General features: G+C 34.0%; 8 protein-coding genes and 1 pseudogene across 11 annotated transcripts; 6 read left to right on the top strand and 3 right to left on the bottom strand.

The window, feature by feature from the left end:
* The first annotated feature begins 5260 nt into the window (after window positions 1-5260).
* Window positions 5261-9340, top strand: LOC146925045 (uncharacterized). 3 transcript variants are annotated; one of them, XM_085710015.1, is made up of 5 exons: window positions 5261-5432; window positions 6751-7414; window positions 8458-8552; window positions 8817-8961; window positions 9308-9340. In XM_085710015.1, exons 2-3 carry the CDS (start codon window positions 7065-7067, stop codon window positions 8471-8473), a joined length of 366 nt encoding a protein of 121 aa, XP_085566141.1. In that variant the 5' UTR covers window positions 5261-5432; window positions 6751-7064; the 3' UTR covers window positions 8474-8552; window positions 8817-8961; window positions 9308-9340. The 3 variants fall into 3 exon arrangements, with proteins under 3 accessions (XP_085566141.1, XP_085566140.1, XP_085566139.1); XM_085710014.1 differs by having other exon boundaries at window positions 8817-8955; XM_085710013.1 differs by having other exon boundaries at window positions 5401-6232; window positions 8817-8955.
* A 56-nt stretch (window positions 9341-9396) lies between these two features.
* On the top strand, window positions 9397-10287 carry LOC146925046 (uncharacterized). The gene has a single exon (XM_085711922.1). It carries the CDS (start codon window positions 9397-9399, stop codon window positions 10285-10287), a length of 891 nt encoding a protein of 296 aa, XP_085568048.1.
* LOC146925047 (uncharacterized) lies at window positions 10284-10946 on the top strand. The gene has a single exon (XM_085711923.1). It carries the CDS (start codon window positions 10284-10286, stop codon window positions 10944-10946), a length of 663 nt encoding a protein of 220 aa, XP_085568049.1.
* Window positions 10947-18035: 7089 nt separating this feature from the next.
* On the bottom strand, window positions 18036-22363 carry LOC146925048 (uncharacterized). Its single transcript, XM_085711924.1, has 5 exons — window positions 22249-22363; window positions 22058-22144; window positions 21863-21918; window positions 21485-21559; window positions 18036-18967 (listed from the first exon to the last, which is right to left on the bottom strand). The coding sequence occupies exons 1-5, from the start codon at window positions 22361-22363 to the stop codon at window positions 18203-18205; spliced, it is 1098 nt and encodes a 365-aa protein (XP_085568050.1). The 3' UTR covers window positions 18036-18202.
* On the bottom strand, window positions 21307-24220 carry LOC146925049 (uncharacterized). The gene is made up of 7 exons (XM_085710020.1): window positions 24087-24220; window positions 23944-23992; window positions 23049-23194; window positions 22793-22930; window positions 22255-22393; window positions 21684-22144; window positions 21307-21559 (listed from the first exon to the last, which is right to left on the bottom strand). Exons 1-5 carry the CDS (start codon window positions 24117-24119, stop codon window positions 22391-22393), a joined length of 369 nt encoding a protein of 122 aa, XP_085566146.1. The 5' UTR covers window positions 24120-24220; the 3' UTR covers window positions 21307-21559; window positions 21684-22144; window positions 22255-22390.
* A 1982-nt stretch (window positions 24221-26202) lies between these two features.
* Window positions 26203-30560, top strand: LOC146925050 (uncharacterized). Its single transcript, XM_085711925.1, has 5 exons — window positions 26203-26547; window positions 28839-28897; window positions 29748-29876; window positions 29985-30145; window positions 30336-30560. The coding sequence occupies exons 1-5, from the start codon at window positions 26298-26300 to the stop codon at window positions 30478-30480; spliced, it is 744 nt and encodes a 247-aa protein (XP_085568051.1). The 5' UTR covers window positions 26203-26297; the 3' UTR covers window positions 30481-30560.
* Window positions 30561-30836: 276 nt separating this feature from the next.
* On the bottom strand, window positions 30837-31852 carry LOC146925051 (AT-hook motif nuclear-localized protein 1-like). Its single transcript, XM_085710019.1, has 3 exons — window positions 31550-31852; window positions 31324-31452; window positions 30837-31216 (listed from the first exon to the last, which is right to left on the bottom strand). Exons 1-3 carry the CDS (start codon window positions 31718-31720, stop codon window positions 31052-31054), a joined length of 465 nt encoding a protein of 154 aa, XP_085566145.1. The 5' UTR covers window positions 31721-31852; the 3' UTR covers window positions 30837-31051.
* Window positions 31853-36136: 4284 nt separating this feature from the next.
* LOC146925052 (EH domain-containing protein 1) lies at window positions 36137-45864 on the top strand. 2 transcript variants are annotated; one of them, XM_085710016.1, is made up of 16 exons: window positions 36137-36358; window positions 36449-36528; window positions 42012-42080; window positions 42153-42210; window positions 42377-42432; window positions 42526-42562; window positions 42653-42714; window positions 43242-43355; window positions 43492-43594; window positions 43708-43757; window positions 43944-44072; window positions 44157-44408; window positions 44506-44585; window positions 44786-44912; window positions 45251-45394; window positions 45470-45864. In XM_085710016.1, exons 1-16 carry the CDS (start codon window positions 36274-36276, stop codon window positions 45653-45655), a joined length of 1632 nt encoding a protein of 543 aa, XP_085566142.1. In that variant the 5' UTR covers window positions 36137-36273; the 3' UTR covers window positions 45656-45864. The 2 variants fall into 2 exon arrangements, with proteins under 2 accessions (XP_085566142.1, XP_085566143.1); XM_085710017.1 differs by having other exon boundaries at window positions 42157-42210.
* A 533-nt stretch (window positions 45865-46397) lies between these two features.
* Window positions 46398-47691, top strand: LOC146925053 (heavy metal-associated isoprenylated plant protein 41-like; annotated as a pseudogene).
* The last annotated feature ends 10265 nt before the right edge of the window (window positions 47692-57956 follow it).

The following is a 57956-nucleotide window of genomic DNA, read 5'->3' on the forward strand; positions in this document are numbered from 1 at the left end:
TGTATACCCAATATGCCATAACTTCACCTAGACCATTCACATAAGTTTATGGCAATTCGTGTAATTGAAAAGCATCACGTAAGTACCTGCCATTAAGTAACAATTGGAAGAATTATTTTCTTGTTACAAAAGTACTCGATAGATCGTATTATTTTTCTTTTCGGACCCAAACAATTTCTTATGTTTCGTAAGAAACTAAACTTGTTTGGTTCTGTAACAAATAATTTGTTTTGTAACAAATTATTGTTTCACTATATGGCTCTGATTTCGAAACCATATTTCAAACAAATTCAACGTATTTGAATTTTTAGTGTTGTTATTTAAATACAACAATCACTTCATCGTTTCAGTCAAAAGATGTATTTCTATAACTTGATTTATCCTTTTTTTATATTAAGGGACAACGCAACCTCAATAAGTAATTTCTTCGGTAGACATAGCAGATAGAAACGTCTTAAAATTGTTGTTTTTTGGATTTCCAAACTGTTAAATTTGGATTTCCAAATTCTGTTATCTACCGAAGTTGTTACTAGGTTGAGTCACGACAAGGTCGCTCTCTTTAAGACGTTTCGTGGCACTACCCAAAGTTGTGCAAGGTAGACTATCAACCACGCCGCCTCCAGGATAAAACAAGCCCAGCTACAACTGTTCGATTAACTACTGCACTGTAGAAAATCGTTCGAGAATTACACCGTCAAATATGGTACTAAGACCACTCTTTAATACTGAAACCACTTTAATATGGTATCATTACCATTCTATTATGGTGCTAAGACCACTCAAATATGGTGTTTCCACCAATCTAACCTTTAAGTTCTCCAAACTATCAATATGGTACTATGACCACTCAAATATGGTGTTACCACCATTTCTCCTCAAATAAAATTATTGAATAATTTTTTTATACCGTTAAGATCATTCTTGATTCCGACGGGACATTGTTTATTCCAAATAGGGACTATGATCTTAAAAGTACTCTTTATTCCGAAGGGACATATATTATCGAAGGGACTATGAACTTAAGACCATTCTTAATTCCGAAGGGACATTAAACCGAAAAGGGACTATGGTCTTAAGAACACTCTTAATTCCGAAGGGACAGAAAGGAGTAGAAAAAGGAGAATGACTTGTTAAACAAGTCGAAGGAGGGAGAAGAGAGGAAAGACTCGTCAACACAAGTCAAGAAAGGGAGAAGAGAGAAAGAGTTCCCGACAACTCAATGAAACTCTTTGGTGTGTGGAATGCACTGTGTGAGCTCTCTATTTATAGAGAAAATTCACAACTAATAAGTGAGAAACTTTGGGAACAAGTAATATATTACTTTGCGATTAAGTAATTCACATATTAGATCTAGTACAAAAATATCTTAATTGAGTACTAAAATATATTAAATTTAGTACAAAAATATATTATATTATGTACCAAAATATTTTAGCAAAACTTGGGGACTAAGAAAGCACTTTCTAATAATGATTAAATTAATTATTTAATTTATCATTTCCAAATAATAAAATATATATCAATATATATTTTTTCTCTAGTGCTTATGTACCCCCATTAATTAGAGGTACACCCCCACTATATAAACACTACTAATGTGTGTGTTCCATCCGATGTGGGACTTCCACTTTTTTCAATTCACACAACACTAGTTCTACCCAACATGGGAATTTGTGTTTAGTCTTTTAACTCAATTTCCACACATGTTCCAACACATACATAAATGGAGAGAATTAAAACAAAAAGAAATTAGTCACATCATTTTTATTTTTATCTTTAAATTTTTCTTATCTATGTGTGTGTGTCTAAGTCATTTTTATTTATGTTTGTGACCATGTTAGACTTCTCATAGTTTATAAATTAACCTTACAGGTTTTTCCTTTTTCCCATAGAAAGGCCTTACTCCTTCCAAATCCATTCTATCAGTTGTCGTTCTCACAAAGTCATTTTCATGAGGGTCTATAATTGTATTTATTTGTAGGTATACTCCATGCATGAGTGCAAGTGCTGGTAGTGTTGACTTTTAGTTGAAAGATTATTCTTGAAGAGTTGGTCAGAGTCAACTTCCTCTAAAAGGGTTGGATCGATCAACATTATATTGTGAGGAAGTCTTATTGAGAATGTGATTTTTTTTGAACCGGCAAAATGAATTTAATAACTCACCCAAATACAAGAAGTGTGAAGATGAAACATACACAGTATAGTTTGATATATATGTATGTTGGCTTGAGACATGCCCAACACAAGATTACAACACCAATACTACAAGAATACCAATACACCTTAATTAAAATGATATTCTGTACCAAGATCAATGAGGATATGAATTTTTTTGAACCGGCAAAGTAAATTTAATACCAAAAGATTAAGCTCACGATGTGCTAACCGAGACAAGATACAACATCTGAGATAATACACAATGTCACGGAACAAACAAAACACAATTGAGCAACCAAATTCCAAATACCAAAGTTAGCAAACAGAGATAAAAAAAAAAAAAAAAAAAAGGTATAAACCACTACAAAACTAAAAGCCAAGCTAACTCGAAAGAATGAAGCTCTATCAATCCACCAGACCCGGATGAAACACCACAGCCCTGAGCACCTAGCAGAACCACGTAACTGAACTTCAAACTAGCATCAGAAGGCCGCACACCAGTCAAAAAAACAGTAACAGACAGACCGCAAAAAAACTGCCGACAAAATGATAGCATCCCAAGCCATTTTGAGACCGGCCTGCACTAAACACTATTCCAAATCCACACTAGACCGACCTGCACCTCTCTCACCAATGCTGGCATAAGAAATGCAACAAAACTAGCTCTTCCCACCCTACTGAACCTCCCAACCTCTAACGAAATCACTCCAGCAGCCCGCCTATGAAATAGCAACGAGTGAACACTGCAACTCCTGTCTCGATCTCCAAACAATTTTGGCACTGCAGCTGCAATTTCTGCATAGATAAACCAATGGCATATCTGCACCTGCAAATGACAAGCTACTAGCTATGCAACGGCGAAAATGAATGGTTTGAACACGATCAAACTGCACAAAAAACCTGAGACACACAAACGACCCAAACTCACTCTCCACCCTAACCACCAAGGACTCAAAGCAAACACACCCCTTTGCTGCAAACTCCACCAACAAATACCTCTCCTTCTTTTCGCCAATACCTCTCAAAACACTGGAATACCCCTGCCCCAAAACCAAAAAGAAAAGACAACTGCAGAAAACTAAAACCTCAACCATCTGAGAACAACAGTTTTAATGGTTGTGTGCAAAAAAACTCAAAAATACATTGAGAAAAAGAAAAGACCAATCAAATTTGATTCAAAGCCTGAAACTTCCAAGGATACATGATCATGTTCCTCTCTCTCCAGGTTTGTCTAGCAAGGAACATTGTCGCCATAAAAAACAATGATTGAGGTAACTTTTATGCGGGAAAAATAGAAAAAAAAAATTTGAAGAGGGGAAAAATAGAAAATTGACTTGATGAAAAGCACTCAGTACAAAAATTCTATTTCATTGTTAGAATCAAGATAAAACTGCATATTGCATGAATAAAATGAAAATTCAATCTGTTAGCAAACAATCTTCTACATCAGCTACCAAAAAGTGCCACAAGAACAATAGTGTACCAAAACTGGAAAAAAAATCAGAACTATCAACAAAAATGACACATGCGTAGATAAACTGAATTAACTTGATGATAGATCCTCCCTACTAGACCCCTCTTTATCTCGCACACAGACATATAAATTGAAATTTAAAAACATTGTATTCAGAGCAAACCCCCAAATCCGTATCTCACACGCAACCTGATTTTTGACAGGCAATGTTAAAGGCGAATCTTAACTAGAGCTCTCAAAACTTGCAAAAACTTAAATGGATTACGCATAACTGAAATTATATTGAAAGCAATTAATTAATAAAAGATACCCACATTGTTTTAATACTACACTACCCACATTGGTTCATCTCTTAAAGAAATACTACATTGTAAAATATATAAAGGAATCCAAATTCTTTAATATTACACAAATACAAAAGATAGTTGCTAGCTTAGAAACACTCATCATCTTCAACCTTTCTAACTTCGATTCATTAACCTGAAAACAAAGAAGCAAGCAACCAACCATTCCGAATATGAAAATATCAAGCAGGCAGCATCTCCAGCTCATTCGTTGGAGAAGGAGCTACTGTTGGTGAACGCTGCTTTCTGAAGATAATGCAGTATAAAATTAATATTTGACCCGCTGCAGACACCAACAGTGCGAGAAGCATTAAGCCTAATGCAACCAAGATGGCGTGAACTAGACCCCACGAGGAATCGCCGGTTGTAGCCGGGGACGGAAACGGAGACATTGTTAGATGATTATGATGAATTTTTGTGGTTGAGAAGAAGAAATGTGGTAGATGAATATGATAGATAATTTTCCATATTAATCGGTTTCAAAAAAAGAAGAGGACGGAGGGATTCTTTTTACAGAAAAAGAAAGATAGGAGGGAAATGAAATGAAAGTACAGAGTGATGCTTATTCACAAGAGTGGAATTTTCGATTCTTTTCATTTTTCGATAGAGCAATGCTATATCTCTAGAAAAATAACATCAAGAATTCTTCAAGAATAAAGAGGAGCCAATCACAATGCACTATTTGCCACAATTCAAGGAGGTGTGGTTGAAAAATAGGAAATGAACAAATAAATCATGCAATTAAAACTTAGCACATGTGTCATGCACTCCAAAATGGAATCCTTCACTTGCATTCCAAACACAAAAATTTATTACTTTAATACTATGAAGCACGGACATTCCTCGGATTAGGAATGTCCCGGGGTCCGACATGTGTCGTGTCCGACACCAACACTTGCAACTACACTTAATTGTGTAATTTTCTCAAATTATTAATGGTGTCGGCGTGTCGTGTCCGGTGTCTGTATCCGTATCCGAGCTTCATAGTTTTTTTGGTAGAAGACGAAATGGAAAAAACATTATAAACTCACACACAAGTGGAAGTAACGGGGTTCAAACCCCATTCATGACATCCGGCCTAACAATTTCGCCATTTTACCAATTGTGCTAATATGATTCTAAATTTATATTTTTATCTTTCATTTCACAGTATTATATTATATCTTTTTTAAAAAGGAATGGAAATGTTATAATGCATTCTATTTCATTTATTTCTCAAATCAAACTGTGGAATAAAAAATATGTCTTACTCCATCCTAAAATGTTCAAAGAATAGAATAAACACATTAAAGATATTGGCTCCAAAATATTTTCCCTCAATATTCCAAAAAAGTTAAAGATTTTGCATCAAATTTGCTCACAAATCGCAAACCCCTTTCTCAAATTAAATCCCTAATATTTGGCTCGTAAATCCCTCTCTCAATTGAGGATTTTGTCACTTGGAAGTGATAACTGGGGTAAAAAATTTCTCTAAATTATATTTTTGCTCACATTTGAATCATGTTTCATATACAATTTTTTTGGAATTCCCATCTGATTATTATTTTTGGGTATTCTTTCAAGATCTCTATTTTGGTATTGATTTTTGAGGTCTATATTAAGTTTTTGTTATTTTGATTATTTGGGTCTTCATTGAGTTTATGTAGTGACTTTTTTGTTGATTTCTGATATGGTTTTTGTGTTTCTAATTATGGGTATTTGAAAAAAATTAACCTTTTAATGTTGCTAAATCGTTGGTTGGTTTTTATTTCACAATGGTAGTGAAAATATTTATGATTGTATTGTTGAGGTAGAAGTTTTGTTGATTGGGAATTTTTTAAATTTAATGATTGTGTTTTTAATTGATGACGGCGGTGAAGGAACAAACTAATCCTACAGTTGGTAGTTGGTACTATTTAAAATAAAAAATAAAAATTTAGTAGAAGAAACTATTTTCAATCAAATGTATAGGTCCTTTGATTCCATTCATAAAAGACATTCAAATGCCTTGATAGAGCTTAATTTCATTATTGGTTACTTGTAATAGATATTTCATAATAATATTTGTCCACTTTCTATGTCATTTGTGATTCTAGCATGAGTCTGTAGTACTTTACCTTCCATTTTTGAGTTTAGACATCAGAATGTATAGGATATACATTGACGTGTATATATTTATGAACATATGAACATTAAGACTGTTGTGCCTGCACTCTCTATCATATAAAATATGAACTGTGTTCTGTTGTCGTCGCCGCACTACGTCAACAAATCTCAGGTTTGCTCTTTCCCTTCCCTTCACATCTCTTGTTGCATGTGCTTTTTGACTCTAGTCGATATGTTTGTTTGATTTATTTGGTGATGAAATTGGAGAAATTTTGAATTAAGCTAATAAGCTTTTAATAAGTTACTTGGTAATTATTTTCATTTTTGCTGCATCTGGTTGCTATAATAAGCTAATTAGTAATTTTTTCATTTTTATATAATAAGCTTTTAATGTATAATGTCATTCTTTTTTGCCAATTTTCTTCTTGTTTACTCAGGCATGAGTTTTGTTACTTATCCAAATGTATTACAATGCAATGTTAATTTGATGGTTAACGTTAAGTGCATTATCATGTTAGAAGAAAGTAGTTAAATGAAGCTAGCAGTAGCAGGGGTTCCTCCTAATTGCTGGTTGGGTTGTTTTTATTTCCACATCAAACTTTTTATAAGTGGACTTTTTTGTTAGCAAGGCATGCTAATTACCGTTAGGTATTATATAAATTATCCATTTTTTGATTGCTCGATTTTCAGATTGCTTTGGGAATTCGGATAATGATAGCAAGTCAAATCAGGAAGGTGACAACAGTAGTGGAGCCAAGATCGATGAGTTAACTTAAGGAAGTTGTTCAGATAATAAACAGACCACAGCAAAAGAGACCACACTTGACTCTAGGATTGATGAGAGAAGGTGCCAAAGCAAAGGTGACAATAGTAGTGGAGCTTAGGTTGATGAGTTGTCTAAAGGAAGTTGTTCTGATAATAAAGAAGTCTCATAGAATAGTACACCGACATCTGAAGATGCCAAAGCAAAAGAGACCAGAGTTGGCTCTTGGTTGAGTGGGCCTATGACAGATCTAGCAGAAAATTGTGTGACTCCCGGTTCATTTATACCATCTAACACCCCAACTTACAAGACTAGTGTTGTAGCCAAAAGAGTGCAGCCTGATTGCTGCGGAGAGGAGACATTACCAACATTAGTTTCAAGAAATTTTGTATTAGATGATGAGGACTTGGTCAGTAACAATGCTGGCCTTGGTAGGGGTGAAAGATTGGCTCCTTCTAAGAGACAGGCAATCACAATGGACATGGATTCAAATGTTTCTTCCACATTATCTAAAGGAAACAGCAGCAACTTGATCCCTGATGCTCTCCCTTCAAAGCTAGGTGGCAACGAGTCATGTTCCAAACGAATAAGGTACTTGTTGTTAAATGACAGTAAATGGTATCAATTCTAGTGACAAGAGTTCTAAACCATTCATTATTCTTTTTTTTTTGGTGTGTTCTGTTGCTTTTATTTTTTTGTGAGGTTCGGCTTTAATGTTCCCTTCCCCTATATCAAACCATCTTATATTTTTTTCTTTTTGTTACTATAAAGCTCATATACACAATTCCATCTTCTCAAAGGACCTTTATTAAAAGCTTTTAATAAGCTTTTAATGTGCTTGTTTCATTTTTATAGAGTTCTTGAGCGAATTTTTGGGTGTTCGGAGTTTAACTTTTTTTTTTGTGCGTGTTTTTGATTGTGCATAGAATTGCCGCTGATTCAATTTTGCAGGACTTGCAAAACAGTCCTGATATGTGGTTTCAAATTATGCATATTTTGCAGAATACTCAAAATCTCAATACCACGTTTTTGGCATTGCAAGTTCGTTTTTTCTCTGTTTGATTATTCAACTGTTATTGGAATTTTGGATTTAGGGTTTCACGCAAAATGTCACGGCTTCAATCATAGTATATAAGCCTTTATCTATGTGTAGTCAATGCAAAAAGCAATTTTGAAAAAGCTCTTTTTGATTTGTTATATGGTCGAGATGTGTGCGCTAGGTTGATCAATTGGTAATGCACAATATTTGAAAACATGCTTACTGTAAACTTAAAAGCACCGTAAGTTAGGCGTTTCAGTTTGTAATTATGTGAGATTTGATTGGAAGTATCTGTTGCCGAATTTGATTTGTCAGATGTCTTGTATAAATAGCTTATGACAAAAAATGTTCCTTCCACATCACTTTGTTTGATAGCCGTTGACTCAATACTCATTTGGTTATTGTGTTTTACGTTTTCATATTTGTTTTATATGGACTACTTTGTTTTGACCTCTGCAGCCTACTTACTATTGAATCTTTGCCTTTGGATACACCGCTTATTATGTGTTGAACAAGTTTTTCATTTCTGATGAGAATATTATATTAGCTGCCTTTCATAGTATATGTTTTTACTATGCTTGTATGTTTCACTCAGGTTCTTGAAGGGGTAATTGAATATAGATGGAATGCCTTACCTGCTGAGCAGCGAGATGAGATGAAAACTTTCATATCTGATATTATTGTTTTCAGGTATTAGCTGTATTTGGTGAAAGCAGTTATTTGTGCTAGTCAGGCATGCATAGATTTTCTTCTTTAAGTTCATAGTTTTTCTGCATCCTCCTCAAGAACTTTAGAGTTTCTTTGAAGAGTTCTTGTAATTGGATATGCGAAATTTGCTAAAAGTTGAGGATTGTTGTTGTTGTTGTTGTTGTTGTTGTTTACTTGTTGATTTGCTCAAAGTTACTCATTGTTTATTATTACTTGTTGATGTGAATGTGTTTGTGCCATTGACAGGTGATTTAGCCGATGTCGTTGGATAGAAAAATCATTTTAATTTATTGATTTTTGTTAGACTGATGGTAGTGGTATACATTGGTGATTGTGAATTGTGGTTGTCAAGACTAAGGTTGCAGCTGCAGAGCACATTTCACAGGTGAAGGTGATATATTTATTGTTATAGGAATGTGGTTGTATATATAATAATTTAGTGAGTCTCCATGTCTCATGCATTTTTAACAATGAGACTTATCTAGTATTTTTATATGTGCTTGTGTTGGTTTTCTAGGTGTAGGTTTTCGTCTTTATTCTAGCAAATTGGCATGTTCTTTTCCTGTGGCTGCCTAAGTGCCTATATAATTTGGTAGCCATTTGAGAACATTAGCCATTCAACAGTGGTTTAAAATTTGTGATTTGAGATTGAATGGTTATATGGCTGATTCACACACTCAAATCTATATACTTATTTAAATATTTTTTTAATTCATCCTCTTATTTTTAATGTGCAGTGAAGTTATTTGAGCTCAAAAAGAAAAAGAAAATCATAATGGTGGCGCCTTTCTTATTCCTAATGGTGGCGTAGGGGTTTAATGGGTTGATGAGGAATGCGGCTAGGCATAACTTGTTTGATGGCTTTCGGTTTAGGGACGATGGTATGGAAATTTCGCATCTTCAATATGCAGATGATACAATTTGTATAGGGAAGGCGACAGTTGGTAACCTTTGGACGTTGAAGGCGATTTTGCAAGGGTTCGAAGCGGCATCTGGATTAAAGGTAAATTTTATGAAACGTAGTTTAATTGGTATAAATGTTTCAAGACAATTTATGGAGATGGCGTGTGAATTTTTGGGGTGTAGTGAAAGTAACCTCCCTTTTAAGTATTTGGGCCTTCCAATAGGGGCAAACCATAGAAGTGTTGTGACTTGGGAGCCTCTTTTGGAGCATGTGACTAAAAGATTGAATTCGTGGGGTCACAAATTCTTAAGTTTTGGTGGGAGAATGGTGCTCCTTTATTCGGTTTTAAATGCAATACCCGTTTTCTACCTTTCTTGTATGAGAATGCCAGTGAAGGTGTGGAGGAGGTTGGTTAGAATTCAAAGGGAGGTTCGTTGGGGAGGAGTGGGTGGTGGGAGGAAAATTAATTGGGTAAAGTGGAGCAAGGTGTGCCAACCAAAACAAAAAGGGGGTCTTGGAATAAGAGATATTAGGCTAGTTAACTTAAGTCTCTTAGCTAAGTGGAGATGGAGAATTATTCAAGGGGAGGAGGAGCTTTGGAAAGAGGTGTTGAAAGAGAAGTATGGTGATATGATAGGTGATTTAATGGATCTAGAGAATGTTAATTGGCCTAGGTATGTTTCAAAATGGTGGAAAGATATAGTGACTATAGAAGAAAGAGGGGGAGTAAGATGGTTTAATGATGAGGTAATAAGGAGAGTTAATAATGGCCTAAGTACTTCCTTTGGAATACTAAGTGGAGGGAAGAGATGACTTTAAGATCAAAATATTCAAGACTCTATGCAATTTCAAATTATAAAGATGCAAAGGTGGGGGATGTGAGGAGGGAAGGTGGTTCCGAGCCCGAGTGGAATTTCAATTGGAGGAGGAGGTTGTTTGTTTGGGAGGAGGAGTTACATAATAATTTGCTTCTTGATCTACAAGGCTTTGAGGTGTCTCAAGGGGAGGATGTTTGGAGTTGGAAGTTGGAGGAGGGAGGTCGTTTTACGGTTAGTTCAATTTACAAGAAGTTGGTGGATGCATCGTTAGTGGAGGAGGAGTGGGGAGAGGAGGAGAATCGGGTTTTTACTCAAATTTGGGAAACTCCGGCGCCGTCTAAAGTGGTGGCACTATCTTGGAAGGGTTTGCTTAATCGTATACCAACGAGAGCAAATTTATTGCGGAGAAATGCATTGCCAACGGTTACTAGTCCTAATTGTGTGTTATGTAATGAGGTGGTGGAGTCAACGAACCATATTTTTCTTCATTGCTTTGTGACTTGGAAAGTTTGGGTGAAGTTGCAAAATTGGTTAGAGGTGAATGTTATAACACCTTCTAACCTCTTCTCCCATTGGAGGTGTTGGGATGGGCAAATGGCGAATTGGAAAGAATTGAAAAGGGGAATGAGTCTTATATGGCATGTGGCGATTTGAGCAATTTGGAAGTGTAGGAATAATGTTATTTTCAACAACGGTGTGGTAGATGTGGAGGAAGTAGTGGAGGATATTAAAATGTTGTCTTGGAAGTGGAGTTTGTTGAGGTTGAAGATTCAGCCGTGTTTGTTTTACGAATGGCGATGGAATCCGAGGTAGTGTCTTGGTTTTTTGCGACAACGAAGGTCATTGTGTGGAGGCTGCGCGGCTGGTTTGGTTTCTGCATGGACGGTGCAGGGTGGTGCAGCGCTGCTGGGACTGTTATGACAGTAGCCCTGCCTGCAGAAGTCTGCTGTTTTTGTTTCTGTCTTGGCAGCCTTGCGGTTTTGGTGCTTTGGCTAGGAGGCTTAGGCAGTTTTTATGCTGCATCTTGGCAGGTTTCTAGAGGTGTTTTTCCTGTTCAGTTTTGGATAAGGAATTTAGGAGGTTTTTTATCGAGTGGTGTTATGGTGATGTGTCCGCTGTTTCGACACATAATTGTACTTTTTTTCCTCCTTGCGGGTCAAGTGCATCTTGCGCTAGCCTAGCTTAATAATATTTGATGTTTCAAAAAAAAAATATGGTGAACACAGATTCCACTGTACATTGATAGTGTGTTCACTTGTACCATTTGCCATAGTGGCATCAGATGCAACAATTGTGTGGTTTGTTTGTGCTTTTTGACATTTTTGTAATAGTTTATATTGCATGCATATTAATTTTCTGATTTACCCATCCAGTTTCAAATTTTTATGATATATATGTGCACATGTTTCCTTATTTTGTATGGTTACGAGTGGCTTCATAAATAATCAGAGAAGATAATTTGATTTGATCTAATCATGTTTTATAAATTAGATTGCGCCACCATCTCTTCCACCTATTCCCCAGTTCCTTTGTTCCACTGGCATACCTTTGCCGTACCACCCACTCTTCAACCATTGTGAATAGCCCTCTGCTCGAAATTTACCTATGGTCAATCAACTTTCTTCATGTGTAAATTACAGGGAATATTTGCACCAAAATATTTGTCACGTTCGCATTAAATATGTCAAGGGTTATTTATCACCGCCAAACAATTCTGGATGTCAATGTATTAAATGAATTTTGCATTCATCGCCACCAGTAAAAAAATTAGCATTTAAAAATTTCAAGTTTGTCAATTATCTCTTCAAAATATATTTTTCTATGTTGATTTTTTTTGGATGAATCATGCTGAATGGAGGTCGTTTGAATGGAGGAGGGGTTAGAGAAAGGCATTTCGAAAGAGAGAGCTCTGTGTAGATGACGGTGACGTTTCAAAACCCAATAATTAAAAGTTAATTAATTAAAAGTAAATAAATAAATAAATTAAATTGCACTGAACTTGAGTAACCGGTAATCAGGTCATGTGTAGAAAAAATTGGATGATGTGGTCCAATAGGTGAGAGTGTGTCAAAAGGAGTGTGTTAGAGAGTGTGTTATGGTAGTTGATTAGTTAGAAGTTAGAACTTAGATTGGTCTTCTAAGCCTCCCAGTCCGATTTATCCAAGTTTTTCGGCTTATTTCTCATGATCCTGGGATCTGGAACGTCCAGATAATTAATGATATTTTTCTTACGGTTACCTTTACCTTCATCTTCTCATATGGACCAGCTTTATTGGGGTCCAAACAAGAAAGGTATTTTTTTAGTATGTGCTTGCCGGTCTATCAGGTATTGGAAAAAATCTAATGCATCAATTCGCTATATAATGACAAATCCAAAGTTTTGTCTAAACTTTGGAACATAAAAACCATACCCAAACATGTAAATTTGGCTTAGAAAATTTTGCACAACGTTTGACGGTGAAAAAGAAGAATTTAATCAAAAGAGGTAAGTTGAATAATCCATGTCCTCGCTGTCATGAGAAAGAAGATATTGATCATGTTTTCAAGAGCTGCCATGGGCTCAGCAGGTTTGGTTTCTTCTTTCTCCCTTGGGTGTGCGTTTTAATTACACTTATCCCTTATTCAAAGATTGGTTTGAAAATATCATTATCCCGCTCCCTTCTAAAGTGTCTGAAAGGAATATATCTTTATGCTATGAGATTTTGTGTGCTCGAAATAAACTTTGTTTTGAAGGTAAAACTACTGAGAAATCTGAGATAGTCCACAAAGCGTGGAAAGTCGTTGATGATTACAATCTAATATCGAGTACACTAATGTTGGCTGATTCAAATCAATCTTCTTCTTCTCCGACTAGGTGGTATACTCCCCCTCAGAATCCGTACAAAATAAATGTTGATGCCTCTGGTCAGAATAATTTTTTTGGGGGGATTTGGTGCCATTATTAGAGATTTTGAGGGAATTGTCTTGGCTGCTGCAACTTGTAAGATCATAGCATCTCCTGACTTAGATGTGGCTGAGGCTCATGGTTTTCGACTAACACTTCAGTTTGCTCTTGACTTGGGTTTTCGTAATATTGTTGTGGAAGGGGACTCCTCGAATTTGGTTCGAGCAATGAATAACTATGTTGTTTATTACTCTTTATTGGCTTGCTTGCAGAAGATTGTGGTAATAATATATCTTACTTTTCTTATTGTTTAGTTGAGCATGTGAAACAAACATGTAATGTTTCTGCTCATCACCTAGCTAAGTTTGCTTTATCTTCCGGTGACACAATTTGGATTGAGGATTGTCCCCCTTGTATTGACTCTTCTATTGCAGCTGATTTGGTTGCGTAATGAAACTTTGTAACTTGAGATCAATATTGTAAATAAAAATCTAGTGCCTAATTTCTTACAATGTACTTACGCAAAAATATACAATGAATAGATTCCTTATTACAAGATCTGGTTTAGATTTAGAATAACTTTTCTGAATTTATTTTTCAAAAATATTTTGAATGCATATTGAAATAATAACTTCAATTTTTATGAGAATGCAATCATTACTTACTTTAATTTTCTGTAATAATACAAGAATTTTCCACAAAACAATGAAATTTTTATATGTTCAATAGTTGCCCAAGGAGGCTATTATAACCTAGCAGAAGAATATATGAAGTATATTTTCTCCAGTAATGTGACCCTATACATTTTCATGATTAAGTGTTTGCTCTAGTAATGCAATGTGACTCCTATTCCAAAATTTAAGATCAATTAATATCGACATTTTATTCTTTTTTTTACCTTAAAACTCTAAAGTGACAAATGGTTATCATATGTTAGCGTAATAATGATTTAAAAAATATTCCCTCATAAATCAGAAGGTGGATATGCATATATATATATCTATTGTTAAACAGAACTTAAATAATTTTTGAAACAAAAGATAGAAGAACTTCAGAATTTTCAAATGGTTAACAGTTATTGTTCGGTTGAAACTTTTCTGTTATGGTAGTTGAAGCAGTTAGTTATGACCAGTTAGTTGTAACCAGTTAGTTACATAGTTCCTTCTTGGCTAGCTCTTCGTTCATATGTCTATTGTTCACATTGCATAGTGTTTCTTGTGGCCAAAAAATGGAGGAGGATGATAAAAACAAGGTGCATAAGATGATCAGTTCCACTACTGATCAGAAAGATGATGTAGTAATGAATGAAGCCGGTGGCGCAAAAATGGAGGAGGATCATAAGAACAAGGCAGCAGCAAAGATGATCAGTTCAACTACTGATCATTATCAGAAAGAGGGTGACGCTGTAACGATGAAATTGGATTCTTTTCTCGACATGAAATCCAAGAAGAGAAAAGAAGGACCGTCCGAAACTGAAACAACTTCTGCTGAAAATTCTTCCAAGAAAAGAAAAGGACGCCCTTCTGGTTCTTATTCTAGGGGGAAACTCACCTTACATTTGAATGCTGGCGAGGTATAGCTTAAATTAACCAATCTTCACATTTCAGATGCAACTTTATATTTCATCAATGTACTGTAATTATATGGTTTTGGAATTTTATTATTGTGCACGATATGGCGGATGCTCTATATGCACTAGCATGTTTGGATTTGAATAAATGAAATAATTCATAATAGTTGTTGATAACTTGTATTGCAAGTTAGCTCTTTTAGTTAGTTAGTTTGTTGAGATTTCTTAGGAAATTTTTTTTAGCTTTGCATTTTGTATATAAGAGGTACAGTGTCAGTGTAATGCAAAATCAGTTAGTTACTCAAGTGGAGTAAACACAAACTTTCAGTAATCACTTTTCCACTTATTTCTATCTTTTATCTCTTTTCCTAGTTTTCCCTCTTTCACTTGTTTTCATAATTCACTTGATTTTCATCACATTTCAAGCATTTATCCCAACATAGCATCCCGTCATCGTGGTCTGTTTGTGTAATTTCTGAGACCGGTTCTGTATCAAAGGCTGCTCTTAATACTCCAAATGGCCCTTCCACGCCCGAGGTAATCAAAGGTCCAAATCTGATTTAAATTTTTGCATCTTATCTTATAATATACATTATAGTATATTTAAAGCACTTTTTCCTCATAATCTGTGTGTGTGTTTATTTGTTTATTTCAACTTCCAATATGCGGGGAGAATCTCAGATACTTTCTTTATCTGGATCATGTCTCGTTGGTGGCAATGGTCGCCATCATCGTGAAAATGCAATGTGCTCCGTTATGTTGACCTCTGATAAGGGAAAGACTTCTGGAAATACCTCTGTGAATGCCCTCATAGCGGCCGGCGCTGTTGATCTAAGAAAGTCGTATTTAATTTATGGAATGAGTAGTTCTATTATCAATCTTTAATTTAAATTCTTTTCTATTGACTGAAATTCATGTGAGACTTTATATTCAAAATGGCAGAACTTACATAAACCTAAACCAGTAATAAATAGTGTTAGAAAAGGCGACAGACATCTATTTTATTAAAGTGAGGAACTGTGCATTAACAATCATTATCTCGTGGTTAATCAGATTATCGCGGCCACTTTCACGCAATGCGTAGCTAAGAGACCGATGAAAGAGAAGAAATCAACTGGAGAATCTTCTGCTGCTGCTGCTCTAGATGGTAATTCAGATTCCAAAAAAATTATAAAAGAAGAAGCTTCTAGAATGTTGGTAGAAGGAAAAACGAGTCGCATTTTGCAAAAAACTCCTCTCCAGATGCAGATGGGAACATGAATTCAACAACGAGTGCAGCAATGATCAGGAAATACACTTGAAATGATTAGAACAACTGTATATATTGTACATGGATTCAGGAAATGATATTCCAAAAGCTGTAATTGTTTCCTTTAGTTTTAGTTGTTTTTAGGAATTTAATTCCATGCCATGCTGCACTTTTACGTCATCTATTAATTCTTTGTAGAGGAAATGATGATATATTACAGGCTTCTCTTGTTGAGTAAAGCGGATTAAAGATGATATTTCAGTTGTGAATAATTTTGAGACTTTAGCGGTGGATATGAAACTTGTAACATTGGGATATTGCCTATGAAAATCTCATCGTTTTTCTTACAAATATTTAAAGATTCTGTAAACATATACAGTGAATATATTTCTGACAGTATTTTTTAAGAAATATTATAATTTAAATATAACTTGATTGTTTATTACTTGCAGAGACTGTATAGAATAGAAGTAGTAAACTTATGCTACCCTAGTTAGAGACTCATGGCCACACACAAGATACACTGGATTGTGTATCGGCTATTTACATTGTATATGTGATGAAAATTCGTATTTCAGTTTTGAGATGAATGAAGTGTGTGTGGTCTAGTAGATTTACATTGCAAAATTATTACACTGCAAAATTTTCGAGGTTGTGGGGAAAATTATTAAATTGAACTCGACGCTGTACAATGCAGGATGAGTCCATTTTTAAAGTTTGTAAGCTTGTTGCGTGCAAGAAAGTTAGTACACATGATGCTTACATCTTGATGATTTAGAATGCAAGAAATAGAATGACTCGCTTGAATTGCTTGTCTACTTCATTGGTCTAAGAGTACACACGATGCTTATGTGGTTATATAAACTAGACTCTAACCCGTGCGATGCACGGGTTTTTTGTTAATTCTTATGCATTTGAAATTCAATAACATATTTAACTATGGTCATTGTTATTGTGAACAATTTTACATGCATAGAAAGAAACAATAAAAGAAAAAGAGGAAAAAAAATCAATTCACGGAATTTAGAGAATAGGAAAAGAATCTAAAAATCATGATGAATCTTCAGATCACTTCAAATTATGTATTTCAATATAAGTCATTCAACCCGTGCAATCAAAGTTCTAACAACAATTAATACACCAAAGTAACTACTCCCTCCGTCCCTTAATGTAACCCCCCTTTGTTTTTTTCACATTTCTTAAGAAAAGTTGTCAGTGTAATTAATGTGTCTGTTTTGTGTATTAATATTTACCAAACTGTCCTTTGTTTGTATGTGTAATAAATTTGACTATTCATATTTCAAGATAAATTAATAGTATTAATTAGGGGTATGTTTAGGAAAAAAGTAATAAATGCATCTAGTAATTTAAAAATGGGGTTACATTTAGGGACAAAAGTAAAATCAAATGGGTGGTTACATTAAGGGACGGAGGGAGTATTTAATTTCAATTCATCAAAATAATTGTTTGAACAAATATTTAAGATCAAAAAACGATACGCGTAATTGAAGGGAAAGAAAATGACAGTTTATGAGAAGTGAAAAAAGTGGGATAAGAAGCGGTTAATGAGAAGTGGAAAAGGTGGGATAAGAAATGGGGGGTGCAACCAGATTTCTAACAACAATTAACACACCAAAATAATTATTTGAGAACAAAAAATGATGCTCATGATAAAAGGGAGAGAAAATAACAGTTTATGGGAAGTGGAAAAGGTGGGATAGGTAGTGGGAGGCGGTTTTAGAATTTGAAAGCGAAATAAATTTAACAAAAACATGTGTGGCGTAATGGCAAAAACAATGAAAGATGACCATCAATAACATGGTTCAACTCCCACCAAGGAATTTTTTCACAAAGCTTTTTTAAGCTAATCAAAAAGGGCGGGATTAGGGTTAATTAGGGTTGCTTTCAAGACTGTTTAACATTTAGATATACTAGACTTTCGACCCGTGCTTCCGCACGGGTCATACAAAAGAAAAATTATAGCGCAAATGTGAAAGAGATCATTTTACTTGAAACCAAAAAATAGTATAATTCAATTCATAAAATAAATCGTCAGAAACCTTTGTAATGCACCATATTAAACAATTTCCACGACATCAACCCTGTTACGGTAACATGACATAGTTTATTGAAAAAAGAAAATCCAACGTCTGTCGACATAAAAATAGTACCAAAATGCAATAAAAACATGACTACAAAACCAAGTGCTACACATTACGGAAAACTTCTTTGTAGACCACATTTGATGTCACATTAGTATCTTGACCGTCCTCGTCATTGATCAACATCTTTAAACCATCCCTCGAAGTAACCCTCGATACTGCGACGTACAATTGTCCATGTGAAAAAACAGGAGACGGTAGATAGACACCAACATTTTTCAAAGACTGACCCTGACTCTTGTTAATAGTCATTGCAAATGAGACGGACAACGGAAACTGCCTTCGTTTAAACTTGAACGGAATTCTAGTATCAGACGGTTCTAGCGATAACCTTGGAATAAACACCTTTTCACCTATATTAGACCCAGATATTATCTCTGCCTCAAGCACAAATTTACCCATCTTTGTAATAATCAATCTTGTACCGTTACATAAGCCCAAATTTTGATCTATGGTCCTCAATAACATCACAGGTACTCCTACTTTCAATCGAATCCTATGGTTTGGCAATCCGGAGGCAACAATGGTGTTGAGAAATTCAGGCGTGTGGATGTCGTCTAGTGCGTCACCGCCTAGGTTTTTATGATAAGGTGTATCATAACTCAAATAAATTTTCTCCTCGCCAGGAATCAAGTCTAACACATAATCATTAACCTGATCAACAATTGTATTCTTTGGTGCCAATATTGCTCTACTTTGAAAATATTCTGATTTACCAATGTTTCCTAACAAATTTGGGTAAGTGCTTTCAACAATAGATGCAATAGGATTACCTGAACTTGGAATAAGCAAGTCGCACGGGATTTCCGACTAAAACATGCACGAATAAATTATATTGTAATAAAAAAATGTCGTGAAATAAGTCATATGATAAAACTGTATTTTAGGGATCATATGATAAAAATGTATTAGATTAGTCTTATCATCTTGACATAAACCTTATGTCAAATTTTTATCAAATTAGTCAACCTTCATCGACATGACTTAGTTAGTATATCCCGTTAAATTTTTTCATTTAAATTACAAATCATTGATTCTTATTTGACAACTTTTTATTGGAGTCCAATAGCAAACAAAACATAAGCACGGTGATAGAAAGAAATTATCTTGAAAAAAGATTGATACCATGATAAGAAAAAGCATGAACAACTTAAATTGCATTGTATTAATAAGAAAATAGTTAACAATTTAAATCCATTGCTACAAAATTTGTTACGATAGAAGCTGACATAGTGAGGAAGAATAGAAGACCAATATATATATATGTGTTACTCAAACATAAAAGAACTATCAGAAGGTATAGGGGTTCTGAAGAATTGAAACATGGTAGAGGAATAAAAAGTAGTGATGCATTAAAATTAGCAATGACAAACTCAGATCAAGTATACACCTTTTTTTAGTCTTGACTGCACATTATCTTCTTGTTATATCAAGCATTTCGTTGCGCTACACCAAGGCAGTAGGATAAAAGCATCGGCCAACATGGCACAGCACCATCATTTGTTTTAAAAACTCATGTCACCAACTCAATTAATTTAGTTTTCAAATCAAAAACAAAAATGCTCTGAAATTGCTACACAAAGCCTCTATGCAAGAAGTTTCAAACATTGTAGTTTTGTTTCATCGTAAGACACCGGCTAAAAATCATCGTATATCATATGGTGTCAAATAATATATGCATACAATCTTTGTGGGATAACCTTGGGGTTTATTATAGCATAAATTTCCATATATATATATGATATATCGTTATTATGCTTTTTGTAAATGGATTTAAGATTTTTGTTTTCTTTCAAAATGATCGATCAATTAAGAATTTTGTTACCAAGGTAAACATAAAAAAAAATTGTGGTCAACAATCAATCCTCCTGTATTTGGCATATCACTAAACAATTACATTTAGCACACATCATGTTCAGATTTTCTCTTCTTAATAGTACATGACTTTTAATTACTCTAAACAATTTTTTTTTTTTGTTACAACTCTAAACAATTACATTCAGCTCACATCATGTTCACATTTCTTTTAATAAAAGATGAATTTTAATTGGTTTTCAAATCAACTTCAACACACCGCTCCATCTAACTTTAGACACCAAAAAACATAAAGATACTAAAGCAAATCAACCTTCTTATGCAAGAAGACACACCAAGGCCACCTCCCTCCACATAATCAATGCAAGCGGCAGACATGAATCAAAAGAAACCATGCTTAAATCAAATGAGAAAAGTTGTTTCACATCAATACATATATTATAATATTTACATGAATCCAAAAATTAAAACACTACCGGCGAAACCTGTTATTGCCACTGTTAGCAAAACCAATTCCAAGCCTTACAAACAGACCATGCTTAAATCAACAAAGATGAGAAATCTTGCTTCACACTCCTACGTTATATTCTAGAATTTACATTACAACGATAGCAACACAAAACCAGCTGAACCTGCTATGGCCAATGACTGAAATATGCTACCACAATATCTTCCCAAAAAGCTATGAGCTTAGTTTACTTATGTCAACAATATGCAATTCAAACAAATTGATATCCATTTCACCAAAAAACACTATAAAATTAATTTTACATTTAAGTGTCCAAAACTTAATTGATCACTTATAAAAATTACAATCAACAAATAGTTCCAAACTTTTACTCACAAAATAAGCATACTCTTGACAGCAGCAAATAAATTCCTTCAATTGCCATTTACTATGCGTTGATTTTCTTCCATGACATGCTACTCGCAACAACTAATCCACTAAGGTACAAAACTGACTTTGGTAAGGACTACTTGTAGTTTTGAGACTACATAACATTAATATACACATTATAAAGAGACAAAAGGAAACACAGTAGTTATGCAGGAGCACTAAAAGAAACAAAAGGAGATAAGAACCAAGAGAGCATAAGAAACCATTCCAAAGAAAACAAACCAAAGCTAACTACACTGATGAGCCATAATAGGGATCCTATCTCATTTACTGATAACTACAAAAGGAATCAATTCTTTCAGTTTCATCATATAGACAAATCATGCTTCTTGTTGTTTGAAATCAATCAGAAATAGAACAAAAAACACAGTATTTATGCAGGAGCACTAAAAGAAACAAAAGGAGATAAGAACCAAGAGAGCATAAGAAACCATTCCAAAGAAAACAAACCAAAGCTAACTACACTGAGGAGCCAAACTATTTTTAAAAAAACATCAGAAGACCAATACAAACATCGAGTTAAAGAAGACTATAAAAATCTATTAGCCAATTAAAACAACCATATGTAGACACTGTCATAGGGCAACAACTCCTATGAATTCTCTAGTACCCACTTGCCTGATAATAGTACGATGTGGGATGTTTTGTGCCTGCCATGCTTTTAATTTCATTTGACTCTCAAAATCTAGCTGCAAATCATCAAAAGTTTTCAGTTACATCAATCCACAATATCAAAAGTAAGTAGCAAATAATCTTTTATTTTCTTCACAAATGGCTTAGAAATCACTTCTACATGCTCAAATAATAACTCACCTTTAATTTCCTCATAATAGGGATCCTATCTCATTTGCTGATAACTACAAAAGGAATCAATTTTTTCAGTTTCGTCATATAGACAATTCCTGCTTTTTATTGTTTGAAATCGATCAGAAATAGAACCAACAATATGTTATTGATGACAAAAAAATGTTGCCTGACTTTTAAAAATTTACCTCTTCAAGAATAATAATAGATAGGCAGATGGAAGGTGATAAGGACTTATAGTAACCTGATATGATAAGCACTTTTCAATAAGTGCTTAACTAAATTACAATTGCATATCCAAACATAACCTAAATCAAACATAGAAATTAACGGATCCAATTAAAATAACAAAAATCAAAACACCGTCGTTCCAATGCACTAACCTTGTCCAAGAGTGAAATTGAAAGTAGTTCCCCTATCTCTGCTAGAATCAAACTTCATACCATCAAGCAACGTTCCAGTATAATGAACTACACAGAAGAAAAAAAAAATCAGTAAAAGTTTAATTCAATTCAATTCAATTAAATCAACGAAGAAAGAACATAGGTATCGCCAACATCATGAGCATCCCAACCTTCACCTTCTTTGAGAAGCTTCTTCTTCAAACCATGCTTTCCGATTTCCTTTTTTTCACCGACCTTGAGAATTGGATTATCGCCGGCACCGGCGAAGTCGAAGTCGTCTTTCATGGAATCAACCGCAGGAATATCGAAATTTTACTGTATAAACCGCAACAAAAAAATTTAAACCGCAACAAAAAAATAATTACACATGTGTTGAAGTGTTTACCAGTTAGGCAGTGATAGGAGAGGAGAGTTTCTTCCAGCCATAGGTCAAGAATAGGAGAAAGGATTTTTGGGTTGGAAACAAAACAGGAGTAATACGTATAAAGTGTGAGCAACAAAATAGTGGTTCGTTTTTTTTTTTTCCTTCTAAAAAGTGAATTATAGAGGCGTTTTAAAAAACAGAACAATAGGTTGCCAACACAGTGTTTAAGATATAAATCAAAGAAATATCATGCAATAAACTTCAAGATGTCTCTTTAATGTTTAAGATATAAATCAAAGGAATATCATGCAATAAACTTCAAGATGTCTCTTTAAATTTGCTGCACTCACTTTCACTTCTTCCTCATCGGAAGAGGAGCTGTCATCAGAGTCAGATTCCTCTGAAGTGGTCTCTGGCTGGGCTTTCTTCACATTCCCATTTTTAGTTGGGATCTTCTTTGAAGGAGCAGGAGCTTTTGCAACAGGTTTCTGAGACCACGTAAAATTAACATGACATAAATCAATAACATAACAATAACAATAACAAACAAATACATGATCAGTACCATTCGAAATGCGTTAAAGCATATGCAGTGAAATATAATACCTCATCCTCAGATTCCTCAGAGGATTCCTCCAAACTACTTTCCTCCTTCTTGACTACCTTCAACGCCTTTTGCTTGGCGGCAACCTCTTCTACCCCTTGCTTCTTTGCACTCACTGCCTTGACTTCTTCCTCAGCCTGCCTCTTGCCTATATCAAAGTGAAAATAGCCCAATAAGAAAACCGACATCAGAACATAAAAAAATAATCAGAGAAAAAAAATTCACTTTAAAATCAGTTCAACTAATCAACAACTCTATAACATTGCACATCATGATCAATATCAGAACATCAAATAATATTGAAGGAGAACCATGCTTCTAGATTTTGGTTAATTCGGTTCAAGCCTATACAATCAACATCAGAAAATACAACATAATAACATCAGACAAAATTGGGGGAGAACCAAGCTTCATCTTTCCGAGAAATCAGTTTGACCAATCAACATCTATACTAACATTAACACACAATAATACATGTAGAACCTAACTTCATAACATAAAACACCAGTAAATCGTATAAATGTCTCGATGGACAGAAAAAATAATCGACTCTCAAAACTCATGAATCAAAACTAATGAAATTCAACTAAAACAAAGCAAAAATAATATCTTTAAAAAATCAAGTTTCAAAAATAAATTAAAAAACTCAGAACAACAAAAAAAATCATATAGATGACTCTCTGAGCTATAGAAATTAATAACACTTAAAAAGTTAAAACCCATGAATCAAAAACAATAAAATTCAAATTAAACCAAGTAAAAATATCATCTTTAATCAAAACCAACACTTCAAAGCTAAAACCCATGAATCAAATCAAATAAAATTCAAATCAAAAACAGTTAAAAATCATCTTTAAGCTAAAAATCGAATCAGAAAAGTAAAGGGGGTACTGGTACCTTTCTTTCCAGACTTCACTGGAGAAACAACAACAGGAGCAGCATCAACCTACAAACAAATCAAAAGCAAACAAAAAATCAGCAAATTACAACAAACAACAACAAAACCTTAAATTAACAATAGATTGATGAAAAAAGCATGCTTTGGTAGCGGATTTCTTGCTTGATTTAGGCATAATGAACAGAAAGGAAGAATGAGAAATTGGGGGATGAGGCGGAAGCTATTCAAAACCCTGCGACTGAGAGAGAATTAGGGTTCTGGAAATAGCAGAGAGAGAGAGTGAGGAATTGTGAGAAGAGACAAATAGTAGTAATAGGAGTAATACGATTTTTAAATTTATCTCTTAATTAAATAGGTTAGGGTAAAACAGGAATTTTAGTCATTAGGGTTTAGGTTTAATTAGGGCTAAAATAATTAAATTTTTGGTTAGGGTAAATTAGTAATTATAAGCATTAGGGCAACGGTGAAATTAGGGCAACAATGACTGCTTGGGACAACTTTTATATATAGAATAGATAAAGATAGACTCTAAGAGTACACACAATTTTTAACATATTATAAAAAAAATCCATAAAAAATGTTTTCAAAATTTAATTTAGCCTAAAATATGATTTTGATCCATGCAAATATGGATCATTTTGATTTTTATATCCTTGCAATAATTTTACTTATACCCCTGTAAATTTAAAAAAAAAAATTAAAAGTCGTTAATATGATTTTTTTAACTAATATGACCAATATTTTATTTTATTTAAATCAAATCACTATAGTTTAGTGTTAACTTTATACGTTTTTTTGGGGTGGAAATTTTAGTTTTTGAGGAAAAAGGGGGGATGTGGGTAGAATATTAGGGGCTATTGATAGCATCTCCTAAAAAGCGGCTTTTGTGTAATTTTTATGGGCTTCTGGAACAACCAGTGGGCCTGAAACATGAAGCGAAACGCAGTTGTTTAAAACTGTGGAAGAAACCCTAATGCAAATAGTAGCTATGGCAGCCAAAAATCTCATCTCATACTCTTTCATTTGTTAAGGTGAGTTGTTGAAAACTCCTCTATGGTTGATTAATTCATTGAGGTTATTGATAATGGATATTATTTTCCTCGGCATGAACTTAACCCTAGAGGTTGACATTTCATCAAATGCTATCAAAAGTATAACAAAGAGTTTTTCTGTTTCAATGTGTTGCTTGTATAAACTTGGTTGGCTTTGAATGTTCCCCCTTAGTACATCGACTTGCATGATGTGTTTTTACGAGATAAACTACGGAGTTCTTATCCTCTATTGAAATTTACTTACACGGTAACATCACATGTTAATGATTATACAAAAATCATGAAATTTTCATATACATCTTTTATTTGCATTCTTTAATTAATTTTTAGAAAATGTCTCTCAAATGCTTAATGTACTAATTGTTACATTGTGAAATTTTCCATATTCAATTTCACATTTTAACCAACATTAAAATCTCGCCTATTCTCGTAATGCTTGTATAGTCATTATCATATGGTATCTATATTTTTTTTTTAGAGTCTGCATAGTGGTCAAACTAAAATATTTGCAATTTTATTTTAGAGTTATTTTGTAAGGAAATTTCAATGGATGATAAGGGCTCTGAGATTTGTTACATAAAAACAACGTGAGGGGAAAGAACCTTCAAAACCAACCAAGCTCATCCGAGCAAAACATTGAAGCAACAAAAGTCTGTTATTCTAGATTTCGCATATGATTTTTGAAATGTCAGTTTCTAGCGTTAAGTTCATACCGAGGAACTAATTCTAGCTCTTAGCTAGTGCTAATTAGCACGTTGTGAGAGACATGTTATTATATCAACTTCATCAGATTATTGTATGTCTCGAAAAATGCATCCAACTTCATCCATTGTAGTTGAAGAAAGCGAAGGGTCTCTTGTTATGTACTATAAATATAATTCCCTGTGTACATACAAATCAAATCCATCTCTCTCTCTCATTCTCACTCTTCAAATTCCATAGTTACTTTCTTGATTTTGATTCTTCTTGTGACCAAACAATGGAGAAGGATCTTAAGAACGTGACACAAAAGATGATCAGTTATACTACTGAAAGAGGCTAGTGGTGGTGGTGATAATGCAGCAATGAATCTGGGAGGTGCAAAAATGGAGGAGGATCATCAGAAAGAAAGTGGCGATGATGATATATCATTGAATGAGGGAGGCACTGACTGTAATTCTTCAACTTCTCATCAGAAAGATGGTAGTTAATTACATAGTTCCTTCGTAGCTAGCAACTTCATTTATCTCTCTCTTTCTTCACATTCTTGACATTAGTTACAGATTTCAAAAATCAAAATTTATTCTTCTTGTGACCAAAAAATGGAGAAGCATCTTAAGAACGAGACACCAAAAAAGAAGGACCTTCTGAAGGAAGGTGGTGGCGGCACTAGTGATTCCTCAACATTCCCACTGGATTCTTCTATCAACATAACGCCAGAGAAGAGAAAATTAGAAGGACCTTATGAAACTACAATTTCTTCCAAGAAAAGAAATGGAAGCCCTCCTGGCAATCTGCATACCATTAATTATTTTGCAGCATGTGGTGAATGCTATATACCAACTATCTGCGGCATATGATCATCGTAGATTTGTTAGCGTAATTGCTGCAACCGGTTCTATATCAGACGTTTTCATTCGTGATCAATATGGCTCTTACAAGTGCATGGTAATTAATTCAAGCTTCAAATCTCATTAAATTAAAATTTGCATCTTATATTATGTAAACTTCTTTTTCTCTTTTATAGTATTAATTTATTTATTTGTTTGTTTCAATTTCCTACATTCAGGAAAAATCTTATATGACTTCTTTATCTATACTATGTCTCAGTAGTGAAGATGGTCATCCTAGTCGCAAATATGCAAGATGCTCCGTTTCCTTTCATGATCAGTATGGAAACAATTTTGAAAGTGTCGACATGGGTCGCCTTATAGCTGCCGGCCCTGTTGAAGTAAGGAAATCTTGTTAACAATCTTTACTATTGACTGAAATTCATGTCAGATTTATATTCAAAATGGTAGAACTTAGATGAATTTCAATTGAATAATAAATAGTGTGTTAGAAAGAGAGTGTTAGAGAAAGTCAAATGCAATTCGTTTTATTAAAAGCGAGTATATTGAATAAACAATCTTTATCTATTGATTAATCATATTATTTCGGATACTTCCAAGGAACTGAAGAAAGAGAAGAAAACAGTTGGAGTATCTACTGCTGCGGCTCCTGCTCCAAGCATTAAGTCAGATTTAGGAAAGGATGCCAAAGAATTAGACGCTTCTGGAAAGTTAGTAGAAAGACAAACGAGTCGCCTTTCGCCAACAACTCCTCCAGCGGCAGATGGACGAATAATTCCCACAACAACTAGTACTGCAAATAATGAGGACTTGGAAGTCTCCTTCTGTAGAGGAGAGTTGAAATTAAGCTTCTAATTTTGTAGAAAATCAAAAATTTCTTGATTAGTTTTGGTGTATATGTTGTATATAGATTCATCAAATGATATTCCTAAAAACCATAATTGTTTCCTTTTCTTTTCAGTTGATTTTTGGAAGGGTGATTAGATGAATTTAATGCATTCCAAGATATAGTTCTTTTGTAGAATAAATGATGATATATTTCAGTTCTAAATAGTTCTGATATTGATGTGGATGTAAAACTTGTAACATAAGGAATGATTTCTGTAGGATTTCTATAGCATTTTTTATGATATGCAGTGCAATAATTTCTTACAATATGAATATGTAGTGCAATGATTCAGTATTTTTTACAATATATTATAATATAACTTGTTCTGAATTTATTTGAAAAATAATTTGATAGCTTGTTATTATTACTTGCAGAATTTGATATAATAGAAGTAGTAAATTTATACAATTCTAGTTAGGGAATCATGGCCACCAAGAGGATACACTTGACTGTGTTTAGTCTCAGGGGACTCTCATCCTTGAAAGTATAAGTGTTGACTCAGGTTTCAAGTGTTGCCAATGGGTTGCGATTAAAAAGAGGGGAAGACTTGTTTATGTCCACGGAGAAAAGAGACTTTTGGAGTGAACATGAAAACAAAAAATGCTTTTGCAGAGACATATCAATATTTGTGTTCCGTTCAGAATGATGAAGTCGATTACTGAAACATTATTTGAATTCCTAGGTTTTTTGGATTTCAAAATTAAGGAAATCTGAACGGAGATGTAATAAATATTTGAGATAAATTATTTAGGTTCAATGTAAGGACTCTAAATGTATGATATGTTTCATATCAGGAGATAACCAAGCAGAAGTTTCATGTGTCTCGTATTATTATGGTTGCTGCAATAATATAGTAGTTTGATAATTTTGGCCTCTGATTCATCCTAGTTGGGAAATTTATGTAAATCTCATAATTGTTGTGAAATAGTAGCTATATAGTGGCACTATACTGCTATAGCGTAGTGGTATTTAGACAAAATGTTGTCAAATAGCGGCTACAGTGGAACCATAGAACTATTGCAGAGTTGACATCAATGAATTTTACTTTGTTTTTGTTTGATTATATGTTGCTTAAACAGTTGTGTATGTCCTGCAAAGCAAGGATTTATGGAAATTTAATAGATGCTACGAAAAAAGATTTCAATCATCATGGCATTAAAGGTTATCTGGTGAACGACATGAGCATTAGAATTCGTTCAACAACAACTAGTGCAGAAAATGATCAGGACATAAAAGTCTCCTTCTGAAGAGGACATTTGGAGTCCTATTCGCGATTAGTTTGTGCAAAGATTCAGGAAATGATTCCAAAAGACATCAATGATTTCTTTTATTTTCTTGTAATTGAATTTAATTCCCATGCCATGATGCATTTACTGTCACCTATTAAGATGGTCATATTTCAGTTCTGAATAATTCCGACACTTTAGACGTGGATGATGTGAAACTTGTAACATGGAATATTGTGAATGAAAATTTTGTGGCTTTTATGATTATGCTACTCTAGTATACAGTGAACAAATTTGTTATAGTAGCAATTTTTTGTTATATATTTCAATTTTAATATAATTTATTCTGAATTTATTTTGGAAAATAGTTCATTTGAATGAAGTACACATAAACCATTGAATCAACACTATCTGATTGTTTGTTTGAGGACTACTTTGATAGCATAGGGCTCCACTTTCTGAAATCATTTTTGGTAAAGGTCTCACCATTGGTAGGGCAACCTGCACTGGTGTGACGAAATGGCAATATCCATTGAAAACAAATACACAATTTCAGCTTAATCATAATTTCTATTAGCAATTATATTTAGAACCAGCATAAGTGGCTCATGTGGCTATTCCGTTACTACAAGAATACAACATCAACATAAGTGGCACTTTATCATCGAAAATAGTGGTGCTCACCAAATACAACAGATACTCCTTGATTGTAACTGAATCTCACGTGAGCACCTCTCATGCTATGGCATTTCTTTTTAGCTTCCTTGGGATCATATGCAATATATTTCATCAATAGTTCAACCTCCTCCCCTCTGCTGATCGGAATATGGTCCAACATACGACATGTGATGGGAAAATGCAACAAACATGTCACATCAACTAACGTCGGTCATCTTACCGATCGAGATATGGAAACTGTTGGGACGCCCTCCTGGTTCTGGTGGGGGAAGATTCACCCCTCATATGATGAATTTGAATGCTGGCCAGGTAGCATAACATTAACTAACCAATCTTCACGTTCCATATGCAATTTTATATTTCATTTATTAAAAATATATGGTTTTTGAATTAATAATTGTTTTGTAGGATTTGGTGGATTCTATATACAATCTATCTGAAGCATTTCCTCGTCGATCTGTTATCATAAATTCTGCAACCGGTTTTGTATCAGAGGTTGGCATCTTTGAGCCAAATGGTCCTCCTAACACACGCCAGGTAATTAAAGGTCCAAAATCTGATAAAATTTTGCATCATATCGTATATATGTAGATCCCTTAATATTTCTCTCATATCTTATAATTTGTACGCGTGTATGCTTTGCAGGGAAAATTTCAGATACTTACTTTAGCTTTAAAATGTCTCGTTGATGATGATGGTCGTCATTGTCGTTCAAAGGCAACGTGTGGATTTATATTGACCGATGATAAGGGAATTACTTTCGGAAGTACTGCTGTGAATTCCCTCAAAGCAGCCGGACTTGTTGAGTAAGCAAATCATAGTTTATGGAATGATTAGTAATATTTACAATCTTTGCTTTAATTTCTTTACAAGTAACTGAAATTCATGTGAGACTTATATTCCAAATGGTATAACATATATAAATTTCAATCAGTAGTGTTAAAAAGAGAGTGTAAAGCCGCACTCGTTTGTTTTATTAAAGTGAATGACTTGAATTAACAATCCTTATCTTCTGGTTAATCAGATTGTTGCATCCAGTTTTGTGACAGGCATCGCTAAGGAATCAACTGCAAGAATTTTGGTTGTTGCAGCTGCTGCTCGAAATGGTAATTCAGATTCACGAAGAGTTAGAAGCTCGTAGAATGTTAGAAGGACAGTCAAGTCGCCTTTCACCAACAACTGGACTTTTGCCACCAACTCCACCGGCTGCAGATGGAAACATAAATCCCACAACATCAACTAGTATTGTGAATGATCATTCGCAGTACTAGTTGATGTTGTGGGATTTATGTTTCCATCTGCAGTCGGTGGAGTTGGTGGCAAAAGTCCAGTTGTTGGTGAAAGGCGACTTGATTGTCCTTCTAACATTCTACGAGCTTCTAACTCTTCAACAACCTTTTGTGAATCTGAATTAGCATTTCGAGCAGCAGCAGTAGCCAAACTCTTGCAATTGATTCCTTAGCGACATTTGTCACAAAACTGGATGCAACAATCTGATTAACCAGAAGATAAAGATTGTTAATTCAAGACATTCACTTTAATGAAACAAATGAGTGCAGCTTTACACTCTCTTTTTAACACTACTGATTGGAATTTATATAAGTTCTATCATTTGAAATATAAGTCTCACGTGGATTTCAGTTACTAGTAAAGAAATTAAAGCAAAGATTGTTAATATCACTAATCATTCCATAGACTATGATTTGATTTGCTTACTCAACAGGTCCGGCTTCTTTGAGGGAATTCACAGCAGTACTTCCGAAAGTAATTCCTATATCATCGGTCAATATAACTACACACATTGCCTTTGCACGACAATGACGACCATCATCATCAACGAGACATTTTACGGCTAAAGTAAGTATGTGAAATTTTCCCTGCAAGCATACACGCGCACAAATTATAAGATATAAGAGAAAAATTAAGGGTTTTACATATATACGATATGATGCAAAATTTTATCAGATTTTGGACCTTTAATTACCTGGCGCGTGTTAGGAGGACCATTTGGATCAAGAATGCCAACCTCTGATACAGAATCGGTTGAAGAATTTATGATAACAGATCGACAAGGAAATGCTTCAGATAGATTGTATATAGCAGCCACCAAATCCTACAAAACAATTATTAATTCAAAAACCATATATTTAATAAATGAAATATAAAATTGCATATGGAACATGAAGATTGGTTAATTAATGTTATGCTACCTGGCCAGCATTCAAATTCATCATATGAGGGGTGAATCTTCCCCCACCAGAACCAGGAGGGCATCCCATGAGTTTGTTATCTGGAAAATGTCCCGATCCCATTGGAGGAGCAGCAGCATTTCCAGAAGTTACGGTTGATCCACCCCATCCCACTTGATCAGCTTTGTCCATGTTGGAGAATAAACGTGCCGGAAAATATCCTATAGGATGATCTACCTAACTCAACCACCAATTTTTGTGGTTAGTATTTTTATTTTATTTTTGAAGGAAGATTGGTTAGCATTTTATATAACGTGAAATTTATACACCTCTTTCTTTCAAAAAAAAAATATATATAATGTGAAATTTATTTAAATTATAAAACTATATTTATATGCATGTTTTTAGGATAAAAGAAGATTGACATAAAAAGATAAATTAAAACTCACATGCCATCCGACGGAAATTTTATTAACACCATTCTCAACATATAAATGACTAGACCTATCTTGGCCAAAAAAAAATCTGGTTATTAGTAGTTCCATTTACCAAGTAGTATGGACCACCCGAACTTATAAAAAACACTTCCGCGGACTACAAAATCAATGCATTCACATACGAATTCAATAATGAATCAATAATGAATCATTGTATTTTATTGATACAAACAAACTATGAAATTGGATTTTTCAGGTATAAATGAGATAACTTGCATAACTATGAGCAACACTATTCTGAGTTAGGTTATGATCATTGAATAGAGATTTGCCTCAAATAAAACCATCTTTGGTTGTCCTTCGGATAGGGACGGTTTCTTTTGGACTCTTAACTTTCTCTAGTGTGTAAATGGGTTTGGTTGGAGAATTTCTTTCAAAACTTGGTTTTGTCTACAACACAAAAGAGAGGAAAAAAAACATGAACATTGAAAGAGAAAGAAGTAACAACTTTTTATTTAATTTACCGAAATAAAATATTTTACCTGCAATTTATGATTCTTTAGTAAAGGATGATCGAAAGCAGGTTGTTTGTTAATATCGACACAATCGATTATGTATCCCGATTTTGTCTATAAAAACCACCAAAATCAATCAAAGAAAAAACTATTAAACTGGAAGATAAAATTATAAGCTACCAATAATTGATGATGAATCATATTTTAGTATTTTAGTATACTGTTTATTTATATATCAATGCTCCGGGGAAAATGGAGTATTTTAGGTCAATAATATGAATTTATTATATGTTTTGACTAAATTCAATACCGTCAATAATATGAATTTATTATATGTTTTGACTAAATTCAATACCGTCTTTATATGCTTTTGACAAAAAAAAACTGGTTATTTTTCCCCACACGCACAAATAAAATAAATACTTTTTTTTAAGTAAAATAAAATAAATAATTATTTTTTACTTTTACCGAAATTAATTGTTTTCCGCTATTATAATTTTATTTGTCTCCGTGAGTTTAGTTCAGTTGGTAAGGACAAATGTATAATATTTGCAAGGTCCGAGGTTCGAACGCCGGACACCATCAAAAAAATAATAATTTTATTTATCATCTCATTCCTCACGTTTAGCAAATAGGACCTTGCATATTTTATGCATTGTTCATACCAACTGAGCTAAGCTCACGAGGACAATCTGCAATAAATATTTTAGGTTAAAGAGTTAGGATGCAATCGAAAATTAAATAAGACTTTTATTAAGAATGATGAAAGACGAATCACCAAAAAAAGAATGATGAAAGACGATTATGATTTTCTGAATTCCCTATATGTTTTTGTTTGATGTTCTGGACCGAGCAAATGCTCTCAGATCCATTGGCATAGGCCCAATTCAAAGCAACCCAAATACAACATTTGGACCATCTTACTCGTAACACACCTCCTCCCTACAAGGGGTGTGCTCGGAGGAAACGGAGACCCATGAATGGCAACGTCTTTGCCCATGCTCCCGCGAATCTCGCTCAACGATTACGATTCCCCTGAATTCGTAACCGACAAGCCACATGTGTGCCCCACTGACGAGACGTGCACCTCCACACTAAGGGGATTCTGAGTCGTCCCCAAGGTTAGACTCTTCTACCTCTTCTAACCCACATTCTTATACTCAATACTGACTTAAGCATTGGAGTGTGTGCAGGTACACCCTCCACCGTTCCAGTCGTTGCAACCACAATCAACCCTAATAAAAAAAATCGCATTAACAATTTTCATTTATTTTTTTATGAAGAAATCGAAAAAAAAAATGAATAACTTAGACTATTTTTTCCAAAAAAGTTACAAGGACCAAATTGTCCTAAAAAAATAAGTGAGGACCTAGATGTCTCTTATTTTTGTAAACAATACACGTGGCAATCAGTAATACGTCTAGACGTATCTACAGTAACAAATCAAAGATAAGAAAACAAATCGATTGACAAAAAATATTGACGGACTAAATTAATTTATTTTGTCGATGATTAATTTGAAAACTGCACATTTTGTGTGAGACCAAATTGAATCTTCACAAACAGCTCAAGTATCATAGAACACTTGGGAGAAACGACCGTCCCAAATTCAGCATGTCTAGATCCTTCCTTAAGTAGCATGCATGAGGTTCTATGTTCAAATCATATTACCTATAATTAATTGACACATTCTGTTACCTTATAACCTTACAAATTACCTTATCATTAAGATAGCTACTGTTACATTGTAACCTTATGTATTGCCTCATAATTAGCTACTATTAGAATCTGTGATATAAATAGTTTGTATAGCTACTGATATAATCACATAATCATTTTCATATTAATGAGAAAATTATTCTCCCCATTTCTCTTCTTAATGAAGTTTTTTTTTCACATTCATCATGGTATCAGAGCACCTTTTGACCGATAACCCGGAGGAAAACCATGAGAAAACCTAAACTCGAGATCGTTCCAAACAGCAGATGCACGATCAAACCAAATGATAGATTTTGCAATATCAATGAAAGGATCTGCATTAGCAGAAACAGAATGGTCTGCAATATCAATGATAGATTTTGCATGATTCCGAGTCTCCTCCTTATAATGATCTGTATGCTTATCGACGACTCATAGGTCGACTACTCTACCTCACTAACACAAGACCTGACATCACTTTTGCTGTCCAGCAGCTGAGTCAGTTTGTATCTAGTCCAAATGAAGTTCATTTTCAAGCTACGACTAAAGTTCTTCGATACCTTAAGGCTTCTCCTGCTAAAGGACTTTTCTTTTCTTCTTCTTCTCCACTCAAACTTTCTGGTTTCTCTGACTCGGATTGGGCTACTTGTGTTGTTACTCGCAAATCAATGACCGGATATTGTGTTTTTCTTGGTACCTCTTTGATTTCATGGAATCAAAGAAACAATCAACAGTTTCTCGGTCTAGCTCTGAAGCGGAGTATAGAGCTTTGGCTAGCCTTTCTTGTGAGCTTCAATGGTTGCATTATTTGTTTAAAGATTTGGGAATTATGTTTGATGCCCCTGCTATGGTATATTGTGACAATAAATCGGCAATTTACCTTGCACACAATCCTTCTTTCCATGAGCGGACGAAGCACATTGAAATCGATTGTCATGTTGTTCGAGAACGCATTCGATCCGGACTCATTCACCTTCTTCCAGTGCCTTCTTCTGCTCAACTAGCTGATGTTCTAACCAAACAATTATCATCATCTGCATTTTCTGGTTTGATCTCCAAGCTTGGACTTATGGACATCCATAGTCCAGCTTGAGGGGGCATATTACCTATAATTAATTGACACATTCTGGTACCTTATAACCTTACAAATTACCTTATCATTAAGATAGCTACTGTTACATTGTAACCTTATGTATTGCCTCATAATTAGCTATTATTAGAATCTGTGATATAAATAGTTTGTATAGCTACTGATATAATCACATAATCATTTTCATATTAATGAGAAAATTATTCTCCCCATTTCTCTTCTTTCTTAATGAAGTTTTTTTTTTCACATTCATCAAATCACATTAAATTATCTATTGAATTGAGATTCTTTGTATGCAAGGAATCTAAATGTTGAATATAAGATGGATAACTTGTAAAGAATTCATCAAATCAAACTAGAATAAACACTAAATAACTCAGAAAAAAGTATATTCCATCACTTATTTCATTCCACGTCGTTGATTTTAAAATATGAGAAATGTTAACGAATGTTTCCGGAAAACTCTTTAAAGACGACCATAAATAATACTCCCTCCGCTTTAAGATAAATGTCGTTTTAGCAAAAAAAATTGTTTTAAAATGAATGTTACTTTCAGTTTTCAATGCAATAATATTTTTTTTTTCAATTGTACACTTCAATTAATACGATATACACTATTTATTCTTTAATGAAAAATAAATCAATAGTTGATTATGATAATTTGGTAAAATAACATCTCTTTTTCTTAATACATTTGTTAATATATGCGTAAAAACCTTAAATGACATTCATTTTGAAAGAGAGAATAATGGTCAACTTTCATATTTAATTTACTTTTACTAATAACTTGGTGGCACGAGTTCCATTAACGTTAGTTAAGTTGGGAGAGTCGGCATGATTAAAAGCAAAGCTAGAGCGTGTAAGTAGTGTGCAAATCTAACTAGAAAAATATTAAATTTAAAGTTTGTGAAGTGGCAACTATATTTTGCTTTTCACGAACGACATAAGAAATCCGCGTTTTGGAAGAAGCGTGAAGTGCTGCAACTGCAACAGAGTATTGTATCAATGGAGTTCGATCCGATCCCAATCGGTTCGTGCTCCAAAGATCGCCAAAACATTTATCAGCAATGGTTCAATTACGCTGATTCAGGTAATCTTTCTCCAATTTTATTTTTTATTTTTGGATAATTTTTCCCCTTTTTAGATTCTGTTACATGATATTCGATACTTTGATTTTCAGATTGTGATGGTCGCATAACTGGAAATGATGCCACTAAGTTTTTCGCTATGTCTAATTTGTCTCGTCAACATCTTAAACAGGTTTTCTATTTTTTTCGTAAATAATCTAAGACATGATATGATTGATTGCTTCATTGGAAAGTTAGGAAAAAAGTTACTGTTGGTCAATTTTAGGAATTGAGAAAGTTTGTTTATTTTCTATTTTTATAACTGTTTTATTTACTTATTTTGCAAAGTATTATGCATTTATTTAGTGTAAAACCATTTTACACTTGCATCCAATGATAATTCACTACTTTGCCACGTCACCCCACTTTTCTATGGTTAGTTTTTAATCTGACGATGTGACATGGAAAAATGGATATCAGGGTAAAACTGTTTGACCATTATATATATAGTACTCCCTCCGTCCCATACTATATGACTTGGTTGACTCCGACACACGTACCAATGCATATGTTTTATCTTTGATATCTTCAATTCTCTACTAAAAAAAAATTATGAAAATTTAATATTTTAAAAATATTCATCGAGATGAATCCAACAACATCTTACATGATATTATTTATCTTTGCGAATTAGTAGAAAAATATGGTCAAAATATGTTAAGTCAATGATGTATATTGTCAACTAAGTCATCTATTGAGGGACGAGGGAGTAACATTTTTGAAACTGTTCGTATACACCGACAGTGTACACTTAAACTTTTTTACACACGCATCCTACCAAATCACGTCATGATGCCACCTCTTTAGGTTAGTTCCTAAAATATCTCTAAAATATTTATTTGACATGATTTGATTGGATACATGTGTAAAAAATCTTTACACCGTCAGTACATAGATATTAATCTCATTTTTTATTCATATCAAACAATATATAGCATGATGTTGTTGATTTTCATTTTTATAACTACTATCTACCTATGTCGTCGAGTATGCATTGGTCAAATTTGAACTTCTTCTTCCACTGCCCTTCCTATATTAAATTCCTCTTTAATTTCACTTTGCCACAAATCAAATATAGTGGTTGCTCTTGAATTGGGTTTGAACTTTTATTTGTGGAAATGCATCATAGATTATTCCGCATTGTTGTTATATAGCGGCCATAGCGCTATTGCTTTGAACAAATCACTATTGTTCCGCGATACACTATTTAGTATAAGAATTGTGAAATAGCAGCTATATCTGCACTATAGACTGTTGCACAGCAGAATTTGAACCAACTGTTGGTATATGACTCAAAATTGAGTCTTTGTGTTTCTGAGGAATCGTGACACGATTTGTGAAGCGTGTCACGATTTTGCAATGCCGTGAGCATGTTTTGCAGAGTGTCCAATCGTGACACGATTTTGGGAAAACGTGACACGATTTTTGGCTTGCTGGGCAAGTTTTCAGGATAAGGTTGGTCGTACCTTGGGTCGTACGCACCAAACGTGTCACGATTTGGGAAATCATGACACGATTTTGACAGATCTGAAACACGTTTTAAGCATTCTTTGACCCATTTTGTTGGGTAAGCTTGGTGAATCTCATGGAAACCAAAGGAGGGAACTTTTAGGGTTTTAGATACTAAAGGTTGAGGGTCTTTGGGTGAGGTTCAAAGCTTCAAGATGTGAATCTTGGAGAACCAAAAGAGGGGGCTCTTGGGAAAAGGGTTGGTGCCTTTTGGGGAAGATTCATGGGGTTGGGAAACACATGAGTGAAGAGTCTTTTGTAAGCAACATGGGTGAGTCTTGTGAAACCAAAAGAGAAGATCCTTAGTGAAATCAAAGGCTAAGGGTTGGTTCTCTTTTGGGGGTTAGATTCTAGTGTTGGGAAACAATTGTAAACACCTTGGGAGAGTGAAAATTCATGAGTGTCTTGTTCATTGGTGAGATTGGGAAAATGGGTAGAAATTAGGGTTGTTCTTTGTGAGCTTGTTGAAGCTAATTTCTTGTAACCCATTTGTATCTCTTTGTAAGAACTCATTGATAGTGGATTGGAGAGATCAATCTCTCCCCCAGAGTAGGTCAAGTTGGACCGAACTGGGTGAACATTTCTTGGTGTTGTTATTTTTCTTTACTCTCTTTATCTTGTTTATTCCTTGGTTGGATTGTGGTTTTGTTATGCACTTGGTTTATAGACTAGGTCTATATTGTTGTTGTTGCTTGTGGTTAATTTTGGTTATTGGTGGTTGCCATTGATACTTGCTCCACACATCATAGTTTGTATTGGTGTGAAATTTGAGTCCGGAATTCACAACAATTGGCGCCCACCGTGGGGCAAGGGGAGAAGTTTGTCAAGTGTGCACCATGGGTACCAAAGGTTACATCTTGGAGATGGAAGCAAGCATAGTTCAATGGAAGTGTATGGAAGCATTGAAGGTTGAGGTTTTGAAGCCGGTCATCCTAGCACAATCGAAGAAGGTAAAGTGTGAAGAGAGGAGGTCATGATGGTAGTGTCATGGCGGTGATGTGTGTGTTCTCAATGGGTAAGTTCAGCCTGGAGAGGCGGTGTGAATAATACTCGTGATCAACCTTTGAGGTGGAGTTTCAAGGTGGAAGCATAGTGTGAGTACGCATTTGGAAGTTGAGGTAGAGAAAGCTCAACTTGAGGTGGAGTTGATGACACCGGGAATGGTACGACTATGGAGGCCTTGGGTGCTATGCTCTAGTTGGGAGCATGTGAATTCTTCAAGAGGACGGAAGGCATTCCGGGGTTTGAAGAATGTTTGGCATGGCTTGTGGAATTACCGGAAAAGGCCAATGGTAATTGGAGGCAAGTGAATCTTCGGGAGGACGGATTTGATCACTCCGGGGGCCGAAGAGGTTATGGTGTAGGCTTGTGGAACTACCTAAAAAATCCTAGTGTAGTTGGATGCAAGGAACTTCAAGAGGGCGGAAGGCATTCCGAGGTTTGAAGAGGTAAAGGTGAGAAAACTTGTGGAACTACAAAGTGTAGTTGGATGCAAGGAATAAGACTTGGAAGCTTGTGGAACTACCGAGGGTGGTTGGATGCAAGTGGAGGTCGGTGTGTGGATCAAGGTTCAAGCGGGTCTTTGGACTTGATTGGTTTTGTCTTGGGGAATAGTTCAAGGCAAGGTTAAGGAGCAAGATGGTTGATGGTTAAAGTGGCATCGCCATCAATTTAGAGTCAAGGTGGAGAATGTTGGTATATGACTCAAAATTGAGTCTTTGTGTTTCTGAGGAATCGTGACACGATTTGTGAAGCGTGTCACGATTTTGCAATGCCGTGAGCATGTTTTGCAGAGTGTCCAATCGTGACACGATTTTGGGAAAACGTGACACGATTTTTGGCTTGCTGGGCAAGTTTTCAGGATAAGGTTGGTCGTACCTTGGGTCGTACGCACCAAACGTGTCACGATTTGGGAAATCATGACACGATTTTGACAGATCTGAAACACGTTTTAAGCATTCTTTGACCCATTTTGTTGGGTAAGCTTGGTGAATCTCATGGAAACCAAAGGAGGGAACTTTTAGGGTTTTAGATACTAAAGGTTGAGGGTCTTTGGGTGAGGTTCAAAGCTTCAAGATGTGAATCTTGGAGAACCAAAAGAGGGGGCTCTTGGGAAAAGGGTTGGTGCCTTTTGGGGAAGATTCATGGGGTTGGGAAACACATGAGTGAAGAGTCTTTTGTAAGCAACATGGGTGAGTCTTGTGAAACCAAAAGAGAAGATCCTTAGTGAAATCAAAGGCTAAGGGTTGGTTCTCTTTTGGGGGTTAGATTCTAGTGTTGGGAAACAATTGTAAACACCTTGGGAGAGTGAAAATTCATGAGTGTCTTGTTCATTGGTGAGATTGGGAAAATGGGTAGAAATTAGGGTTGTTCTTTGTGAGCTTGTTGAAGCTAATTTCTTGTAACCCATTTGTATCTCTTTGTAAGAACTCATTGATAGTGGATTGGAGAGATCAATCTCTCCCCCAGAGTAGGTCAAGTTGGACCGAACTGGGTGAACATTTCTTGGTGTTGTTATTTTTCTTTACTCTCTTTATCTTGTTTATTCCTTGGTTGGATTGTGGTTTTGTTATGCACTTGGTTTATAGACTAGGTCTATATTGTTGTTGTTGCTTGTGGTTAATTTTGGTTATTGGTGGTTGCCATTGATACTTGCTCCACACATCATAGTTTGTATTGGTGTGAAATTTGAGTCCGGAATTCACAACAGTTTTATTTACTTATTTTGCAAAGTATTATGCATTTATTTAGTGTAAAACCATTTTACACTTGCATCCAATGATAATTCACTACTTTGCCACGTCACCCCACTTTTCTATGGTTAGTTTTTAATCTGACGATGTGACATGGAAAAATGGATATCAGGGTAAAACTGTTTGACCATTATATATATAGTACTCCCTCCGTCCCATACTATATGACTTGGTTGACTCCGACACACGTACCAATGCATATGTTTTATCTTTGATATCTTCAATTCTCTACTAAAAAAAAATTATGAAAATTTAATATTTTAAAAATATTCATCGAGATGAATCCAACAACATCTTACATGATATTATTTATCTTTGCGAATTAGTAGAAAAATATGGTCAAAATATGTTAAGTCAATGATGTATATTGTCAACTAGGTCATCTATTGAGGGACGAGGGAGTAACATTTTTGAAACTGTTCGTATACACCGACAGTGTACACTTAAACTTTTTTACACACGCATCCTACCAAATCACGTCATGATGCCACCTCTTTAGGTTAGTTCCTAAAATATCTCTAAAATATTTATTTGACATGATTTGATTGGATACATGTGTAAAAAATCTTTACACCGTCAGTACATAGATATTAATCTCATTTTTTATTCATATCAAACAATATATAGCATGATGTTGTTGATTTTCATTTTTATAACTACTATCTACCTATGTCGTCGAGTATGCATTGGTCAAATTTGAACTTCTTCTTCCACTGCCCTTCCTATATTAAATTCCTCTTTAATTTCACTTTGCCACAAATCAAATATAGTGGTTGCTCTTGAATTGGGTTTGAACTTTTATTTGTGGAAATGCATCATAGATTATTCCGCATTGTTGTTATATAGCGGCCATAGCGCTATTGCTTTGAACAAATCACTATTGTTCCGCGATACACTATTTAGTATAAGAATTGTGAAATAGCAGCTATATCTGCACTATAGACTGTTGCACAGCAGAATTTGAACCAACTGTTGTTTTCCACGATCTGCAATTACAAACACTGATATTCATTGCACCTCCTTTTGTTTTGACCTTTTTTTGCCTTTTAGATTTAAAGCAGTCGGTATCAAGAGTTTTATGTTGTCAGCGAACCATATTGTTTTAAACTTCACCTTTATTTTATGATAATGTTTGGTACTAGAGTAATAGTTGATTGATTTTCAACTTCTACACTTTTTATTTATTTCAATTTGATACTATTTTGACGTCTTTCTCCATCAATTGGAATGGTATTGACATGTGGTATTTGAGTTTTTGATGTAAATTAAACTTGTTGATAAGTATCTCCTTTAATTTATTTCTTCATACCTCGTGAACTAAAGTGTTTCTTTCTTTGCTCCTTACCAAATTAAGGTGTGGGCTATTGCAGATTCAAAGCGACAAGGTTATCTAGGTTTCCAAGAGTTTATCATTGCTATGCAGGTAAAAATATGTTACGCTTTGTGGAAGTTTAATGCTGATGGATTTCCAGAATCTTACTCATTTAAAATGTAGCTAGTTTCTTTGGCACAATCTGGGCACCCAATAACACATGATCTGCTGAATAGTGATGGTAAGTTATGTATGTTTAGGTCTTACTTCTATTGTTTTATTTGAATAAATTTTTGTAATTGTATTGGTCAAATATTAAAATGCACTTGTAGGTACTGTCCGCACATGTTTATTGTGAATTTCTATCTTATATATTTTTAGCTAATAGAGCTTATCATTTATTGCAGTTGATTTGAAAAATCTGAAACCTCCCATGTTGGAAGGTTTGGACGTATTACTAGCTGTAAGTAATTATATCTATGATTTATATTTGTTTATGGTATTAACTTATTCATGTTTATTTAGTGAAAGCACTTACTGCTTTTTGTTTATCCAGAAAAAAAAGCATAAACAAAGCGACCTGGATGTAAATGGTAATATATTTCCCATTTTAGTGAATGTATTGATTTAAGCTTCCTTCTTTGTTATTTGAAATTCCAGTTCAGTAATTAGCGATAATGCAGGTAGTTCTCAATTACAGCCATCACTATCAAGTAGTTGGTTTTCTTCGAAGTCCTCAAAAAAGGTAAGCATTCTGCTACTGTGACTTCGATTTTTTTTTCTCTCTCTGTGCATTATCCTTATCTGCCGCTAGAGAGAACATACTGAATATTCATGTCAAGTTTTCAATTATTAAGAGTAAAAGGCTTGGTTTGCATTCTTTACCAGCTTCGGTTCATTTTGTGTCATTATAATCTTGTAGAATGAAAAGTATCCCCAGGAATGTTTGGTCGGTTAATGTCTGAATAGGATGTTATTAGGGGGTTGAAACTAACATTATTTGTTGGCTTTTATGTAAGTGTCTGAATCATGCAAGTCGATACTCATAAATAATAATCTGCCCGACAGTGATACTCAACAGGTGAATATTAATGTGCCAGTTTCGAGTTTTTACTATCTAGGCTAACCATTTTGTCTTGTATCTATCAAATATAGTTTCTGATAGGGCATAAATCAATTTGGCAGTATCCTAAAGACCATCCTGTAGATTTGTTCTTTAGAACCTTTAATCTGTGTGCTGCTTCACTTGTATTTTGGTGCATATTTCCTCAGGTGCCACTTTCCTCCGTGACATCAATAATTGATGGCTTGAAGAGACTCTACATCCAGAAGTTGAAGCCTTTAGAAGTTACTTACCGCTTTAATGACTTTGTCTCCCCATTATTGGTCAGTAAGTTACTATCTTTAGAAATCACTGGTTTTTATGTATTTAGTGTCACATTTTTTTCCTTGGATACATCGTTGATATGTTTTAAACACACAAACGACATCTTTATTGATTGCAACTCTTTATTTACTGCAGACAAATAGTGATTTTGATGCCAAACCTATGGTTATGCTTTTGGGTCAATACTCAACTGGTAAAACAACATTTATCAAACATCTGCTTAAATGTAGCTATCCAGGCAAGTGATTCTGCTTTCTCTATATCCATCAATGTCTAAGTGCGACACCTCTCTATCTGTTTTGTAGACATAAGTTACTGAAGTTTGTCTTGTTTTCAAATAACTGTCAATAGGTGCACATATTGGACCAGAGCCTACAACTGATAGGTTTGTTGTTGTCATGGTATGTGCCAGAAAACTAGACTCTCTCCCAAAGCACTCTTATACCTGAAGATTTTCTTAGTTTTCATTTTTTTTTTTTCCATGGTGCTTAGTTTTGACAATTTTAATTATTGTAATATATCTTCAAGTCATCTTTGAAAACGACTTATTACATTAGTTTTAACTGGCAAATGGTGTTGGTGTACAGTCTGGACCTGACGAGAGAAGCATTCCTGGAAATACTGTTGCTGTCCAAGCAGACATGCCATTTAGTGGACTTACAACTTTTGGCACAGCTTTTTTGTCAAAATTTGAGTGTTCACAAATGCCTCATCCTGTAAGTTGCCCTAGCTCCATTGAATAAGTGTATCGATTTTCCTTGTGAGTATTTGGAGATAAACCTGTTTTTTATTGTCGAAAGCTACTGGAGCACATTACATTTGTGGACAGTCCTGGAGTTTTATCTGGTGAAAAGCAACGAACTCAACGAGCATATGATTTTACGGGTGTAACATCATGGTTTGCTGCTAAGTGTGATTTGATACTCCTATTGTTTGATCCTCACAAGCTTGATATTAGTGATGAGTTCAATCGCGTGATATCATCCTTACGGGGACATGATGACAAAATTCGAGTGGTTTTGAACAAGGCAGATCAAGTTGATACTCAGCAAGTAAGTGCTTGTGTAGTCAAACTACTAATTGTTTTTATAATGGGTGTTTTAGTACATGATTAGGGAATGCTGACCTCTATTTGGCCCGATGTTGCAGCTGATGAGGGTTTATGGAGCCTTAATGTGGTCACTCGGGAAGGTGCTGAACACACCCGAAGTCACTCGTGTGTATATTGGGTATGTCGCTTCGTATATACACTTCACTGTCAATGTTAAAATGTTCTCTTTGACATGGAGTGTTGGAAAGAGACCAATGTGTTTCTGGAAGCTCTAGTTATTTCAAGTTTCTCTTTATTTAGTATCATGAAGTTTTGCATCAATGTTATTTTTGTGGTGGAATCGTGGCAGATGTATTTTATCTCATCTTTCTTTTGCAGCTCATTTAACGACAAGCCTGTAAATGATGCTGTCAGTGGTCCAATTGGAAAGGAACTGTTTGAAAAAGAACAGGAAGACCTTCTTTCAGATCTTAAAGATATACCAAAGGCGGCTTGTGATCGAAGAGTGAGTTTATTGATTTATTTATTTTTATTTTTGTTTATTGAAGAGTGGTTTTATTTTGTTTTTACTAATAGTAGTTAGCAAATAAATTATGAAGATTGATATGATTAAATTACTAGGAAGTCAGCCTTTTGATTTGATTTGATTTATTCTTTTGGGGATTATATCTTTTAGAAATAATTAATTTTGTGGATCTTCTTGGGTCATTTTCTCTGGAGAAATTTGATATCTATTCTTTTGCTGAAAATCATAATCCAGTTAAATACTGTTTGTATGTTATTTACTGAAGTTGCTGGTTTGCGTAATTTTATCTTACATATTTAATTTATTGACTATTGTAGATCAATGAATTTGTAAAACGAGCCCGAGCAGCCAAGATACATGCTTACATTATCAGTCATCTTAAAAAGGAGATGCCTGCAATGATGGGAAAAGCTAAAGCTCAGCAAAAACTAATTGATAATTTGGCAGGTGAATTTGGAAAGGTATGATGAATCGAATTCTATGGCAGTCTAGTTAATTAAATTGCGTGTATATATGACCTGTAAAATTCAAAACAGGTACAAAGGGAGTTCCATTTACCTCCTGGTGACTTTCCAAATGTTGAGCATTTCAGAGAGAGCTTGAGTGGTTATAATATTGACAAGTTTGAGAAATTGAAGCCGAAAATGTTACAAGTAGTTGATGACATGCTTGCCTATGACATTCCTAACCTCTTAAAGAATTTTAAGAATCCCTATGATTAAATTTATTAGCACTTGATCCAGTGATGAGATGATTTAGTTGGAGTGACATTTGTAGCATGCTAATATCAAAGGTTATATCCTGTCAAATAAAAATATGATGGGTTATTGATGTAATTAGTGCAAGTTCGTATTGGATCTTTATGTATTACACCCCGAGCTCATTCTTCTGTAATAGAGTTGTAATAGAGTTTTAATGTTCAAACTTCAAATATGAACTTTGAATTCTTTATCCCTGTCATCGGCAACGAAGTTCCAAAACTAAAAATAAAGTAAAAACACAATTATTGCTGGGTTAAACATGTTCTAGTAATATAAGTGAAAACACAACGAATCCCTGATTGTTGAAGGATGGTTTGATCGGTAGAAAGATACATCCCCACTGTCATCCTTTGTTTCTTCTTAGTTATCGTTTTTTCTCAATTTTATAGACTCAGTCTAAACCTTTTTCAACTAAACATATAGAACATATGGAGCCACACTTAAATGAATTAGGGTTGAAACTTCTTTATTGTTGATCACAATTCTTTCACAAAAAACATTAATACGCATTGCCATTGCTCTTTGGTTACTTCAAGATATAATTGCACACTACAAAATTGCGTAAAATAACATAAATGTGAAAAAGGACAACAATATAGAGAAGGATGTGAATGAGAGTGTAAGAAGAGATCAAGAGGGTGCAATGAAGATAGAAATGGATGAAAACAGCGAAGCATAAAACGCAAACGCCAGTGAATCTAGTATGGAAAATGAGAATTGGTATCAATACTTTGTGATCTTCATCTAAGAAACTAACAAATCCTTCACAGTTGTTGTAGGTTACGTTGACCAATGACCATGGCAGAGCTGAGGGGCCATTGAGAATGTTCAAGGCTGAATGAAAAAGAGTTAGAAGAAGATTGTCCCATATATGGAAGTGACAAATATCAATGTATCCCTCAAACATTACTTGTTAACTAACACCTAGCATGCTAATATAAATTGTTGTCAATCAACTCAAAATCTAACATAGATCGACAGTCACATATTTGCAGTGTTTATTCATTGATTCTGGTTCAGGAAAAAAGATCCATTGATTCTGACTTTGTTTTTTTGTTTTGAATATGTTGAATGTTTTATTAAGGTCAATAATAATGAAATATTCCAGAGCTTCAACAATTTTGGAACTCACATATGGTTCATGGTTGCAGCATTGTCCACGAAGTGGATGCCCATATAGTGTCCACAACAAGCAGTCAATGTCCCCCTAAAAAAAAGAAACAAACACTCAATGTTATAAAATAATTTTTTTGATCGTATAGTCTTTAATCTCCCTCATGCTGGATTTGGTTTGGCAGAGAATATTTTGAATCAAATCGGGTAAGTTTAACCGTTAAAAAATAGTGTATTTGGTCTTGAAAATTGTTGGACACTCTTAGTTTTACCCTTGAACTATGATAAATTAAAAAAATTAAATCTCACTAAAATAGGAATTGTTGATCATTTTAGTTTATGCATTATTCATGCTTTATAACACCTATAAAAATTAATTTTAAACTTATAACTAATTATTTTTACGAACTAATTTAACTGCAAATATCCGTTGTTAAGAACTAAATTGAAACATATTGGGTCAAAAATGGCTGACCATTTATGACTTTTGTTTGGGACTAATAGAACACTCACTTACAATGTCAGAGACTATATGCACATAATTATATTGAGATGGTTGGTGTTGTTAATTATAGGCTTCGTCAAGAAGTGGTGTGGGGGTTTATGACGAGTGCAAAGAAGATGCTAACAATTCAAGGTGAAATTCATATTACACACAACAATACAACCCTTTTTTTTGTAAATGGGAAATAGTGAAGTTAGCAGAGAAAATTGGTTTGGTCTTTGTTGAGAAGGTTCCATTTAATATATATGATTATCCGGGTTCTGTAAATTAGAGAGGATCAGGAGACAATTGTTGTTGAACTTTTCATGTGGGTGATTCAAGAACCTTCAAAATTTTAAAGCCAAAATATGTGAAATCATTTCCATTGGGGCTATATTAGTTGTGTTAGTATGTTAGAAGACTCATCGGCTCAGAAACTAAGAGAGAATTCACTTTCTAACTCTCAAATGAGAAACTTAAATTTTTATATATTTCAATTGATGAAGATACATGAAGAGAATGACCCTATTTATACTAATCTTAGAGGTCAGATTGTAGTTGAAATAGTTGGAGCTTTGTCGGTAAAAACCTAAAACAGTGGGATCTTATCTTGGTACGAGTTGAATTAGCATACAATAACTCAACTAATCAAGCTACCATAAAATGTACTTTTGTAGTGGAATGCGGAACTCGACCACACAGTATGTTAGACTTGCTTCATCATCGAATAAACAATAGTATAGTGCAAATGCAGAAAGCAGAGCAAAAGAGTTCAAGAAACTGCATAAACAAGTTCGACAACGGATAATTAAGCAAAATTCAAGATACAAAACTAATCGAGATAAGCACAAAAGACAACAAATCTTTAAAGTTGGAGAGTTGGTATGAATACATTTGCGCAAAGAACGATTTCCCAAACAACCAAATGCCAAGTTGTCACAAGAGTTGATGGTCCCTTCAAATAAGTACATAAAATCAATGACAATGCTTACAAGGTAGAATTGGAAGGAACCTATGGTGTCTCAACAACCTTCAATGTTGCCTACCTTTCACCATATCTGGATGACGAACCATATATAAACTCGAGGGCGAGTTCTGTTCAACCCGGGGAGGATGGTACAAATCAATACATTCAAATAGCATAGAATTTGCAGCCACCACCCTACCATGCTAGCTTTCCCATTACACCACCCGACTATTGACTTTAAGCCAAACAAGCCACCATGTTTGACAATATCCATTTTTACTAGATTGTGTTTCCATTGATGTATTAATTACTATTACTATTTCAACTATAATCTGACTTCACAGATTAGTATAAATAGGGTCATTCTCTTCATGTATCATCATCAATTGAAATATATAAAAATTTGAGTTTCGGCTGACTTATCGATGACTGGACATGTCAGGGGTGATGTGTACTGTTGACACGTGGCTGCAAGTAAGTGGTTGGAAGTGACATGTGGCAGCTGACTGGTCGTTTTCAACTTCTTAACTTCCGGTGGTGGTCCGACGAGAACTCCGGCGAGGCGTTTGGTGGCTTATGGAGGCTCTGTTGGTGACAAAAACCTCCAGGCCAAGGTTTTTCGGCCTTCCGAACGCAATGGCGGCATTAATTTTGCTAAAAAAATTGGTCACAAAGTAGAGTTTTGAGGGTGGCAGCTCTTTTGCTTTAAGAACACCCTTAGAAAACTCAAACTTTCCGTTGATTTTCTCGCTCAAACTCAACTCTGAATTTGGAACCTTGCTCTAATGCCAAAATTGCTCAGAAACCAAGAGAGAATCCACTCTCTAACTCTCAAATGAGAAACTCAAATTTTTATATATTTCAATTGATGATGATACATGAAGAGAATGACCCTATTTATACTAATTTTGGAGGTCAGGTTGTAGTTGAAATAGTAACAATAATTAATACATTAACAGAAACACAATCTAGTAAAAATAGATATTGTCAAACATGGTGGCTTATTTGGCTTAAAGTCAATAGTAAGGTGGTGGAATGGGAAGCTAGCATAGTAGGGTAAAGTCTATGCTATATGAATGTCTTGATCCGTATCACTCAGATTCAGTACAATTGAAAAATTATGTAAGTAAAATTATGTCGGTATCTCAAAATCAATAGGGCCATAGGATTGATTCCAAAATGGAAGAGAGATGGATGAAACATTATAGCAGGCATGTGTGTATTGATGTACGTTGAGAATGGCTTGGTATTTTTGGCTATTGGACCTCTAGTGAGTCTGACTTTGTCTTTAATCTTGAGTTATTCATTGATTATTCTACTATGTCTAATAACTGTTGTGCATTTTCTAGTGAATTTCGTTTTTGAGTATTTCTAAAGTTCATAGTAAAATCGATTTTGATTTCCTTTTTAAAATTAAAAACACGTGCAATTCTTGTCATTCTTTTTTCACACAAAATAAAAGATATTCATTCATTCAAATTGAAAGAGTACATCGATATAATGCAAATTCGCTAAAAACCATGTTAAATCTCCGGAATAACCATGTTAAATCTGTGAACAGGCTCACAATATCCATGTTAAATCTCCGGAATAACCATGTTTCCGGATCTGCAACATGGATGATGCCAAAGTCATTGATTGGATCTGCACTGGATTGAAGGTTATCTGATAATCTGAAGCGATCAAATACCTGTGAAAAAACAAGAAAAAAAACAACGTCGTACAAAGACGACGAACAACCAACGTCGCACGAAGACGACGAAATCACAATAAAACGAAATAGATGTGTAAATCACTTATTTCAATAATTGGGAAATAGAAAAACGAGTTAGAGGGGTGATTTTGGGTCAAAAATTGACCCTAAATCACCCCTCTTTGGTGGATGAAGGAGATTTGTGACGGCTCATAAGAGAGAAAGGAAAGAGAGAGAGGGGTTTTAAATTCTTGTCATTCTTGTGTAAAGTGTTATGTAACATTTTTAGCACTTTCAGATTTTGTTTTGCTGAATATTACGTATACTACTACTAAAGAGTAGCGGAGACCTTAATTATCAATGTTTGGCCAATAAGCACGGCGAAAAACTAGTGGGCATATTGCACGAATCTGGTCTTGATTCTCATAACCTTTTGCTTTATTTTTTTACTTCAGCTCTTGACTAGGAAAATGACTTTTTTTACTTCAGCTCTTGACTAGGAAAATGACATGTGAATATTGATATTTGATACTTCCTCCATTTCAAAATGAGTGTCGTTTTAGGTGTTTACACACATATTAAGAAATGCAATGATTAAAAGAAAGTGAATGGTTATTTTACCAAATTATCCTTATTAACTATTGGTTAGTTTTAAAAGTAATACTTTGGAAGTAGTGTGCAGAGTATTAATTGGAGGGTACAATTGAAAAGAAAAAGTTATTATTGCATTGGAAACTAAAAGCGACATTCATTTTGAAACAAATTTTTTTGACTAAAGCGACACTCATTTTGAAACGGATGGAGTATTTTTAAACCCTGTGTATTAATATCTTTATCTGGTGCTTTTTGTTGGTGTGTGGTCATTGTACACTTGCCTGTAAAAAAAAAAATGTTAAATTTTGGGCACATTTGTTGTCAATTGCAAAATTTCATGCTTCATTTTGAGCCACTACAAATGCTTAGAGGAGGTTGAGTTTCTTGAAAACATGAAACCAGAAGGAAAAAACACAAAGTGTATTAAAATTTAGACAATGTTGGAAAAAAATTGATTTTAAGACCAAAAGTCGTTTTAGAAGGCCAAATACCACTTTTGTTCCTTTTAGTTGAACAGAATTCCCAAATTAGTTCTTTAAGTTTCAAAAGTTTCAATTAAGTCCTTTTAGTTTGACAAAATTTCCAAATTAGTCCTTTAAGTTTCAAAAGATTCAAATATGTCCTTTTAGTTTGACAGAATTTCCAAGTTAGTCCTTTAAATTTCAAAAGTTTCAAACTAAAATGACATATTTGAAACTTTTGAAACGGTGACGGTGAAATAGTTTATCAACTAAAATGACCTATTTGAAATTTTTGAAACTTAAAGGACAAACTTGGGAATTCTGTCAAATTAAAATGACCTAACTGAAACTTTTGAAACTTAAAAGACTAACTTGATAATTCTGTCAAACTAAAAGGACCAAAAGTAGTATTTGGCCTCTTTAGAATTTATTTATGTCTCAACTCAACTACCCTATATTGTCATGACAAAGCACAAAGACATGGTTCTAAAAAATGCATTTTTCCTCATGGGTCTTGTACCTCTCCCTATTTATTTATTCATTCATTTTTTGAATATTTAGTATTAACTCATTTTATGTGTGGAAAGACGCACACTAACATGTCGGTCTATGTTTGAAGCTATGTAATATTGTTTGGACCATTGTAATATTGTTAATGAATAGTGGGTTTTGATATTGATATTCCTTTTCTATCATAAATTCAAATTTATTTGAACTTCTTACAATTGACCTATACATTTTTTATTCTATTAATGTTTTTCTTGTACAAATTTATGTAATGTTTAATCAATATTTTTGGTTATAACCTATTTGGGGTTGGCCTAATGGTTGACTTGGGATCTTGGAATGTGCTTCTCTCAAGATCTCAGGTTCGGTGGGCAAGGTCATATAAAGAAAAACTCTGGCTTAGAACGGGGCCCATGCAAGTGGGCGGTGGGATTGGTCCCCTCGAATTAGTCGGTCCTTGGATAGGATACAAGTTTTAAAAAAAATAATAATATAATTTTGGTTATATACAAAAGTATGAAAGTGTAACCATACTAACAATAATTTTATATATGTCTAATTCGTAAACCTAATCGTGAGTACATCTCATCTCATCTGATCTCATCTCATATGCTAAAAAGTTGAATGACCGTTTATATTATTCCCACCATAAAAGACATGTGCATAATTGTAAATTTAGTAAAACATTCATTAAAATATTCATGTGTTTTTATAAATTTAGGGTTTTGGAGTTTGAAGGGATGAATGAAGATGAAGGAAGAGAGAAATCCTACACCTTATTTTAGAGAGTTTTTTTTTTTTTGAAAGAAGAGAGAGTTTTTTGTTGTTGTAGAAAAAGGTAAATGAATACTTATAATTAATTGTTTTTAATTTTGAAGGTGTTATAATAATATTAATAATATATTGGATTTGAAGAATTTATCTAAGTTATTTAAAACCCTTCAAAATTCTCCTCCAATTTAACTTTCGAGTTTAAAAAAAATAAGAGGATATTATAAATTGAATAATCATAATGAATGTACCATTCCATAGAGCTGTGTGATATCTCGTTTTATTTTTGGTTGAAATTCCAAGATATTTTACCTCCCATTCATTTCTCATGGTATGACTACCGCCTAAGTGGAATTCATATGATTCTGTTCTTACGTGTTTTTAAGGAAAAAAAGGTTATAAATAATATTGTTGAGAGTATTTATACCACCTTACCTATTTTAATTTTAAGTAGTACTATAGAGTGTAGTATGGAACTAAATGCAGGGTCGTTCCTATGAAATTGGCAGCTCGGCTCTCATAGTAAAATTAGGCCCTTAATAAAAAAGCGCACAATTTTTTTAAAAGATTAATCTTCTATTTAAATTGGAAATGACACTCGTATATTGATTATTAGCCACCGAAATTAAAATTAGCAATTATTTTTTACTAAAGACGTGGGCTTTAACTTAGAAATAGAAATATGAAACATGATTTTTTACTTAGAAATTGAAACATGAAACATTTTTTTTTAGTGAGGGTGGGGATATTGAGCAATAATTTTTTCTTGAGGCCGAACTCAGTTGAGCACTTTCCACTCCCCAAAGAACGGCCCTGACTAAATGTATTGTCTTTATCTTACTACTTCCAAATTCCAATTCAAAATCGGATAAGTTGTCATTGTCATAATATATGGAACTAAATGTATTGTCTTTATCTTACTATTTTAATTTTTTGATATATAATAGATAGACAAAAAAATAAACATATAAGCAAAAAGACAATTAGATAGACAATCGAAAAGACATGTAGACAGAACATTTTCGAGATGTGTGTTAAAAAAAAATATAGGACCTTGAAATAGAACAATTAGTTTAAATATATTAAATTAGGGAAGGCGTAATTGCTTATTCTCTCTAGAACTTGAATAAAAACACAGTGTATAATTTTTTAGGATATATATTTAAGGGTTGTCTAATATTGATCCCGTCCAACGATGGACCCTCCTACTTTTAGTAAATTTTAATAAAATATGATTTTGATTCTTATTATAAATGAATTAAAAATATTAAATTTATATATTTAATGGATAAAATCAAACTAATATATGTTGTTTGTTAATATTTTTATATAAAACAAAATTATATATAGTTTGTTGAGATATCAATGCTAAATATATAAAAGGGAAATCATAAAGAATAAGGAGACACATAGATGAATTTCTTTAAAAAAAAATTTGGGTGGTGGCTGGGGTTTGAACCCCGGACCTTGCATATATTAATGATTAATGCATTATTATTAATGATTAATGCATTATTAATGCATTGTCCTTACCAACTGATTAAGCTCATGTGGACTTCTTTAAATTGAATAGCCTTACTTTAATATATATATATATATATATATATATATATATATATATATATATATATATATATATATATATATATATATATATTGAATAATAGACAAATTTGAGGAAGATATAAATAAGTAAATATAAATTTTAAATTAGTATAACTGGTTTTTTTTATATTTTTTAGATAAATAATATGATAACAAAATTATGAGTTATAGAATAATCTATACAATTGAGACGGAAAGGGAATAAATGGTTTTATGGTGGTTTTTTCACCTCCAATTATAACCTTAAATAATTTTACCTCTATACGAATTGTTAGTATCATTAGAAAAGATAAAAATTTATATTATATTTTCTATATCGTTGGTATGATTGAAAGTATAGTTTGTTACAATATGAAAGTGCAAAATATCTATACCTATAATTTAATCAGAATTTTATAATAACTATTTTTCCTAGTTTATATGCATTAGCGCAATAAAAAGAGCGGACAGTGTCCATCTGAACGTTAGTGTGCAGTGGCGGATCTTGAATAAATTTCTTGGGGGTACCAAAATTGTATGTAATATATATTAGACAGTTTCATGAAAAATCAATGAGCAACCAACAGTCTAGCGGTTGGTCTCTCTTATGATTGTGGCTGTGGGAGCTGGTTCGATTCCCCACAGGAACCTTTTTTTTGAATAAAATATAAAAATTACAGTTGAAATACTAAAAACTAGACGGAGGAATACTGAATACTAAAAACTAGACGGAGACGGGAATAAAACTAGACGGAGACGGGAATAAAATATAAAAATTACAGTTGAAATACTAAAAACTAGACGGAGGAATACTGAATACTAAAAACTAGACGGAGACGGAGGCAGGACTCGAACCCGCGCAATTTCAATGAAAGATCGGCACCCCTTCCATTTCCACTAGACGGAGGAATACTGAATACTAAAAACTAGACGGAGACGGAGGCAGGACTCGAACCCGCGCAATTTCAATGAAAGATCGGCACCCCTTCCACTGGAAATTCATGATAAAATTCTGCCTAATATCATATATATAGCAATGTTGGGGGTTGCCATGGCACCTGGGGGTCTCAACAGAGATCCGCCCCTGTTAGTGTGTGTGCGCGCGCGCATGTATGTGTGTTGATACATGTAATTTTAATATGTGAATTTTGTTTATAATTCTGCATATATATAGACCTATTGATATGTTATGTTCACTCTTAATATGCATATAACTAAATAAAAATGGAAAATTTGTAAACTATATATATATATGTGTGTGTGTGTGTGTGAGATTTTTTTTACAATACATACATTTGTGATTTTCTCGATATTAATTGAGAATATTTTTCCCCAAAAAATTTTAATTGAGAATATTCTAACATATCATCACTTTGAAAAACTAAACTGAACAATGCTTGGTATTATATAACTTATACATGCTGCTTTAGAATCACTCATATAATAAGTATTGCAATATATATATATAGGGACGGTTGCATGTTGACACGTGAGTGGGCTTGTGCCCACACAAAAATTTTAGAAACTTTTTTTTTAGTAGTATAATGTACCAATAGTTGACATTTTGACCACATGATCGACACTTATTAGAAATTATTTCTCTCTTGGCCCACACTTATCATCATATATCTCAATTTTTTTCTTGGTAATATGAATATTATAAAGAATCGGATGCGAAATCGAATTAGAGATGACCGGTTAAATGATTGTTTAGTTATTTATATAGTAAAAGATATTTTTATTGATATTGAAAATGATAAAATCATTCAAAGTTTCCATAATATGAAAAATTGTAGAGGACAATGCTGCAAATTTTCATATATGGTGCCCCCACTATTCAAAAATCCTAAATCCGTCACTGCGTGTGTATATGCAGAGAAATAGAGGGATTAGGTAAAAAGTGTCAGCATTTCATTATCATACTTACAATAATCATCTATCTCTGTATGATGTCTGTGCTTTTTATTGAACACTTCCGTGAAGAATTTCTTCAAGAAACTATCCATTGAAGTTACACCCCCAGAAACACCGAGATCGTAGCGAAAAAGGGAACAACCGATAGCTCTAAAAAGGCATGTAAGGACATAATATGAGTTTGTCATTGATTCTGGGGTTTGGTTCACTTTGTTGTTAGTTTCGGTGGGCGGCACTTTGGTGACATTAATGTCACCGTGTCATTGCATCTGGGCCACACATTGTCATTGCCATTGCATCTGGGCCACACAACACATCTAATGTCACCCAATGTGTGGTCCAGATTTAATGTCACCGTGACATTAATGTCACACAAGTATTTCCCATAGCGGGCGGTTATTAACTATTTGAAGGTACTAAGTCCTAAGATAGGGCACACTGCAAAGTATAGTTTCATTGTGTGGTGTGATGGACAAGTACAAGAGTGAATGATTGTAATTTTGTAGTGTACAAGCATATAACGTTATACAAATAATACAATGAATACAACATTTGTACTGACATTAGCAGGGAATTCACATAGAATTGTGTGATATTTCGTTTTATTTTTTGTTGAAATTCCAATATATTTTACCTCCCATTCATTTCTCATGGTATGACTACTGCCTAAGTGGAATTCATATGATTTTGTTCTTAGTTCTTACGTGTTTTTAAGGAAAAATGATTATAAATAATATTGTTGAGAGTACTTATATCACTTTATATCACTTTACCTATTTTAATTTTAATTAGACTATAGACTACTCTAGAACTAAATGTATTGTCTTTATCCTACTACTTTCAATTTCCAATTCAAAATCAGATAAATTGTCATTGTCATAAATTCATCTAAAGGAGGGTCTAAGTGCAACTTTGGTTCTACTTACAAAATTTTGATTGAGAGTAAATTATCTAAAATTTTGATTTAGATCCGGCTTAATTAGACATATATGTGTGGGTGCGCACGTACGCATACGCGTGTGCGTGTTGAAAATAATATTTAATAATGACATTATTTACCAATTGTTAGAGATTATAAAATAACAGAATACACCAACAGAAAGAAATGTACTTGTTGTTACCTTTATTGTGTCTTCATGGGATTCAATCTTGCTCCAACGATGGTGGCTGCACGGCGTTCTGCAGCTCTGTGGTGGGCAAAGGTGCCACCGCTGCATGTGGTAGTTAGGGAGGTGAACGCAACCATTTTAAGAAAGTTGGACCGTATGCCAAGATTAATATTGCTGCAATAGAAACCACAACAATGGAAGCAAGCAGTATAAGAAGCAGCCGTGGAGATTCGTGGCTGGGGCAATCAGAATTGTCAAAAGTATAACTGGGTAGAACACTAACCGGCGGTTCACCCTCTATGGAAACCATCGATGGTTCCCTCGACATTGTTAGAGGATATTTGTGTCATTTGTGTCTGTGGTGACAATGAGAGTGATAGATAGCTTTCTCTCTTGTTGTAATGTAATTTGCAAGGGGTGCCAAAAAGTAAAGATAACCCATGATTTTGTATTGATCAAGAGTATAGACTCTTTTTTTCTATAAAAAGGAAGGGGAGGGAAATCAAGTATAGATGAACATTTTTTAAAACAGGATGTGCTAAAGTTAAAAAATCAAATGTTGTTATTTTAATTTTACTATAATGTGTTTCTACTATTTTAATTTATTAATTAAAGATTGATATTATTCATATACTGTAATGTTCACTTTAAAGAAGTTAATCACAAAATTTTGACAGATAAATGTAAGCAATAATACAAACTAAATTGCAAAAATTTCACACTATGCTGACATTTCAGTCCAAGAAATAATACAAACAAGAACGCCGACCCGTGTTGACCCACGCGTCATATTGCAAGTAAATACTAAGAAAAATCTAAAAACTTTAATAAGATGGCAATGAAATAAGTCATATAATAAGTCTTTATTACATTTATGATATGTTATGAAACACTTATCGATAAATGGGCCATAAATTTATTTTATATGTTATGACAAACTGAAATTATTAGACTGATTAGAACAAAGACTCAAAGACAATAGGCTCAAAGACGCCTCGTACTAAAGTAGAAAATCTTATGATTTTCAGGCGTTGGAGTACCAATTATCATGTACGAACCGAGATG

Source organism: Medicago sativa, chromosome 5 (genome assembly GCF_051527215.1).
Source record: "Medicago sativa cultivar Bolivia chromosome 5, Bolivia_mono, whole genome shotgun sequence".
Lineage (NCBI taxonomy): Eukaryota > Viridiplantae > Streptophyta > Magnoliopsida > Fabales > Fabaceae > Medicago > Medicago sativa.

Bases quoted from the DNA above. Each gene is read 5' to 3' on its own strand.
- LOC146925045 (XM_085710015.1), top strand. From the start codon at position 7,065: ATGACAGATCTAGCAGAAAATTGTGTGACTCCCGGTTCATTTATACCA.
- LOC146925046 (XM_085711922.1), top strand. From the start codon at position 9,397: ATGAGGAATGCGGCTAGGCATAACTTGTTTGATGGCTTTCGGTTTAGG.
- LOC146925047 (XM_085711923.1), top strand. From the start codon at position 10,284: ATGACTTTAAGATCAAAATATTCAAGACTCTATGCAATTTCAAATTAT.
- LOC146925048 (XM_085711924.1), bottom strand. From the start codon at position 22,363: ATGAAAGACGACTTCGACTTCGCCGGTGCCGGCGATAATCCAATTCTC. The intron at 22,145-22,248 runs GTTGGGATGCTC...TCTTCTGTGTAG, and splicing joins GCTTCTCAAAGAAGGTGAAG to TTCATTATACTGGAACGTTG. The intron at 21,560-21,862 runs GTAAATTTTTAA...GATGATTTGCAG, and splicing joins CTATTATTATTCTTGAAGAG to CTAGATTTTGAGAGTCAAAT.
- LOC146925049 (XM_085710020.1), bottom strand. From the start codon at position 24,119: ATGCCTAAATCAAGCAAGAAATCCGCTACCAAA. The intron at 23,195-23,943 runs GTACCAGTACCC...ACTTTGATATAG, and splicing joins AGTGAAGTCTGGAAAGAAAG to GCAAGAGGCAGGCTGAGGAA. The intron at 22,931-23,048 runs GTATTATATTTC...ACGTGGTCTCAG, and splicing joins CTGAGGAATCTGAGGATGAG to AAACCTGTTGCAAAAGCTCC.
- LOC146925050 (XM_085711925.1), top strand. From the start codon at position 26,298: ATGGAGAAGCATCTTAAGAACGAGACACCAAAAAAGAAGGACCTTCTG. The intron at 26,548-28,838 runs GCATATGATCAT...GTCATATTTCAG, and splicing joins CTATATACCAACTATCTGCG to TTCTGAATAATTCCGACACT. The intron at 29,877-29,984 runs GTAATTAAAGGT...TATGCTTTGCAG, and splicing joins GTCCTCCTAACACACGCCAG to GGAAAATTTCAGATACTTAC.
- LOC146925051 (XM_085710019.1), bottom strand. From the start codon at position 31,720: ATGGACAAAGCTGATCAAGTGGGATGGGGTGGATCAACCGTAACTTCT. The intron at 31,453-31,549 runs GTAGCATAACAT...ATTGTTTTGTAG, and splicing joins TGAATTTGAATGCTGGCCAG to GATTTGGTGGCTGCTATATA. The intron at 31,217-31,323 runs GTAATTAAAGGT...GTATGCTTGCAG, and splicing joins GTCCTCCTAACACGCGCCAG to GGAAAATTTCACATACTTAC.
- LOC146925052 (XM_085710016.1), top strand. From the start codon at position 36,274: ATGGAGTTCGATCCGATCCCAATCGGTTCGTGCTCCAAAGATCGCCAA. The intron at 42,211-42,376 runs GTAAGTTATGTA...CATTTATTGCAG, and splicing joins TGATCTGCTGAATAGTGATG to TTGATTTGAAAAATCTGAAA. The intron at 43,595-43,707 runs GCAAGTGATTCT...AACTGTCAATAG, and splicing joins GCTTAAATGTAGCTATCCAG to GTGCACATATTGGACCAGAG.